The 60,948-nt window shown below is 38.4% G+C and overlaps 1 protein-coding gene and 1 long non-coding RNA gene across 2 annotated transcripts; one reads left to right on the forward strand and one right to left on the reverse strand.

Moving 5' to 3' along the window:
- Positions 1-28,083: 28,083 nt before the first annotated feature.
- LOC128929933 (uncharacterized) lies at positions 28,084-29,391 on the reverse strand. Its single transcript, XR_008477256.2, has 2 exons — positions 29,293-29,391; positions 28,084-28,394 (listed from the first exon to the last, which is right to left on the reverse strand). It is a non-coding gene; the product is annotated as an uncharacterized LOC128929933 (long non-coding RNA).
- Positions 29,392-29,483: 92 nt separating this feature from the next.
- Positions 29,484-60,708, forward strand: UBXN2B (UBX domain protein 2B). The gene is made up of 8 exons (XM_035276501.3): positions 29,484-29,592; positions 34,926-35,029; positions 41,987-42,137; positions 44,272-44,355; positions 45,458-45,567; positions 49,681-49,818; positions 55,679-55,840; positions 57,124-60,708. The coding sequence occupies exons 1-8, from the start codon at positions 29,509-29,511 to the stop codon at positions 57,284-57,286; spliced, it is 996 nt and encodes a 331-aa protein (XP_035132392.1). The 5' UTR covers positions 29,484-29,508; the 3' UTR covers positions 57,287-60,708.
- Positions 60,709-60,948: the final 240 nt, after the last annotated feature.

Below are 60,948 nucleotides of genomic sequence, written 5' to 3' on the forward strand. Positions count from 1 at the left end.
TGATAGCTAGGATTTATTCACTCCTTATTTAAAAGAAAGAAAATTGAAATTTGCAGACTTTCTGAGCTCATCCCCTATCCTTCATTCAGACAGTACTTCCTAAATCAACTCAGATTATTGCTGATCCTATTTAAAATTTTTATGGCAAAATTATATGTCTTGTCAAGGAAACAATGTATAACAATTTTTTCTCTAAGTGATTCACATTTCTAACCCAATTATTTTATTTTTTAAGATAAAGCAAAATTTCATAAAAATTTTTCTAAGTAGAAAAATATAACTCTAGTTAGGGCTTCTAACCTGCATATTAAGAAGCAGGATTTTATTACCATTGGTGGCATTCACCAGGGTCAATTCCTGTAGAAGTGTTCTAGCATTGATTGTCTTAAATGATATAAGCATCTGTAAAATTCTATTTGGGGAATAAAGTATCTTTATCGTAGTAATTCATTTCTAATTTTTGTGTTAATTATCATCTTTAATATTGGTCTCTAGTTGCTATCTAATTTTAACAAAAGTTATATAAAATGTTTGGAAATTTTATAGAGTAAGCCAATGATTGTTACCATAAAAAAATATTTTGTGTACTTCTTTCTGGTTTTTCCAGAAGATTTTTATGATTAACTTGTCAAGTTGCATAAAATGTTCCATCAGGGCTCTTAGTGAATATCTACATTTAATCTATGTTTGACTTAAACAGTATTTTCATTTTTACTATAGTGAGTCTATAATTGTGTCTTCCTTTATATTTCTTACTAAAATTGTATCATATTCTGTTAGTAGACATTTTTATGTTTCAAGATAAATCACTATCCATTTATGCAAGTCTTTTGTTATTTTATCTATTTACTTTCTAACTACATGTCATTAATGTATATAATTATTTTTTTAAAGAATTGTTTGAAATCCCGACTGGTGTGAGAGTATCTCATTGTGGTTTTGATGTACATTTCTCTGATGATTAGTGATCTTGAGCAGTTTTTTTCCTGGTTTTTGGCCAGTTGTATGTCTTCTTTTGAGAAGTGTCTGTTTATGCCCTTTCCCCACTTTTTAATGGAGTTATTTGATTTTTCTTCTTGAGTTGTTTGAATTTCATGTACATTCTGGATATCAGCCCTCTGTTGGACGCATAGTTTGAAATATTTTTCTCATTCAGTAGGCTGTCTGTTTATTCTTTTGTTTCTTTTGCTGTGCAGAAACTTGTTTAATTAAATCCCAGTTGTCTATTTTTGTTTTTGTGGCATTTGCTTTTGAGGTCTTAGTCATAAATTCTTGGAACTTCTGGTGAATTTCTAATTTCAGTTGATGCCCTTGATTTTTTGCATAATTATCCAATTAGTAAAAGGTGATTTTCTAGCAAGATAGCTGAAGACCTTATTTGAGGCTCTCCTTCAACTATCTTCTTATAAAATATATTTAAAGTTTAAGTAAGATAAACAAACTTTAATCTTTATTTACTTACAGTCTTCTAATTAAGTCAATTAAAACCAAACTATTTGTATAATTAACTCAATTAAGAAAACTGTTCTTGTCATCTAAGGTTATCAATTAAATTTGGATTTCATTTCCATACACACTAAAAGAATAAATTAATAATAAATTGATATCTTAGGTGAGTAGATTAAATGTGACATAAAAAATTTTATAATATTAAAATTTCACTACAATGAAAAAGAATCTTTCTAAAATGAATCTTGAAGAAAGAGTCTTGGTTACTAGAGCAGTTAATTATTTGAGATGTTATAATACCGCCACCTACTGGATGATTCGAACAGGAAAGATTTTCATTTTGGAAATCATTAATAGCAATATCAGTTTAATTTAAACATTCTTTCATTTGTACAATGTTTTAAGGTATTGACTTCATAACCCCTTACTCTACACCCATGAGAAAATAGACACAGAAGGGCTAAATAGGGTTTAATGATTTGCTCAAAAATCATACCACTAATTGCACATAAGATTATCATAGATGACTAATCATATATAATACTATAAACCAGGTTTCCTGATTCTCATTCACATGATCTTTGTGCTCTAACTTGCCCTTACAACATGCTATATTGACTGTCAAAATCCATTTTAATAATGGTTACAACATTTTTGAAGTAAAGCAAAGTTGGTCTTCCCATAAAAATTATTATGTTGATAGCTTTCCCATTATTCCTTTACTGCCTCATTTTATCTTAGAATGATTAAGAAATAAATTTCTATTAAGTTCTTATGTTTTCTCCTAAAGATTATCGTTGATTGAATTATTTAATGCAAACAAGTCTATGTTTCTCATATAACTCTTTATTTTCTCACCCATAATTAAAGAAAGAAAACAAGCAGCATTTTTCGACTTTCTGATAGACAACTTAAAACTGTTGGCAATGGTGTGGAAAAAGAGCCTCCCTCATCAACTGTAAGTGAGAGAGTAAATCAGTGCTAAAGTTTGCTAGTACTTTGATAGTCTCTATCAAAAATTTAAACCACACAGCCTTTGGCATGGCAATTCCACTGTTGGAATCTAGTCTATGGAGAGTTTTGCACAAATATTTATTGCAGCATTATTGGTAATAGCAAAGACACATCTGGAAACAACCTGCATGTTATTAACAGAAGGCTGACAAATTATAAGATATTAATATAGACATACATATAAAATATTATTTGGCCATTTTTTTAAATGATATAGTACTGTGCATACTTAAAAGACAAAGTTATTTAAGGAAAGGAGCTAGCTTCTGCTTTACATGTGTACTATCATTTACATGTGTAAAAATATGGAATGTTATAAATATTTATAATATTGTAAATACAAAATATATTCATATATGGCATTATGGGATTTAATTTTATAAATAAATATAATAAAGGTGGATAGAGATGGTCCTGGGCTTCAGATGGGGTTACATCTGATAAACCCATGGTAAGCTAAAAATCATGAAGTAAAACTGCATTTAAGACACGATAGCTGAGGCTGTCCTACCCTAAATGTGTTCATAACACTTACATTTGCAGAAAGTTGGGCAAAATCGCCCGGCAACTCTGCACACTGCAGCGCACCAGTCCTTCACCCTTTAGGTTGGCTGACTGGGGACCGTGGCTTGTGACTGCTGCTCAGCACACACCACATATCACTGGCCCAGGAAAACACCAAAGTTTAAAATCAAAGCACGGTTTCTACTGAATGCCAATGGCTTTTGTAGCATTGTAAAGGCGAAACCTTGTTAAGCCAAACCATGGTAAGTTAGGGACTGTCTATGTGTTATATGTATATACACAAACAAATATGTACATTTGTTTATCCACAGAAAGGTCCCTGGCATTACACCTTTTTCAGGTTATGATTCACATAGCAAAATAATTGTCCCAAACTCTGGGGTAAACTAGAGGGGATGTAAAAGCATCTATATGAAGCTTGGTATTTTAAAAACTCATGATGTTTTCTTTATATTACAAAATTACAATTAAAACCACACGGTTAGGGAAGATACTAACTACTAATTTAAACTTTTGAAAAGTTTTTAAATATTGATGCATTTCTAAGTTTGCTATCTCCAATATAATTTATTAGTAGGCAATTTTATTCTACAAATGGCTACATACAATTTCTGGTCAGAACTCTTCCAAAATGATTTCATTGAAGCCAAAAGAGTTGATCAAATAGAGGTAGAGAGAAGAATGGTGGTCACTGGAGTCTGGGAAGAACAGCAGGGAGAAAGGGATAATGAAAGGATAACCATCCTTTGGGTTACAAAATACACTTCAATAGAAGGAATGGGTACAAAAATACACTTCAATAGAAGGAATAAGACCTAGTGTTCAGGCCGGGCACAGTGGCTCAAGCCTATAATCCCAGCACTTTGGGAGGCTGAGGTGGGTGGATCACGAAGTCAAGAGATCGAGACTATCCTGGTCAACATGGTGAAACCCCGTCTCTACTAAAATTACAAAAATTAGCTAGGCATAGTGGCGCATGCCTGTAGTCCCAGCTACTCGGGAGGCTGAGGCAGGAGAATTGCTTAAACCCAAGAGGTGGAGCTCACAGTGAGCCGAGATCGCGCCATTGCACTCCAGCCTGGGTAACAAGAGTGAAACTCCGTCTCAAAAAAAAAAGATCTAGTGTTCAGAAGCACGATAGGATAATTACAACTAGCAATAATGTATTGTATATTTCAATGTAATTAGAAGAGTTGAATTGGAATGTTTGTAACACAAAGAGATGATAAATGTTTAAAGAAATGGATGTCCCAATTACCGTGATTTGATCATCACACATTGTATGCTTGTGTTGAAACATCACAGGTACCCCATAAATATGTACATCTATCAAGTATCCATTAAAATTAAAAATAAATTAAAATGTTCTTAAAAAGGATTTAATCTAATTCTTCATGGCCTCCATTGATGCAAAACTTTATTTGCACTTTTATATAATTTAAATTCTTAATTACCTTACAACTGTGTAAAAATTGCAACATAGCTGAAAGTCTATTTTTTAATTGAATGTCTTTTCCTTTTCTTTCATTGATATATGTAATGTTAAATGATGTGAATAGATTTCCAACATAATCAAACATTCCCATACCAAAGGTTTCACAAATCTAACAAATCTCTAATTTTCTAAAAGGAATGTGCCTTTTTACAAGGGTCATCCTCAAAAGTAGTCTGCATGCCCCCTAAAAGGGCACATCATCTCCGAACAGACAAGATATTGATGATATAGTGTACTGGGTTAAATAGTGTCCCCATTCTTAAATTCAGGTCTACCTGAAGCCTCAGAATGTGACATTATTTGTAATACGGATCTTCACAGATGTAATTAAGGTAAAGTTTGAGATGAGATCATCTTGGATTAGGGTGGCTCCTGAATCCCATGAGTGCCCTTATAGAGTCAGAAAAGGATAAACCACAGGGACACAAAGAAGGCGACGTGAACAAAGGCAGGGACTGCAGTGACATGTCTAGAGGGGAAGGGGTGCCAAGGATGGCCGGTGGCACCTGAAGCTCAGAGAGAGCTGTGGAATGACTCACGCTCAGGGATGTCAGAGACATCAACCTGTCCATGCCTCAGCTTCAGACTCTGGCCTCCAGAACCATGTCAATAAGTCTCTGTTGCTTTAAGCCACCCAGTTTGCAGTAATTTGTCATGGCAGCCCTGAAATATTAATACACATGGAGACAAAAATTGGAAGTATACACCAACAGCCTTGTCCTCTACTTTCCCTGAGGCTTCCCAGCTATTTGAATCTGGTGCTTTGGGCCTCTGGAAGCTCCAAGGCCCAATGATTCAACTAGAGGAATTTTAGGAAGCACAGCTGATCAGCAGAGGCTAAAGGTTGGGAAAACAGAGATGGTAAGAGCTAGGATTCTTCGAATGACACAGTAGCCACCCTATTCTATCTATATATAAAATCAGTCTCTCCCGAAGAAAAACAAGCCAAGGCACATTCGCTCAAGGATCCGAATAGTCTTGGGAAATAAGTAGATATGTATCCCCAAGGCCTTTCTGTACTTCCGGGGCTGGAGTTTAGCGTCTCTCAATCAACCAAATATCCATGATGTGCACTTATATATGCTTGGGACTGGGCTAGGCATACTGATTCTGAAGGAATATAAAGTCTACAATATAAAAATACTTACACAGTATCACCTCTCTAACAGCACTTATATTTCTAAAAACATGCACAAATCAAGCTTTATACATATAAACATGCTATAGAATGTTTTTAATTTATAAGACCCGTAGAAAATATCCTTTTGAAAAGTAAAAGATCCTTCTGAAATTATACATAGTTGTTTTCTTATTCTTTTGCTTGTATGGACTTCAGTACTTAAGTATTCTTAAAGTGAAGAACCCTTAGAATTTTTTTTTTTGTTTGTTTTTTTGGCATGAATTACCTACTACCTCTTGATCTCGCTGGGTGATGTCTCACAGTAACCAGTGATGTGCTTTGAAAATCCAGGACTTGTGACTGGGCGGACAATGGGAAATAGCCGTGACTGCCACTTCGTAATATATCCACTTACCACTGGTCATAGTTACTTACTGCCTAAGCCTGTTACCCCATAGGGTGGTACTGTGTTTATATCATTATGCTTTGTATGAAGGCCCTCACTGATGGCTCTGCTGATGGCTATAGAACAGTGGGAGCCTGAAACCTAATTAATATCAAATTAATTCACATTACCTGGGGAAAAAAATGGAAGACAAAAACTTAAAAGAGGGAGTCAGAAAAAGCTTCTTCCTTTTTTTCTCTACTATCAAAAGTAAAGAAATATGGACAGTAATAAAGTTGAGGCTGTTTAACCCTGGCCTAGTCTTTTCTTGGCTAAAGCCAGAGTCAAATGGCAGCAGGCCCAAGCCATTCTCATCCATTTTCAAAGGCCAGATACATCATCATAATTAAGAATCAAATTAAGGCAAGTATCTCGTTATTCACTCAAAGATGGCCTTTTTTTTTTAAAGACTAATGCTTCACTTCGACAATGAAGAGTAGCCTGTTGGGTTCTATGAAATGTTTATTCAGCTGTAAGGCTCACTTCCCTAGGCAGAAGAGCCCTGGTGTAATAGTAGGGGCTTGGGGTACACTTTCATTGATTGCATTCTTGAACAAGAATGTGACTCTTTTGTGACACACAGTCGTCACTTACTCTTCACTGTCCTGCCTCTGCCTGGTCCTTAATTCTGAGGTCAGTGAGTGGCTGAGTTTGTCTTGGGGCTGAGGAAGAGGAGTGAAGGGTGGAAATTGAGGGGGCCTTGAAAAAATGGAGAAGCAAAAGTCAGATGTTCGTTACACCTCCAGCGTTTCTACAAAAAGATGAAGGTGTAAAGAATCATCTGACTAAAATTTTCCATCAAATCACTTAATAAAATCAAATTCCAGTTATGCTAGATGCTTTAAAGACTGCCTTTTAAACATTTTTTCCTAGGATGTTAGGATATGAATGAAAACAGCAGCTGGAATTCCACATCACAGCAGTTTCTCTCTCTCTCTCTCTCTCTCTCTCTCTCTCTCTCTCTCTCTCTCTCTCCCTCTCCTCTCTCTCTCTCTCCCCCCTCCCTCTCCTCTCTCTCTCTCTCCCCCCCCTCTCTCTCTCCCCCCCTCCTCTCTCTCTCTGTCTCTCTCTCTCCTCTCTGTCTCTCTCTCTCCTCTCTCTCTCTCTCTCTGTCTCTCTCTCTCCTCTCTCTCTCTCTCTCTGTCTCTCTCTCTTTCTCCCCTTCCCTCCCTCGCTGCCAAATCGTTTACATTTCTACATAATAACAGTCACAGTAATACAGTCAATTCTCTATTAATGTATAGTTTAGATAATACTGTATTTCTGAGGATTTCATCTTCGAATGCCCAATAAAGATTAGGAGGAACCTGGGGCTGGGACTGTTCTCACGTCAAATTACACTGGAAGTCTGCAGGCTGGTGCTCCCTCTGGTGGAAATTTGCCGCTTTGCAAATTTCCTTCTTTTTTTCTTTCTTTTTTTTTTTTTTTTTAATGCGGGAGCATTTCAAAGGCCAAGAAACATCTCCCAAAGCCAAGAACAATCAGGAATGTAATCTCAAAACATCCCTGCCTGGTCAAAAATGCATGTGTTCAATGACACTGAGCTGATTGTAGTGACCAGAATTCTCAGATAATTTGTGAAGGAAAAAAATGACTTGATAAAGCATCAGGAAATGGCTCGTTTGTAATAGCTGTTTAAAAAAATGATTCTTCTACATGGACACGGACAGGGGAAGAACACACACTGGGGCCTGTCACAGTGAGGAGGGTGAAAGGAGGGAGAGGATCGGGAGGTAACTAATGGATACTAGGCTTAATACCTGGGTGATGAGATAATCTGTACAACGGACAGCCCTGACACACGTTTACCGCTGTAGCAAACCTGCGCATCCTGCACATGTGCCTCGAGCTTAAAATAAAAGTTGAAAGTAAATGAATAAATAACTAAATAAAATGTTTGTTCTGGTTGATAAAGGATGGGGAATTTAGATTTGAGAACTAGGGAGGAAGAAATTTCAGCCTTGCCCCGGGACGGTGTAGCACAGAACAGTAGGTACCACAGAGAAAACACATGTTGAAGAGAGAATATTCTAGTGAAACGCTTTGGGCAGTCTATCATGTTGAGCCCTTCCCGGCACCCTATGAATCTTCAGCAGATATATGTAGTTCCCACCATGGAACATGGCAAAGGGGCTTAATTCTATGTCTCATGTGATTTGAGGGGTTGCAATGTACTGACCTGTGTTCTCCCAATATGCGTACATTTTATTTATATGAATGAAACGTAAGAATCCCTAATCCCCAAGGTGATGGTATAGGGAAGTGGTGCCTTTGGGAGGTAATTATGTTGTGAAGGTAGGGTCCTCATGATGGGATTAGTGCCTTTATAAGAACAGGCACCACGTGTGTGTGTGTGTGTGTGTGTGTGTGTGTGTGTGTGTATGTGTGTGTGTGTGTGTGTCTATCTCTCTATCTCTCTCTTCCTCTCCTCCATGCAACCGCACAGCAAAAAGGCAGCCATTAGCCAGCCAGAAAGAGGACCCTCACCAGACCCAACCATGCTGGCTGACACCCTCATCTGGGACATAGAGCCTCCAGAACTCTGAGTAAATCTTTCAGCTGTTAAAACCACCCAGGGTGTGGTACTTTGCTGTGGCAGCTGACTTAGCCAGGGTCTGAAGGAGATCCAAAGGCTGAAAGAAGAGCTGAATGCCGGAGACCTATGTTACCATACGAAGCACCATGGTCCTTCATCGGGGGGATTTCTGAATCCAGAAAGCTCAAATATCTCTGGGTCTGCACTATGGCACTCTCTGAGAAACGCCATGCTGCAGGTCAGGGTTAAGCAACCTTTTTCACAAGAAGGTAACCACAGGAAATGACGTGTGTCCAGCTCGCGACAGAAGTCATGTTCCTGACGTCTGGACACCCTGTCCTTGCACTGCGTCCTAAGCGCTGAGAGGCGTTAACCCATCAGCACAACCCGCGCAGATTCCAGGCACACCCACAGGAGGTCCTGCGGCAGGTGGGCTGTGCGATCCTAGAGGAGATTACGGCAGAGATCGGTTAGGAGGAGCAGCAATAAACCTCTGGGCAGCGGCCAGGTCTCAGGTCTGCGCCTGGCCTTGCTCATCTTCTGAAATCCGTGTCTCTGAGCTCTCCTGTTCTGCACTGTCCTGTCATAACTGGAATCCAGTACCGCATTGCCCTCGCCTGACTGGCTTCCACAGAGCTGTTAAATTCGCTCAACGACTCTATCTTAGTGATGAAGAGAAATGCTGTCATTCGGGCGTCTGTTACTCTCTCTTTGTTTTTATCCCTGCTCTATCTGGTCATTTTTCTATGTCTAAACACTTCGCTAACACAGACAAAGACAGTAACACATTGCACAGCTGAGAACAGGGCAGTAAGCAAAAAGGGAAGGAAAATGCCTCTGAGCAACCGAAATAGACACTGCAAACTCAGTATGGAAGAGTGATGTGATGTTTGCGTAATTCTGAAGCTGGGAGCTGAGAACAATTCCAACTTCTTTTACTGCTGTGACAGAGGGGAGATATGGGTGGTTTTAGGGGTGAGAGAACTGTTTTCTGGGACTCTTACAAGGATGACTACCCCCAATTTTGTAAGTCCGGACTTTTCCCTTACTGCCTTCCACTTACAACTTTCCAACTTTATAGCGGTACTCATAGAACCGTTCTGTTTCTCATTTTCAGTACAGTATTCAATAAATTCCATGAGATGTCCAACAATTTATTATAAAATAGGCTTTGTGTTAATAATTTTGCCCAACTGCTGACTAATGTAAGTGTTCTGAGTACGTTTCAGGTAGCCTGGTCTCAGCTGTGACGTTCAGTGGGCTAAGAATATGAAACGCATATTTTACTTAAAATATTTTCAACTGATGATGGGTTTATAGGAATGTAGCCCCATTGTAAATCCCGGAGCATCTGTATTTTTTTCTTAGGTGCATTTTCTAATTGCCGGTGGCGTATCCTTGTTACAACTTCAGAGTAAGATGAAGTCCCAGGACCGGTGCTTCGGGACCACTGCAGGAAATCTTTTAACACTCCCCTGCTCTAAAAGTGTGAATTACACTGAAATCGTTGTCGGAGCTACTAACTGACATTTCCCATTCTACTCCTCCAGAGCACGTGGAGGGGTTGCACTTTCCTGATTCCATGATAGTTAGGTACAGCCACGGAACCTGCTTTGGTCAAAGAAATAAGAATGCAAGTAATGTGTCCCTTCCAGTCAAATGCATCAGGGCCTGAGCACAATTTGTCAAATTTCACCCCTCTGTGTGATGTCAGGGATTATTCCTGGAGGGTGTAAGTGGTATCAGTCTCCATCTCTGAGTGAGGACAACATGGGACAGAGTCTCCCATCAATATATCAGTATCCCTGTTGCTTATAAGACACTGAGAGTTATGGATTATTTGTAACCATAGTATGCTTTCCTTACTGATACACACACACAGTAATTGTACACAGAGAAGGACTCCTGTATCACTCCTCAAAGGATGTCTTATCTTCACATGTTCATGCAAACCTAGATTATCTAATATGCAATACTCAGTCAATGTAAAGTCCCTTACTTCTGCAGGTAGATTTACTACATGTCTTTGAAAGAAGCAACTGAGAGCCAAAATGAAATACATATATAAAACAAACAGAAGGGAAAGAAATTGTATGGTCCTCTGTCCTCTCATGCCTCTTCCCACTTCTCCCCCTCAAAAAAAAAAAAAGAAATTATATCAACCAGAGCCAGGAGCAGTGACTCTGGCCTGTAATCCAAGCACTTTCAGAGGCTAAGGAGGGTGGATTGCCCAAGGTCAGGAGCTCAAGACCAGCCCGGCCAATATAGTGAAACCCCGTCTCTACTAAAAATACAAAACATTAGCTGGGCATGGTGGTGGGTGCCTGTAATCCCAGCTACTAGAGAGGCTGAGGCAGGAGAATCACTTAAACCAGGAGGCAAGTTGCAGTGAGCCAAGATTGCACCATTGCACTCCAGCCTGGGCAACAAGAGCAAAACTCTGAGAAAGAAAGAAAGAAGGAGAGAGAGGGGGGGAGAAGAGAAAGAGAGGAAAGAAAGAAAGAAAGAAAGAAAGAAAGAAAGAAAGAAAGAAAGAGAGAGAAAGAGAAGAAAGAAAGAGAAAGAAAGAAAGAAAGAGAAAGAGAAAGAAAGAAAGAAAGAAAGAAAGAAAGAAAGAAAGAAAGAAAGAGAAAGAGAGAAAGAAAGAGGGAAGAAATTATATCAAATATCAATCGGGTTATTTATCAGAAGACCTGTATACCTTAGTGGACTCTGACATTATCCATGATTTTGGCACACTGGTCTTGAACCATCCAAGCCCCTAGATTTCCCACAATCAAACTTCTAATAGAGGTGGTTTTACTTTTGTATTCCTTTATGTCAATGACAAAATTTCATATTCCAGAATATATAAATGTCTAGTCATATTTTTGGAGATACTTTTTAAAAGATAATTCTACACATTGGGAGTAGATAGGGAAGCAAATCAAATGACAGAAAAATAGCAGTCTTTGCAATAAACCTAAACTATATGCAACAAACATAAGCCTAGAGCTTAGATGTGCACTCTTCCGACATTTTTGAGCATGTAGGAGGTGAGGTGTAAGTAAGAGGAGATGACGGCATTTGCTTTGGCATAAAAGTCATTGTGGAGTTTTGAGAAAATATTTTTGTATTTCTGCAGAGTTATGGCTTTCTGAATAAATTTTGCTGAAAATGTTGGATCCTGAGTGCATTAATCTGTTCTCATGCTACCATAAAGAAGTGCCCAAGACAGAATAATTTATAAAGAAAAGAGCTTTAATTGACTCACAGTTCTACAGGGCTGGGGAACTTAAAATGCTGCTGAAAGGGAAAGCAAACACATCCTTCTTCACACAGCGGCAGGAAGGAGAAGAATGAGTGCTGAGCGAAGAGGGAAGCCCCTTATAAAACCGTCAGATCTCAAGAGAACTCACTCACTGTCATGAGAACAGCATGAGCAGCATGTAGGTAGCCATGTTGTGATCGAATTACCTTCCACTGGATTATTTTCATGACACATGGGGATTATGGGAACTACAATTCAAGATTAAATTTGAATGGGAACACAGCCAAACCATATCGCTGAGACTTCCCAAGACATACAGTAAGTGTTGAGAAGTTAATTTATAACTCTATAGTGAGAGAACTCAGAGATTCTCATGCAATGTGTTTACATTTCAAGGGAAAGTGAGGTCCAAGACCTTGGAGACATCACTAGGACATGACAGAGACACCAGGGCTCCTATGGCCCTTGAGAGATGTCTTTCTATTCCAAAAGTTTAAAGTGAGAGCCCAGGACTCTTCCATCCCATCTCCAGGGAACAAACGTTTCACTCCTCTCAAGATGGAAACAGGAGGTCCTGTACATAAGCAAAGAAAATCCATTTTCCCCATCCCTCATCTGTGGAGCATCTCGGGCCATCTGACACCTCGGAAGCAAGCACTGGTGTGTGCTGGGGAGGGGCTGACACAATTATCATAAGTCATAATAACTATTCTGCCTTTGATCCAGAGCACTCCGGGAGTGGGTTCAGGACAAATTTATGAATAAATATAAAAAAAACCCAACACTCTTTCCAGCAAAGCTAAGGCAAAATGTACCCAAATGCCATGCAGAGTCTCTTGAGTGCTTAAGATCCTGATATGAGTGGCTGTAAATCCCCTAAACTCCTTTGAAAAGTTACATGTCCTTTTCTAGAGTTTGTGACCTTCCTGAGTGGGACACGGAGACAGAAACATGGGTTATGTTCGAAGAATGTCTCTTGGCAACGGGTGTTGCAGCCTTGACTGAAATTGTGTTTTCTACTCTACATGCTACAGATGTTGCTTTGTCTCCACTCTAACTCTGGCTCACGTGTGAAACTCAGTCCCTACATTTGTATGTGATGTAAGTTGGCTGTATTTAACCAAGATAGAAATGTCTTTGATGGCTGAAATGAAATACAATTGTACTTCTCTTTCACATAGGATTTGAAGCAGGACCATTCTTAGAGGGAAACTTACAGCCTTAAATGCATATAGGGGAAATGAAGAATGGCTGAAAAGTCAGTAAGTTAAGCATCTTTCTAAAGAAGTTAGAAAATAGTAAATTAAACTAAAAGTAGAAGAAAGAAAAAAGCAAAAATTAACTAAACAAAAAATAAACATATAATGGGGAGGATAAACAAAGTCAAAAGTTGATTCATTGAAAAGAAATAATATGTATAAAATCCTGGCAAAGCTAATAAAGGGAAAAAGAAAGAAGACAGAATTAACGAAAATCAAGAATGAAAAAGGAATATCATTATCGTTCTTACAGATAACATAAAGTCATACAAGGATATTGTACCCATCTTATGAAAATAACAGTCTCTGATATCCTGAAGTTGAATCCAGTACTGTTGCAAGGTAATCTCCTTATTCTCCAGTAATTTAAAGATTTTCTATGTGCTTCTTAGAATTCTTTTTTTTTAAATGTAAAACTTATAAAAATATGTTTCAACAAATTCAGTTTGGTTTAAAAGCATTTACTATGAGGTCACAAATCATTTTTGCTTATTCAAGTTTAAGCAATAAAACAAAACTATAGGAACTGTTGCTGGAGGTTGTGTTCACAAAAGTTACTCATTCACCCATAAACAAGCAAGACCATCTCCATTTCCCTGTCACTGACCTATAGGTGACTGGCCAGCATGCTCTCTCAAGTATCTCTGCTCCCAACCTAGAAAGAGTTTAATAATAAAGTTTAAATTATAAATAGAAGAGAATAATATGATGATTGCTAGGCATTTATGGGGATAAAATAATTTCAGTGGATTAAATTCTGATACAAGGAAATAAATTATGTGGGAATGTATAGGTTTCATTACTAACCACGCAAAGCCTTTGAGTCAGGGGTGGATAATAGTGCAGACAGGCTTAACTGTAAAAACAAGAGGTACAATTTGAGATTTAAAGAGAATATTCACAGATCCAAAGATAGAAAATACCTTCCTGTATAATAATTTAGGAGTAAACCTGGCCCAATTCAGCCGAAGCCCCGAATCCACGTGTCCCCCTCCATCTTCACTGTCACTGACCTTGTTCACGGACTCATACCTTTTACCCAGAAGTTGCCGCAGAATGTTCCACTGGCATCCGCTGACTTCCAGTCTCCTACTCCCCTAGTCCATCTGACATACCAAATGCAATTGCTAAAACAAGCAAATAATATTTTCCTTGCATGAAAAATATTTTTCACAAGTTCTTCTTAATCTGTAAACTTTTTGTTTTATCAGCTTTACCTCGTTCCCTTCCCTGTGCTTTAGCTGTTCCAAGCCACTGACTGATTTGCAAATATGCCATGTCACTTTGCATCTCATTACTGTTTCCTTTTTATGGAACTCTCATGTCCTCTTTATACTTGGTGAACATGTCTTCATCTTTCATGATCATGTCAGGTTGAAATAGGTGTAATGGACGTGACTTGTTTCTAGGACTTTGATAGATGAGTCATAGATCCAGGAAACCTCCATGTCATGCATGCAGCTCACTCCAGATGGCATTCCCTGAAAGGTGTCTGCCTTGGATCTTGTTCGTGGAGCGGGAGTTACTAACAAGGGCCGGGAGGACCAGTTCGTTTCACAACAAGGTCCTGTCACCTGGATGCTGAGGCTATTGTTAGCTCCATGCCTTTCTCCCTTTCACTTTTATGTAAATGTTATAAATAAACTGCAATACTCATTTTGCAGAAAAAAAAAAAGAAGAGCTTTATATTCCATAATAAGAAGTTGGTTTTTATCCTCCTCTAGGTGGAGGGTTATAGTCAGAGCAGCAACATGATAGTCTTTGTGCTTTTAAAAAATAGTTCTGAGAGCAATACAGAGGTCAGAATGAAAGCAGAGGCCCCAGTTGGGAGGCAGGAAGGACAACGGGGGCAGCAAGTCTGTGAAGATCGTGGAGGCAAGGGTGAAGAGGAGAAGATGAATCAAAGAGACATTTCGGAGGAGAAATCAAAGATTGGGTAAAAAATAAACTGTGAGGTTAAAGGCAAAAGAGGAATTTTAGATGACCCTGATTTCTAGCTGAACATAGATGCTGATCTAATAAATGATAGAATGAAAAAGAAGTGGGTCTGTTGGACAAAAACAGAGGATTAGTTAGAGACCAGAGTTTTTTGAGGCATCCAAATCAAAGTATCAGTTGAAAAGACAGTTGAAAATGTAGATGTGGAGTAACAGAGGGACCCCGGTATTAGAAAAAGAGATTTAGGAATCTTAGATACAGTCGACTCTTATTATTTGTAGATTCCGTATTTGCATATTCAGCTACTCACAAAATGCATCTGTAACCCCCAAACCAACACTTGCAGCACTTTTGTGATCAATCCCAGACATGCACAAAGGAGCAAAATATTTCTGTTGCCCTGTGAGCACGTTCCCGGCTGAGCTCAAACAAGGCGACATTCTGCCTTTTTATTTCAGCCTTTATACTTTAAATAAGTGTCCTTGCACAGTCTATTTAGTGCCACGCTTTTCCCGTGTTTGTGCTTTTCTTGGTGATCTTGCTGTTTGAGATGGTCCCCAAGGGTAGTGCTGAAGTACTGTCTAGTGTTCCTAAGTACAAGAGACGGTGATGTGCCTTATGGAGGCACTCACACTGAACTGCGCCTTCATGCGGTAGTTACAGTGCTGCTGCTGGTGGCTATGAGTTCAATGTGAGTGGATCAACAATCACATTGAACATGGGGTCTTCAGCAGAAACAGACACGAAACAAGGTTACGCGTTGATCGGCTGACAAAAATATGAGTAGTTCACAGGAACCTACCCTGTATTTCCCCTAGCCGCAATGATTCAGTATTGAATAAGTCAGCGTTCTCGACGACTTTAAAGGACGTAACAACTGTAAATAATGAGAACTGACTGTATGTAGATAGGAGGGATGAAAGTAGAAGATGTTGAATAGTGACAGCCTATTCACAGTGAGAATATAAGAGTGGCAAAGGCAGAGCCCTAGAGAACATCATTATTTATAGGGTGGACAGAAGATAAGATGTTAGGAGAAGCTCCAATGGAATGGTCGGGTAGGTAACAAGAGCAATGGTAAGAAGTATCATGAGGAAATTTCAGGAAAGGTACAATCACAGCAGTCAGAGGCTGCAGAAAGCTCCCAAGATTCACAGAGGCGGTATTTTTTAAGTAAAAAAAAACAACAAAAAAAAAAGCATATGCTTTTGAGTGTAATGGACCTGAATTTACAATTTAGTTCTGCTACTTAACAGCTAAGTGATATAAGGAAATTCATCTTATTTCTCTGGTCCCCAACTACTTCTGTAAGATGGAGACAATGCCTATCCCAGAAAGTTGTTGTAGATTACATGAAATAATGTGCAATCCATGAAAATTACCAACTGTAAATATTCTATTTATATTTTCAGAATGAGATAAAAAAATATTTTAAAGGGGCCAGGCGCGGTGACTTACGCCTATAATCCTAGCACTTTGGGAGGCCAAGGCTGGTGGATCACCTGAGGTCAGGAGTTCGAGACCAGCCTGGCCAACCTGGTAAAACCCCATCTCTACTAAAAATATGAAAATTAGCCTGGCATGGCGGTGTGTGCCTATAGTCCCAGCTACTCAGGAGGATGAGGCAGGAGAATTCGCTTGAACCCAGGAGGTAGAGGTTGCAATGAGCTGAGATCATGCCACTGCACTCCAGCCTAGGCAACAGAGTGAGACTCTGTCTCAAAAAAAAAAACTGTTTTAAAGGATGAAACAAGCCCATTGCATGTTACAGTGACCTCTGATCTTGATCTCAGTGATCTCTAGCATATGTAAAATTACACAAACGTGAGTTTCCCTTAGGCTGTGAAGTTGGAGCTGGATATGGTTTAGAAGTGCAAGATAGATAGGCTTGCATTTTATACTGTCTGTCCTGTCTATATCTAATGAAGATATCTGATGATAGATCTTCTTATTTTTTTTACTTTCCATGAAAGGTACATGGGCTTTGGAGACAGTCAAAAGTGGTTTGAGTTATGGATCTGATATGGTTTAGATCTGTGCCTGCACCCAAATCTCATGTTGAAATGTATTCCCCAGTGCTGCAGGGGGCCCTGGTGGGAGGTGATTGGATAGCGGGGGCTGTTTCTAATGCTTTGGCACCATTCCCCTAGTGCTGTTCTTGTGATAGAGTTCTCGCAGATCTGTTTGTTTAAAAGTGTGTGGCACCTCCCCCAACTTCCTCCTGCTCCAGGCATGTAAGATGTACCTGCTTCTCATCCCCTTTGCCTTCTGCCATAATTGTAACTTTCCTGAGGCCTCCAGAAGCCAAGCAGAAGCTGCTCTACTTCCACTATAGCCTGCAGAACCATGAGTCACTTAAATCCCTTTTCTTTATAAATTACCCAGTCTTGGGTATTTCTTTTTTTTAATTGCATTTTAGGTTTTGGGGTACATGTGAAGAACATGCAGGATTGTTGCATAGGTACACACGTGGCAGTGTGATTTGCTGCCTTCCTCCCCTTCACCTATATTTGGCATTTCTCCCCATGCTATCTCTCCCCAACTCCCCAACCCCCACTATCCTTCCCCTACTCCCCCCAACAGACCCCAGTGTGTAGTGCTCCCCTCCCTGTGTCCATGTGTTCTCATTGTTCAACACCCACCAATGAGTGAGAACATGCAGTGTTTCATTTTCTGTTCTAGTGTCAGTTTGCCGAGAATGATGGTCTCCAGGTTCATCCATGTCCCTACAAAGGACACGAACTCATCGTTTTTGATGGCTGCATAATATTCCGTGGTATATAAGTGCCACATTTTCCCTAGCCAGTTGATGGGCATTTGGGTTGGTTACTGGTCTTTGCTATTGTAAACAGTGCTGCAATGAACATTCGTGTGCATGTGTCTTATAGTAGAACAATGTATAATTCTCTGGATATATACCCAGTAATGGGATTGCTGGGTCAAATGGAATTTCTATTTCTAGGTCCTTGAGGAATCGCCACACTGTCTTCCACGATGGTTGAACTAATTCACACTCCCACCAGCAGTGGAAAAGTGTTCCTATTTCTCCACATCCTCTCCAGCACCTGTGGTCTCCAGATTTTTTAATGACTGCCATTCTAACTGGCGTGAGATGGTATCTCGATGTAGTTTTGATTTGCATTTCTCTAGTGACCAGTGATTATAAGCATTTTTTCATATGGTTGTTGGCCTCATGTATGTCTTCTTTTGTAAAGTGTCTGTTCATATCCTTTGCCCACTTTTGAATGAGCTTGTTTGTTTTTTTCTTGTAAATCTGTTTTAGTTCTTTGTAAATAGTGGATATCACTCCTTTGTCAGATGAGTAGACTGCAAAAATCTTTTCCCATTCTGTTTTGCCAATCCACTCTAATGACTGTTTCTTTTGCCATGCAGAAGCTGTGGAGTTTGATTAGGCCCCATTGATCTATTATGGCTTTTGTTGCCAATGCTTTTGGTGTTTTGGTCATGAAGTCCTTGCCTACTCCTATGTCCTGAATGGTTTTGCCTAGATTTTCTTCTAGGGTTTTTATGGTGCCAGGTCTTATGTTTAAGTCTTTAATCCATCTGGAGTTAATTTTAGTGTAAGGTGTCAGGAAGGGGTCCAGTTTCTGCTTTCTGCACATAGCTAGCCAGTTTTCCCAACACCATTTATTAAACAGGGAATCCTTTCCCCATTGCTTGTTTTTGTCAGGTTTATCAAAGATTGTATGGTTGTAGATATGTTGTGTTGCCTCCGAGGCCTCTGTTCTGTTCCATTGGTCTATATCTCTGTTTTGGTACCAGTACCATGCTGTTTTGATTATTGTAGCCTTGTAGTATAGTTTGAAGTCCGATAGTGTGATGCCTCCTGCTGTGTTCTTTTTGCTTAGAATTGACTTGGCTATGCAGGCTCTCTTTTGGTTCTATGTGAAGTTTAAGGTGGTTTTTTCCAGTTCTGTGAAGAAGGTCATTGGTAGCTTGATGGGGATAGCGTTGAATCTGTAAATTACTTTGGGCAGTATGGCCATTTTCATAATATTGATTCTTCCTAACCATGAACATGGAATGTTTCTCCATCTGTTTGTGTCCTCTCTTATTTCATTGAGCACTAGTTTGTACTTCTCCTTGAAGAGGTCCTTCCTTTACATTCCTTCTTAGTCATATTCCTAGGTATTTTATTCTCTATGTAGCAATTGTGAATGGTAATTCATTCTTGGTTTGGCTCTCTTTAAGTCTGTTATTGGTGTACAGGAAAGCTTGTGATTTTTGCACATTGATTTTGTATCCTGAAACTTTGCTGAAGTTGCTTATCAGTTTCAGGAGATTTTCGGCTGAGACAATGGGATCTTCTAGATATACAATCATGTCATCTGTAAATAGAGACAATTTGACTTCCTCCTTTCCTATCTGAATACCCTTTATTTCTTTTTCTTGCCTGATTGCTCTGGCTAGAACTTCCAGAACTGTATTGAATAGGAGTGGTAAGAGACAGGATCCTTGTCTAGTGCCAGATTTCAAAGGAAATGGTCCCAGTTTTTGCCCATTCAGTATGATATTGGCTGTTGGTTTGTCGTAAATAGTTTTTATTATTTTGAGATACGTTCCACCAATACCTAGTTTATTGAGGGTTTTTAGCATAAAGGGCTGCTGAATTTTGTCAAAGGCCTTCTCTGCATCAATTGAGATAATCATGTGGTTTTTGTTTTTGGTTCTGTTTATGTGGTGAATTACGTTTATAGACTTGCATATGTTGAACCAGGCTTGCATCCCTGGGATGACTCCAACTTGATCATGGTGGATAAGCTTTTCGACGTGCTGTTGCAATCGGCTTGCTAATATTTTATTGAAGATTTTTGCATCTATGTTCATCATGAATATTGGCCTGAAGTTTTCTTTTCTTGTTGAGTCTCTGCCGGGTTTTGGTATCAGGATGATGTTGGTCTCATAAAATGATTTGGGAAGGATTTCCTTTTTTGGATTATTTGGAATAGTTTCAGAAGGAATGGTACCAGTTCCTCTTTGTGTGTCTGGTAGAATTCAGCTGTAAACCCATGTGGACCTGGCCTTTTTTTGTGTGGTAGGCTCTTCATTGCTGCCTCTACTTCACATCTTGTTATTGGTCTGTTCAGGGTGTTGGCTTCTTCCTGGTTTAGGCTTGGGAGGAGGAAAGTGTCCAGAAATGTATCCATTTCTTCCAGGTTTACTAGTTTATGTGCATAGAGTTGTTTGTAATAATCTCTGATGATGGTTTGAATTTCTGTGGAATCTGTGGTGATATCCCCTTTATCATTTTTTATTGCATCTATTTGGTTATTCTCTCTTATCTTTTTTATTAATCTGGCTAGTGGTCTGTCTATTTTGTTGATCTTTTTGAAAACCCAGCTCCTGGATTTATTGATTTTTTTGAAGGGTTTTTCATGTCTCTATCTCCTTCAGTTCTGATCTGATCTTAGTTATTTCTTGTCTTCTGCTAGGTTTTGAGTTTTTTTTTTATCTTGCTTCTCTAGCTCTTTCAATTTTGACGATAGTGTCAACTTTGGATCTCTCCACTCTTCTCATGTGGGCACTTATTGCTATATATTTTCCTCTAGAGACTGCTTTAAATATGTCCTAGAGATTCTGGTATGTTTTGTCTTCATTCTTGTTGGTTTCGAAAAACTTCTTTATTTCTGCCTTCATTTCATTGTTTATCCAGTCAACATTCAAGAGCCAGTTGTTCAGTTTCCATGAAGCTGAGCAGTTCTGAGTTAGTTTCTGAATTCTGAGTTCTAACTTGATTGTGCTGTGGTCTGAGAGACTGTTTGTTATGATTTCTGTTCTTTTGCATTTGCTGAGGAGTGATTTACTTCCAATTATGTGGTCAATTTTAGAGTAGGTGTGATGTGGTGCTGAGAGAAGAATGTATATTTTATAGATTTGGGGTGGAGAGTTCTGTAAATGTTTATTAGGTTTGCTTGTTCCAGGTCTGAGTTCAAGTCCTGGATATCCTTGTTAATTTTCTGTCTGGTTGATCTAATACTGAAATGGGGTGTTAAAGTCTCCCACTATTATTGTGTGGGAGTCTAAGTCTCTTTGTAAGTCATTAAGAACTTGCCTTATATATCTAGGTCCTCCTGTATTGGGTGCATATATATTTAGGATCATTAGCTCTTCTTGTAGCATCCATCCATTTACCATTATGTAATGTCCTTCTTTGTCTCTTTTGATCTTTGTTGTTTTAAAATCTATTTTATCAGAGATGAGAATTGCAACTCCTGGTTTTTTTGCTTTCCATTTGCTTGGTAAATCTTCCTCCATCCCTTTATTTTGAGCCTTTGTGTATCTTTGCATGTGAGATGGGTTTCCTGAATACAGCACACTGATGGGTTTTGGCTTTTTATCAAAAAAATTTGCCAGTCTGTGTCTTTTGACTGGTGCATTTAGCCCATTTACATTTAGGGTTAATATTGTTATGTGTGAATTTGATACTGCCGTTTTGATGCTAGCTGGCTGTTTTGCCTGTTAATTGATGCTGATTCTTTGTTTTGTTGATGCTCTTTACCATTTGGTATGTTTTTCGAGTGGCTGGTACTGGTTGTTCCTTTCTTTGTGTAGTGCTTCTTTCAGGAGCTCTTGTAAAGCAGGCCTGGTGGTGACAAAATCTCTGAGTACTTGCTTGTTCGCAAAGGATTTTATTTTTTCTTCACTTATGAAGCTTAGTTTGGCTGGTTATGAAATTCTGGGTTGAAAGTTCTTTTCTTTAAGGATGTTGAATATCAGCCCCCACTCTCTTCTGGCTTGTAGGGTTTCTGCTGAGAGAACTGCTGTGAATCTGATGGGCTTCCCTTGTGGGTAACCTGACCTTTCTCTCTGGCTGCCCTTAGCATTTTCTCCTTCATTTCAACCCTGGTGAATCTGACGATTATGTGCCTTGGGGTTGCTCTCCTTGAGGAATATCTTTGTGATGTTCTCTGTGGACTTGAATCTTGGTCTGTCTTGCTAGGTTGGGGAAGTTTTCTTGGATAATATCCTGAAGAGTATTTTCCAGCTTGGATTCAATGCCTTTGTCACATTCAGGTACACCTATCAAACGTAGATTAGGTCTTTTCACACAGTCCCACATTTCTTGGAAACTTTGTTCATTCCTTTTTATGCTTTTTTCTCTAATCTTGCCTTCTCGTTTTATTTCATTGAGTTGATCTTTGAATTCTGATATTCTTTCTTCTGCTTGGTCAATTCGGCTGTTGAAACTTGTGCATGCTTCGCGAAGTTCTCGTGTTATGTGTTTCCGCTTCATCAATTCACTCACAATCCTCTCTAAGTTGTCCATTCTCATTAGCATTTTGTCAAATCTTTTTTCAAGGTTCTTAGTTTCTTTGCATTGGGTTAGAACATGTTCTTTTAACTCTCAGAAGTTTCTCATTACCCAGCTTCTGAAGTCTGATTCTGTCATTTCATCACACTCATTCTCCATCCAGCTTTATTCTCTTGCTGGTGAGTAGCTGTGGTCCCTTAGAGGAGGAGAGGTATTCTGGTTTTGGGTGTTTTCCTCCTTTTTGTGCTGGTTTCTTCCCATCTTTATGGATTTATCCACCTGTCATCTTTGTAGTTGCTGATTTACAGATTGGGTCTCTGAGTGGACATCCAGTTGATGATGAAGTTATTTCTGTTTCTTATTTTTCCTTCTAACAGTCTGGCCCCTCTGCTGTAGGACTGCTGAGGTCCACTCCAGACTCTGCTTGCCTGGGGATCACCTGCAGTAGCTGCAGAACAGTAAGGGTTGCTACCAGTTTCTTCTGCTGCTATCTTTGTCCCAGAATGATGCCCACCAAATGTCAGTCTGATCAGTCCTTTGTGAGATGACTTTTTGGATATACAGGTGTCAGGGAGCTGCTTAAGGAGACAGTCTGTCCTTTATAGGAGCTCAAGTGCTGAGCTGTGAGCTCTGTTATTCAGAGCAGTGGGGCAGGTACGTTTAAGTCTGCTGCAGCAGAACTCATAAACCCCCCTTTGTTTTTACCCCAGGTGCTCTGTCCTGGGGAGTTAGGGCTTTATTTATGAGTTTCCGTTGTGCTGCTGCCTTTTTTTCTCAGGGCTTCCCTGCCCAGCAAGGAGGCAGCCTAGTCACTGTCTGCCTACAGAGGTTTTGTTGAGCTGCTGTGGGCTCTGCCCTACTGCCATGTGAACTTCCCTGCAGTCCTGTTTATATGGGTGTGGGTAGAAATGCCTCAGCAATGGTGGCCCACCTCTGTAATTGCAGACTTTCTCTGTAGTGGCGGGTTGCCTCAGCAACAGCAGGCTGCCTCAGCAATGGAGGACTACCTCCTTATGGGTGGAGTGCCTCTGTAATGGCAGATGCCCCCTCCCCCACAGAGCTGGACCATCCCAGGTTCAGCTGTGCTTGCCATGAAACTCAACCCGGGGCATTTCTAATTGCTGGGGTTTTTTTGTTTTTTTGGTTTTGGGGGGGTTGAGACCCACCGAGCCTGATCACCTGGCTCCCTGCCTCAGAGCCTTTTTGTTCTTAAGTTGAATGGTTGACTCTCTCCCAGTTGTTCCAGTCGCCTGTTGAAAAGGCGCTGGGATCTGTGTGGTTTCCCGTGCTGCGACCCAGTGCACCGGCTGAAACAATGGTGCTGCCCAGGAATCCCCTGGCCTGGCTCCTTGTTTCTGTCCCCCATTTAATCAGATGAGTGGGCAACTCTGGGTTCCCAGAGCTCCAATAGCCAGCTTCAAAGGGCAACCAGACCAGTGTATTTTGTATGGAGAACCGCCACGCTGGGGCACCAGCAAAATAGCTGCGCTGGCCAAAATAGCTGTGCTGGCAACCCGTGGGGCTCCTCTGCCTGGGAATCTCCTGGTCTGCGGGCAATAAATATCCATCTGGAAATGTGGTATCCACTCACCCTCTGCGCTTTCACTGGGAGCTGCAATCCTGAGTTGCTCCTAAACCACCATCTTGGATCTGCTCCGCAAGTCCCTTCAGGTTTCTCTTTATAGCAGTGTGAAAATGGACCAATACAGGACCCTACCTCCTTCATTCATTCATTTACTCATGCAAATAGTTATTAAAAGTACATACTATGATTTCAGGTTCTATGTTAAGGAACTAGAGATGAAATCCTGGCCCATATCCTCCATGAGCTTAGTCTAATGAAAGGAGAAAATAAGTAAAATAAAATGTTTAACATTAAGTTTACAGTTTAAGCATGCCAAGAAATAATATATATGTTAGGTCAAAATGGATGTGAGAAAGATGCTCCTGGAGAATGTTTCATAGATGGTGAATGTCATGATTCTTCAACCTCCTCACCCACTTTGAGAATATAAAATAGAGAATGAAGGGAGAATGAGGTATATGATCATAGTTCTTTGAAGAAGAATGGGGAAATATATCACTTTCATCACAAGCCAAAAGAAAGGAGACTTCAAGGGGACCACTTGCATGTTGATATTTTGGTTCACATTAACAAGATACACATAAGATGCAAGTGAAACACAAACAGCCATAGTAACTCAATGATGTGAGCAACTTCTTCCAGAATCAGCTAGTAATATTCAAAATATTCCTCTAGTAATATTCAAATACTAGAAGAATACTAGAGGAATTTTTTTCTTTTGCTATTCACAGTATAACAGTGGCAGGCACAGCACACTTTTAAGTCTTATCTGCCTTGTAAACATTTTCTCCAGCAGATCCTTAAATTTACAGTGGACAATCAACAAAACAAGAAATCAAACTTTTACTTATGGAATTTATCAATTTCTGAGGTAGGAATGCTTACACCATGGTAGATTTCAAGCTACTAACATGTTGTCACTAAATGTGGCATTGGGAAAAGGTGTTCATTAGCATCTCCACCATATAGAGCCAATAGATGTCAATTTCCTCAGGAGCATAGATAATAGCAAAATGTATTAAAATAACTAGGAAATGATGCATTTTGAATATTTATTCCAGGGGTTTTTAGTAAAATTTAGTGGTACATTTATACCATTTAATTTTTAATAATCTTTGTTTAACAACTGCCTTGCAAAATTCCTGAAAATTTAACAGTAGGCTCTCATAAGCCAGTGCACGGTAAATTCTGCACACCACTGACCTTCAGTTTACTAAACATGCAGCCTTTGCAGTCCTATCTGTCCCTCTGAAACTATTCAAATATGGATTTTCCTAAGTATGAAATTGATGGTAACTTTTAGGACAGTATTTCCTTTTCCTTTAATCCAGTGCATACTTTTTAGTCCTAATCTTTCTTGATTATGTGTAGTAAATGACATCGTTGTTCTTCCTGTCGAAACTGCCTCATCACCAGTTTTTCAGTCTCTTGTGTTCCTCTCACCTCTCTATTTCTCAGGGCTACCTTAAAAGCTTTCCTTTTTCCAAAGAGTTCTTGAATGTTGGTGTTTCTGTGTGTCCTTAATCCTCGTTTTTTTTTGAAACAGAGTCTTGCTCTGTTTCAAGTGCAGTGGCATGATCTTGGCTCACTGCAACCTCCACCTTCTGGGTTCAGGTGAGTCCTCTGCCTCAGCCTCCCAAGTAGCTGAGACTACAGGCACGTGCCACCATGCCTGGGTAATTTTTTTATATTTTAGTAGAGACAGGATTTCACCATATTGGCCAGGCTGGTCTCAATATCTTGACCTCGTGATCCACCCGCCTTGGCCTCCCAAAGTGTTGGGATTACTGGCATAAGCCACCACACCCAGCCAATCCTCATTCTTAATCCTCGTGGCTTCTCACATTTCACACTGCTCCTGGGAAGTCTCATCTACTCTGTATCACTTACATGCAGTCAACACCCAAATCTACTCTGTATCACTTACATGCAGTCAACACTCAAATCTGTATCTCTGTATCACTTACATGCAGTCAACACCCAAATCTGCATCTCCAAACCAAAATTGTTGCCTAATCTTCTAATCTTTAGACCCACATTTGCAATTGCTTCATGATGCATTTTCACCAGTATTCAACATACATTTTTGAATTCAAAATGTTCATAACAAACTTGTTTATTTCCTTTGAAATTTGCTTCCCCCTTTCAACTCAATAATTTACAGGTAGCACCATTTACCAAAGCACCTAGCCAGATCCCCAGATGCCATTCTTTATTCCTCTTTCTTTAATGGGTTCCACATTGAAAACTCCAACTTCTAGTGGTTCTGATCTTAATATTTCTACCAAGTATTGCTTCTTTCTGTTCTCACTTCCACTGATAAAACTTGAGTCCTAATTACTTCTCCTTGTTATAATAATCTATTTCCTAACTTTGACTCATCATACACATTGATGCGTCTGTGATCTTCGTAAATCACAAATCCTTTAATGGGGCCCAGTTGCCTTAGAGCAGTGGCTCTCAAACATAGCTGCACAACAGAATCAGCTGAGCAAGGATTTTGTTCAATCAAGTTTATAAATGAATAATTTACATGTAATAAAATGCATGCACTTTAAGTGTAGCATTCAGCATGTTTTTAACAAATGTATTAATATAGACCTGTGTAACCACCACCACAATCAAGCAATAAAACATTCTGTCACCTCAAAAACTTCCTACATGTCCTACAATTCCCTAAGCTTATTCTTACCCCAAAAGACAGCCCCTAACTACCATCAGCTTTTAGTCATTAAAGGGGTTGCCTGTTCTAAAAATTCATATAAATCGAATCAGACAATACTTACTATTTTGCGCCTGGCTTTTTTTTACCCAAGATAATATGTTTGAGATTCATTCAAGATGTGTGAATCCATAATTTCTTCCTTTTTACCACTGAGTAATATTTCATTGTATGAATTATCAAAACTGTATCCATTCATTGGCTGATCGACATTTAGATTGTTTCCAGTTTGGAGGCTACTATGGATAAAGCTTCTATGAACATTTGGGTAGAAATATTTTATAAATATATACTTTCATCCCTCGTAGGTCACTATTTAGGAGAATTGCTGGTTCGTATGATAATGGAATATTTAACATTTGAAGAAACTGACAACCTATTTTCCAAAGTGGCTGTCCCATTCTAGGACCCACTAGCAGTGTATGAGAGTTCCATGCAGAAAGCTAGGGCAACAGCCACTCAAGAGGCTGAGGTGGAAGGATTGCTTGAACCAGACAGGTTGGGGCTGCAGTGAGCCACAATTGCACCACTGTACTCCAGCCTGGGCAACAGAAAAAAACGCTGTTTCAAAAAAAAAAGATCCTGGGCAAATATAGTCACCTTGTTCGTTTTCCTTCTCCCAGATATCACAGACCTGTACTGCCTGTTGCTTAATGCCTTAAAACCATTGTTATGTATACATATACAACAATGGTGCTACCTGTAAATTATTGAGGTGTGTGTGTGTGTGTATTAGTTTTTAGTTGTTACGAGTGCGAGGACAAGTCCAATACCAGGTATACTGTCATGGCCAGTAGCAAAATCCACTTGGTGAACATCTTAAGACATATGATAACCTGAGTCCCACCCTATACCAATTAATAAACCTGAGTTCCTGGAGAGTGGAGAAAAGAAGCGATCCTAATGTACAAGAATGTCAGAGAATCACTGGCTCAGAGGATTCAATCCCCAACCTGAGGCAAGATTGTTCGGAATGTGTCTCAAGCCTCCAGTCTAGATCCGTCTGCTCCCCACCATTCCATAACCGACTTTTGTCATTTCTAAGCTGCAACCATATAGTAGTTTGCTGACATGAATGTAGTATTTCAAATCTTGGTGTCTTTGCCTTTTCCAAGATTCTTTCTGGTCCAATACTTCTACTAGACGTACTTTCCTTCAACACTTAGCTAAAATGTCTTTGGCTCTATGAGGCATTTCTTGTTAAAGAGCCAGAGATTTCTAGGACAGAATCCTGTGTTAAAAAGAGTATCAGAAAAACAAGTGCAGGTTAGTATCTAGCACTGCCATTTACTACAGAATGAAGTTAGACTTTATCATCTGGTTGCCCCCGGTATAACAAGGTAATCATAACTACCCAGCAGAGAAATAAATGAAATTACACAGGGAATGCACAGTTGGGGGGAGAAAAATTTCTCCTTTACTCTTTCAAAGTCTTCAGCTGGGTCCAAAGAATTAAACAGACACAAAACAGATTAACAGGGAAAAAAACATATAAATTTTATTTAATAAAACTTTACATGTATTTAGTAAAACATTACATACAAAATTTGTATTAGGCCAGGCACGGTGGCTCACGCCTGTAATCCCAGCACTTTGGAAGGCTGAGAAGGACAGGTCAAGAGATCAAGACAAAAATTAGCTGGGCGTGGTGGCACACGCCTGTAGTCCCAGATACTCAGGAGGCTGGGGCAGGAGAATTGCTTGATCCCGGGAGGCGGAGGTTGTAGTGAGCCGAGATCGCGCCACTACACTCCAGCCTGGCGCTTGGCGATGGAGCGAGACTCTGTCTCAAAAAAAAAATTTGTATTAAATAAACACAAATTTTATTTAATAAAACTTTACACGTAAGTGGGTGTCCTCACAAGAAAATAAAGACCGAAATAAGTGTCCAGGCCTATACTAAGTTGAACAAAGAGAGGCAATTTTGGAAGAGTATCTAGGAAGATACGAGTTACTTTAACAATGTACAGATTTCTCTCAGTCTCAACTCCCCTTCTTTGGTGATGAGTATCTTTCCTCTTGGTATAGGGACGACATCTATCACATGGTAGTTTATTTTCCTGCTTTCAGGAAGAAAAGAAGGTCAGAGTGCTCTTCTTGCACCTGCTGTTTATCAAATGCCTTTTTATTTTTTGAGACTGAGTCTGAGACACACAGGCTGACGTGCAATGGCGCCACCACCGCTCACTGCAACCTCCGATTCCTGGGTTCATGCAATGCTCCTGTCTCAGCCTCCCGAGTAAGTGGGACTACAGGCGCCCGCCACCACGCCCGGCTAATTTTTGTAATTTTAGTAGAGACGGGGTTTTCGCCACATTGTTCAGGTTGGTCTCTAACTCCTGACCTTAAGTAATCAGCCCGCCTCGGCCTCACAAACTGCTGTGATTATAGGCGACCACGCCTGGCAGAGTTCTGCTTTCAGCAAATTATTCCAGGCACTTTTTACGGTGTTTTTCACCTTCAATACGAATTCACATTGTGGAGGTGATGTACCACCAGTCCTTCATAGGAAAGATGAGAGAATCTGACCAAGACCAGAAGTGAGGGTTGCAATTTTTCATCAGATGAAAAATCCACAGGATGTTTTCATTGTTGGGCTAAATGAATCTACATGTCTAGACTGCCCGCTAGGGCGGCCTACAGCGCCTTGAGGCGTGTAGTAGGAGCAACACGAAACTTACAGAAGTTTCCCAGCGGAGAAATTACCCGAGCCAACTTCCTTTAAGGGAGAAAGGGAAAGTTGACAGGTGGTCCAGCACCGGAAATGGGGGCGCCGGTTCGGAAAGCGGGGGCGCGCACGCGCTTTGCGAGACTCCGCCCTTCCAGCGGTTGCCAGGCTACCGGCCCCGGAAGTCGCGGCAGCTGCGTCCGCAGTGGGCGCTGCTAGACGGCGGAAGATGGCGGAGGGCGGCGGCTCTGAGCCCGGCGAGCAGGAGCGGAGGTCTTCCGGGCCGCGGCCTCCGAGCGCGCGAGATTTGCAGGTGAGGCGAGCAGCCGGGGGAGGGAGCGCGTCGGTGGGCGCGGGCCAGTGACGGCGCGGGCTGGTGCGAGTCGGAGGCCGCCTCTCTCCTCGGCGGAGCCTTTCCCGGACCCTGTCTTGGGTTAGAATCTTGACTTCGGCGCCCGGTCTCCCCAGGTCGGCGCTTAGCACGGTGATGGTAGTGTACACTAGTGCCCGACCCTCCAGCGCTGGTGCCTCGTCTCCCTTCCACCCCACGTACGATGTAAAAACAGCTACTCATTTAGAATGACATTTTGTGGGGTCAGTTGGTTGCTTCACGGGTTGATGCTTCCTTCTTGGAACTTACTCCAGAAGAAAGGTTACCTGTGGCCGCAGGGGAGTAGGCAGTCACCTCGACAGTAATGATGCGTGATTTGTTCTTTTTCTGTCTTGGATGCTATTTTTGACTTGATTACTTACATATAAAAATGGTTCCATTTTATCGTAGCTTTTTCTTTTAAAGAGGTGAAGGAAAGCAATGCACACTATGTTCATACAGCCTAGTTGTCCAAGTCATGGTCTTTAAAACATTGCACACAAGAAACAGGGAAATAAAACTTCGTGATGTTGTATAGGACACTGATATTAGTTAGCTAAATACTAGTGCACCAAATCCCGTTTTATCAGATACTGACGCCATTTTTCTCATTTTAGGCTTTTTTTGTGTCTCATTATAAGATTATTGATGAAAATTTAACAAGTAAATATCAGTAAAGAGATACTAAGGAGAATCTTGGTAGAACAGTTCTACTGTATTACTTTAAACCACACTTCATTCTAATGTGAACAAACCACCATCCATAGTGACATACTACGCTTTGGGGAATGTGGAAATAAGTAGGACATCAAATCCTTAGTCCGTGCTAAACTCTATTGATGCGTATGTAAGTGTAAAAGACATTTCTACCTTTTGGAAGCCTACAGATTTCTTTGGAGAAATGGGATGTGAATACATTTAGCATAACATTTTAAGATGAAGGATGATGGGGTGCCAAAATAAGCAGTGCATAAAGTGAAAAATTTGGAAACTGGAAAGATCAGTGTAAGATTAGGAGGTGAACTCTGTGTAGAATAGTCCCAGCACCCATAGTTGACTCAGTAGTAATAAACAGAATCAAGGCATAGGAAGCTATTGTGTACCTCATCTTTCCTATTTAAACCTACATCACTGAGACAGCATGGAGTTAGTAGTCATACCAGTTTTGATTTGCCTTAGTCCTGCTACTTAGTAGTTTTATGAACTTAGGAGAAATGCCTTAACTTCTCTGAGCCCCACTGTCTTCATTTGTAAACTGTGGAGGGTCAGGGTGCTGGTGGTAGTGTAAGGATTAAATGGTGTAAAGGGCCTATGCAAAATTCCTACATTATTCTGGCTCAGTTGTTACTGAGCAAATATTTGGTTTCTTTTTCCTCAATGAGAAAGATGCTATTACTTTCACTGGTTAGTCCCTTTTAGTGTCATTAAAGTTAATATAGTATGTAACTTAATGACCTTTCCTAACTTAAATCCATTTCTTCTTTGTATGTGAAAAGTGAGAACAGTTTGGCTAATGGCCACCTGATTCTTGGCAAATTGTTTGCAGACTTAATCCAGTGGATCAAAGTATAATTAATGTTTGGAGATACTCTGGTAGATGTTGCTGATTGTGAGAATGCTTTCATTTCCATCCTAAGTTAGAAGATGGGAATTTTTTTTCATCTGTCTACTTCTGGTAGGTAGGGCAGTAGGAAGAAAACTGATTTCTTTATGAATGTGATTTGGTATATCAAGTACAGTATCTAAGTATTGATAATCTTTCCTTTAGAACTTAATATGAATGTGAAGAACTTGCAAAGAAACTTGAAAACAGCCAAAGGGATGACATATCAAGAAATAAAGTATGTATCAAAAGTTTAAAAGAGTTAACTAATGTTTTTCCCGAATGGTATCTTAGAGAATGATTACTTATAGATTATATTGTTATCATTTAATCTAGACATGCTTAAGAGTTAACCCAGTTCGTGCAGCTTTCAGTAGATATTTCTTACTTCCCTAACAGCTTGATCTAAGAGTCTTTCTGAGCAAGTAAAGGGGTAATGTATTACTGATTGGAACAAGTATAAGTACCCCTAAGTAAGTATATCTTAGCTGCCATGCAATGTAGGGTTTGTCAGCATCTAAATCAGGAGGGAATGCTCCAGGTGCCACCAGAGGAAAGCTGCATAGTTGTTTCCCAAAAGGCCTCCCAGCCATGGGAGCCCCCAATTTACAAACTGCAGACTTAGAAATCTTTTTTGCATGTCACACAATAGATTTTCATAGCTCCCTTCATCCCCCACAAATAAGGAAATGGTCAGAGGGAAAGTTAGGGGTGGGATTGTTAGTGACAAAACTAAGCCCTAAACCTCATCAGTATTCAATATTATTTCTGAATTGCTTTCTCTTCTGGTGTCCCTCAGCCCAACCACACACATGTTCATTAAGGTATTTAGTCGTATACTCTGTCCCAGTTTTCCTCCACGTGTTCCGTGTTTCTGTATAGGTTGGAGTGGGGGAGTGGGAACAGGGTTAACTTCTGTGCTTACCAGGGTTAGGATTGGATTTGTTAGGATGGACTCAATAGTGGGTACTATAAATGAGAAGAATTAAAATGTCTGATACTGTGTTGCCACAAGTACCCTAATCCTATCAAATATCTTTATTCTGGATCGTTGATTCTCTAGTGTGCATCTGTGACCTGGAAGTCTTGTCAAAAATTGCTGGAACACACCCCAAAGTGTGTTTCATTGGTTGTAGAGTGGGGTTTACATATATGCATTTCTTACAAGTTCCCGGGTGTCTGTATAATACACATTTATTACAGCTTCTAGAATTGGTTACTCTAAGGCTAGAATTCCAGTACTCTTAATCTTTTGCTATATACTTGATTTTCTCACCCAATTACTTTGCTTTCAGGTTGCAAGTTCTTCACATTTCAAATTCCAGAGGAAAGATTATCAATACTTTACTTAGATACTTTATCCTCTGCGTATTATTGAAACATTTTCTTAATTCTGTTTTGAAATTTTGTTGTGTTAGTTTTGACCAGTACTTCAATTAATATTTATCAGTTTAAAGTATCATTTCCTCTTGATATGGTACTATCTGCTATGTTAAATAATAAAAATTAAATTTCTTTGTAATATTTAATAATGAACTTATGCCATATGATGCCACATGGCATCAACTCCCTCTAAATACTGCTCATTTTCTTCTAAGTTGTTAGTGATGTACCATTAATAACTAGGATCTTTCAGCCAGGTAGACTCTTAATCATTTTCCTCACATTCCTCTTTTGTTAATATATGTTCTACATTTCATGGAGTCAGAGACATTTTTGCTTTTCTTATTTATGTTACCAAAGAAAAGTGTTATTTGATTGGAAGCATTTATTCAAATCTTGTTAAAGCAAAAAGCAAGGCAAAAATGTATAGCAAATATAACCCCAATTTAAAATCCATCTGTCTATATCTATTTCTGATTCATTTTATATTCTTTATATAATTCAGCATTGAATTTTCTTGCCTCTTAGGTACAATGTCAGAAACAATTTGAGAAACTTAAAGTTTAGTTGGGGAAATAAAACTGCAAAAGTACACAAGTAATGACGACATAATGCTTAATATGAATGTCATTGGAGGTATCACATGCTATGGGTATTTAGAAAAAAAGGTATTAAGAAAATTCGAAAAGGTTTTGTGAAGGAGAGCTGAAATGGGCCTTTGAAATACAGGTGACATTTTCATTGAGGAGAATAGGAATATCATAGAAGTAATTCATAAAGCTGACATCAGCTCAGAAGGAAATACATAAAATAATACTGCTTTAAAGAAATTTGGGGGAGGTGTAATTTCTGAAAACTTGAGACCCTTGTCATCCATCAGAGTGTGTATGTGCATGTCTGTTTGTCTCTCCTCTGTCATTTGTTTTATTTTCTTTTTGGAGGGGATGGAGTAGTAAAGGACCATAAGGAGATTTAACAGTCTAGGAAAAAAAAAAAAATCTTGGGGAAAATGAAATACTGATACGATCATTGCTAAACATTTCAAAATAATATCTTCTAGTAATAGAGCACATGCTTTGTGCTTTCCGTACATTCTTTAATCCTTCAAATGACTCTCTAAGGTAATTTTTTAATAGGCATTTGAAGATGTGGTAACTAAGGCTCAGAAAAGTATTTGCCCAAGATCATACAGTAAGTGCCTAAATTAGGATTTGAATTCAGTCCTTTTAGATGACCACTTTTAAAATTTAGATTTCTAGCAAAGTTGCCATGGTACAAATAGGAAAGTTATTGAATGTGGGAGGGTGGGAGTAAAAAAAATTAGAGAGAATAGAATAGTCTTTCGTTTTGTTTTCTTTGTGTGTATTTTAAAAGTTGACTAATAGAATTTTCAAAGAATTAACTTTGCCCCAATGCCCTGTTCTTATAGGTCGTTTTCATACCATTTGTGTGTCTAAAAGGAGCATTTTAATCTGTTTTGTTTTGGTTTTATTCGTTGTTGTTGTTTTGGAAAAAAACCCCAGAGATTATGGTCATGCCAGTTACAATTGAATAGCTGCAGGAGCATTAAGGAAAGCTGCTGAGTTGTTGTCCAAAGATGTCAAAAGTCAGAAAAAATAACCTATACGATACTGAAATATGGGATTCCTTTTTTAAATTCCATTTTAAGAACAAATATAGTTTTATTTCATTTTGAAGTAAACTATCCAGCAAATATCTGTAGTGTATAATTTGGTAATATTACTTTCTAAATGGATAAACCACGTATAGTTTATGGTCTTGTATTCTTCAGAAACTCATTTTCCTGAGCACCATGAAATTTATATGTCTGGTAGACTTTTAAATAGAATACTTCTGAAATTGTTTTATGTGCTTGGAGTTTGAAAACTTGAATATCTGAATGAAACCATTTTATGAGGTCTGATGAAAGAAGCTGACAGTGTGAAACATCTTCAGGAATTCTTAAAAAATTGCACAAGAGTTTTAGGTTTAAATTTGAAAATGGTTCGTTACCTAAAACAGATTTTTGATACTGTTGTATAGTTAATTGAAAATAATCAAATAATTATTACAACTTAGAATTATTCTCATAGATGTGGCATTTTGGTATTTCTATAAAATGAGATGCAATGAGTTTATTTCATAAAGGAATCATCTTTTGAAGCATCAGCTTCTTTCATGAAAAGTCTTTACCACTCAATTTTAAGTTAATGTTCTATATGTAACTTCTAGTTGTATGGAAGAAGTTATTGCTAGTATTATCCTTTATAACAAGCCTATTACTATGTAGCTGGCCTTGGCAGAACTGTATGAAGATGAAGTGAAATGCAAATCTTCCAAGCCTGATAGACCTAAAGCTGCAGTCTTCAAGAGCCCACGAACACCACCTCAACGGTAAGTTTTATTTTGTTTTGTTGTAAAAAGAAATTATAACTTTTTCTAAAAATGTACTATAAATTATTTTAAATGGCCTTGTTCAAGGTTTCTCCAACAATTTTTTTAAATTATTCTTTTCTTCCAAGATCGAGGCAGATTCGGTTAAAACAAAAATAGAAATGATTAATAGCATTTAGGTGCTACTTTAAAAACTTTTACAGTCAGAAAGCTAAAAGAAACTTACGGAAAAATTACTTTAAAGTACCTAATATTTTGGTAGATATGTAAAATTATATCCTGAATGCTGTTTTTCTTGGGCACAATGGTTTTTTAATATTTTTTGAATCACAGGATACATTAAGGCTCTAATGAAAGCTGCAGAATTCTCCTCTCAAAACAACTTTCATGTGCAAGTTTGTCATTCATTTTTAAGGGTTTGTTTGCTTCTCAAAGCTTTTCCATGGAGCCTCTATGGGTTTTTTGTCTTACATTTAGGAATCTATGATTTCTGAAGTCTGTCTCTTCCTCCTTTAGGTGATGATTCCTCTAATGTGTGACCTCCTAAATATCATTTGCAGTTATTAAAATCCCCGAACTATAAAAACAACCAACTATGAAGATTTAAGAGATGAGAACCAGGTGTATTTTATTGCTGTGAGTTTTCTTGTTGCCAGGAGTATTTTCATTAACATCTTTTTAGTACTGTAAATATCCCTGGGGAAGAAACGTCAGTTTTCCCATTATATCTTAGTCTCAGAAAGTCTACTTTATAAATTTTCAATCCATCAAAAGTCAAGACTAGTAAATACTGCGTTTATTCCACCTGTATTCACCAAGTTGTTAAAATGTTACATTGCACTTGTACACACATGGATTCTCTCTCTCTTTTTTACCCAACTATTTGAAAGGAAATTGTAGCCAGTATGATACTTTGCCTCTGGATTCTTCAGCATGCATCTCCCAAGAAGAAGCACACACTTTTAATAACATAGCGCATCTTACAAAATTAATAGTAATTCAGGCTGGGAGCAGTGGCTTACGCCTGTAATTCCAGCACTTTGGGAGGCCAAGGCAGGTGGATCACTTGAGGTCAGGAGTTCAAGACCAGCCTGGCCAATATGGCAAAACCTTGTCTGTACTAAAAATATAGAAATTAGCCAGGGTGGCACAGGCCTGTAATTCCAGCTACTCTGAAGGCTGAGGCACAAGAATTGTCTGAACTTGGGAGGCGGAGGTTGCAGAGAGCCGAGATGGCACCAACTGCACTCCAGCCTGAATGACGGAGGAGGACACTGTCTCAAAAAAAAAATTAATAATAATTCTATGATGTCATTTAATATATAGTCTGTAGTCAGATATCTCTTAGAGCCTTATCTTTGGATTTAGGATTCAACCAAGGACATTGCATTTACTTATTCCTGTTTTGAATTTTTGAATACAGAGCATTCTCCCTACCTTTTTGTTGTTTTTAGCTCAGCTACTTAATTTAAGCTTTACTACATTGAATTTTTTAGAGCGTCTAGGCCAGATGTCTTATAAAATGTCTAACATTCAGCCGGGTGCGGTGGCTCACGCCTGTAATCCTAGCACTTTGGGAGGCCGAGGCGCGTGGATCACGAGGTCAAGAGATCAAGACCATCCTGGCCAACATGGTGAAACCCCATCTCTACAAAAAAAAAACAAAATTAAAAAAAAAAGAGGAAATAAAACCATTGTTTAAAAAAAATGTCTAACATTCTAGATGATTGTTTCCTTGTGATAAGACTTTTATTAGTTTTTTTGTCAAAAATGTAAAATAAGTGATATTGTCTGCTATTTATTACGTGATAACAGGAGTCATAATTTCAGTATTTTCCATCATTGGTGATACGTTCACTTGGTTAAGGTGCTGACCACCACAGCGCTCCACTGTAAGATAGATACTGTTTGTCCTTTGTAATCAGCAGGTTGGTATCTTGACACTGTTTCAACATCCTATTCTTTCATTTAATTCTTATCTTTATACAAATAAAATACTGTATTTTTAGCTGCTTCTTAAATTTATATATTCTCCCAAGCTTTGAAAGTACTTCATAGGTATCTGTGTACTTAAATTTTACTCACTATTTGGTCAGCATTTCTCCAGTTTGAACATACGTTGAATGACTTAATATTTGAGCTCTTATCATAAGATTACTGTATTAATATTTTCCTTGCTATTCAATTATAATTACTAAGATACTTCAGTGAAAGGTTTTCTTTTATGTTGTCTGAAACAATGTTTCCATTAATAGGTATAATTCAGTAAGTCAGTTTTTAAGGATTTTGTGCCTAACATTTGATCTTTAGAATTATTTACATTTCAAGAGCTGAGCTTCCTTAAAATATATTGATTGGAATATAAACTGTGTTTAATCTGTTTATAATACAATGTATAGCAAACTGTTGGCAATCTTTTTTCCTATGTATGATATTTTCTAATGTTAAGCGTACACTTCTTTTGATTTCATATTCAGTATCAACATTCTCCCAGTATCACTGTGTTTCTGCTAATCTGTTTGGTACAGAAAACACTGCTTATTTTCATGGTCCACCTCCTTGGGCAGTATTAGAAATCAAAACAGTTATTGTTTCATTGTCATTTTAAGCCAAGACATTTTCATTATCTGAAACTCTGGACATAAAATGGTCTGTGTTTTTAATTTACAAGAGGAGTTACGTTATCTACAGAAAGACCCTCAGGATATAATCTGATACCTGTTTTGACATATATTCATCTGTGAAGAGTTACATATCGTAAACAGAACTTAGATATGTCCTCTGCAAGTCATTATATAGTAGTATTGCTTCTGAGAATTAAATGAGATAAAGCAGATAAGATGCCGAGCACAGAGTTGGTCCTTAGCTGGGCCTTAAAAGGATTTGGGATATTAGGAGTTAGATAAACAAAGGACACAATTCAAGGAACAAAGAATCACAGAGGAGAAAATAATCAAAATGACCAGAGGCCTCAGAAAAGGAACCAGCAGAACTTTAGTAGCTTAGTAGCAAATAAGATTGGCTAGATGGGGTGCAGCCAGGAAGGCTTTCATAGGCATGTGACCTGTACTGTTGCTCAAGGCCCCATGCCTAGAAGGGCCCTGTGCTTGGACTAATGCTTTGCTGTTACTGTTTTGAAATTCTTAATAGATTTTGAACAAGGGGACTCGCATTTTCACTTTGCACTGGGTCCCACAAATTATGTAGCCAGTTCTGGATACAACCTTGAAGCCCATGAAGATGAGTTGTGCCTGTGTAGAAGGCAGTGGAAAGCCAGTTAGTTTTTTTGTTAAAAATGTAATGATAAAACTATAATATAGTGTTAAAAGCTTTGACTCTGGAGTTAGACACATCTCAGTTGTAATTTTTTTTTCTCTATCCTCTAATAAGGTTTTGGCAGTTGGTGAGTTATTTAGACTACTTCAATCTTAGTTTTCTTACCTGTAAAATAGGAGTAATAACATTGTTATGATTAAACACATGGTCATCTTTTTGATAAATGTTAGCTATTACTATTCTATTCATTTAGGAAAACAGGACAAGCAATAGTATATAAAATTAATGATGATGAGGAGAATAGGATAAAGAGGGAAAGAAATCAAGACAGAAACAATTGAGGTAAACTGAGGAATGAGGTAATAAAATTTTGAATTCAAGGCGAAGGATGGTGGCTCATGACTGTAATCCCAGCAGTTAGGGAGGCCGAGGTGATGCAGATTGCTTGAGCTCATAAGTTTAAGACCAGCCTGGGCAACAGGGCTTAAACCACATCTCTACAAAAAATTACAAAAAGTAGCCATGCATGGTGGTGCATGCCTGTAGTCCCAGCTACTTGGGAGGCTGAGGTGGCCAGATAGCTTGAGCCCGGGGCGGGACATTGTAGTGACCTGAAATCATGCTGCTGCACTCCAGCCTAGGCAATAGAGCCATTTGTTGTCTCGAAAAATATATAAATAAAATAAATTTTGGATTTAGGTAGTGGCAATGGAATGGAGAGAAAAGGGTGAAATTAATAAAGGATACTTTCAAGGTGTTTATTATAGAAATGTAGTGACATGGGATATAGGAAGTAAGCCAGTGGGAAAGAGAGAAGACTTAAATGTTTTTAATCTGGGATACAGGAAAAAGTGATTGTTAATAGGAGGGCTCATGTGTACAAATAGCTTCAGTTTTGGAGATGAACTTGATTCAAGTAAAACTATCTAGCGGGTGGTTTTAAATTCAACACTGGATGGTAAGTGAGTGGTAAAAGCATATATTTGAGGGTCCTCTGTATAGAAGAGGTTATCTTTGGCAATGGATAAATATTTTGATGATCAAATAAGCTTAAATAGAGGGGAGTGAAAGTTAAGGATATAGGCAGATTTATGTAAGAGAAGGAGAAAGAAAACTCATTAAAATAGAGAAGGAGATGTTGAATCCCACTGGGCAAAGAAACAAGCAATTTTGGTATGATGAAAGTCCAGGAGAGTTCAATTATTAAACAAGGAAAGGGAGAAGGATAGGCTCAAAAGGATCAAATGTTTCAGAGCGTGGGTAACAGCTGAGGGAAGGCTGTTGTGTTTGGCAATGAGAAGGTAACTCAGAACCTTTGAATAACAAAGATTCAGTAGCAAAATGGGAGCAAAAATCTTACTGCGGGGAGTAAATGCATGGGAAATATGGGCAGCAGTCACAGATAATATGTTTAAGGTTTGGGTAATCATCATTAGGAGCTAAAAAGATTGAAACCACCCAACTCTTCTGAAATTGGGAACTATCAATGGGCAACAACCCCATCACCATTTTCATTGAACTCATACTGGAGGTTTCAGTCAGCACAATGAGATAAGATAAACATATACAAATTGGAAAAAAATATAAATAAACCTTATTATGTGCAGTGACATAATTGCATACAAAGAAAACTATAAAAGACTCTGGTTCCTTTTCTGATTTCTCTGGTCATTTTGAATTTTTTTCCTCCTGTGTGCCTCTTCATTCGTAGAATTTTGTTCCTTGTCCTCTGTGCTTATCTAAGTCCTAACGTCTTAAATCCTTTTAAGGCCCAGCTAAGTACCAATTCTGTACTAAGCATCTTTTATTCCTTTCCATTTATATTTAATAAGTTAGTGTGAATGAGTATAGAGAATTACTTCAGGAGTCAATAAATATTGTTGTCCAAACATTCATGAATTAAATTTGAGGTCTTACACTGCTGAATGCAAAGACCGATTATAAAGCTACAGTAGTTAAGAGAGTAAGAAGTGACAGTAGACTGTTTACCAAAATAGAGAACTCAGAATCATAGGCACACATAAAAGCAACTTGATTTATGACACTGCAGAGCAGTGAGGGAGAGCATTTCATTCTGTGGTACTGGAACAAACGGACATTTACACGGAGAAAAAATAGTTCTTGACCTCTGCCTTATACTACCTACAAACATCAGTTCCATATGGGTTGTAGATCTAAATAGAGAAATTAAAACAATAAAATTTCTGGAAGAAAATAGAATACTTTCATGACCTTAGAGTAGGCAAAGATTTCAACTAATAAAAACCATAAACAAGATAGGAAATCATTTGCTATGACTGATTTTTGCCATAAGGTCTTTCTCACTAAGACTGACATAAAAAGGAATGATCATTTACTTTGCCAGACTAGAGATGTGGGACAGGGAGGGAAGGACTGTTACAGCAGCAGATAGTTCCTGTTCCTGTAGCAGGAAGCTTTGCTTTGCTTTTCTGTGTTTGTTGTAGCTACCTAAAATCATCTTCTAACGTTAAGGCTTGTCTTAAGGACAGCTAGGGCAGTGTTCAACCTTGCTTGCTACCCTGGGCCCTTGAGTGTAAGCTTGGGAGGAAGGCTTCTGTAGGATCCTGCTCTAGATAAACTTGGGCCCAGTGTACTTCTCCAGAGCACTGGCAGGATGAAGCCCCACCTCCACCTTCAGCCTAGTAGGATTCTTCTGGTGTCTCCTTGTTCTCCATCTGGATGGATCTTTCCTTTCCTCTGAAGTGAGAACTGGTCTGCTTTTTCCTCTAGCTCACTCAGTTTTGCATATTCTAATTTAGGAGAAAGCCACCTTGAAGGTGACTTCCATTCCTAGTTTCCAGGGCAGTTATAATTTCCCCCCATTGTTTCATTCTATGTGTCAGTCCAGTGTGAATTTGGAACTGAATTGGAGAGTTATAAGTATTTTAACAAATGAGGTTTGATTGTCATCTTACCCTGGAAATCTCCATGTTGATTCTTCATTGCTTATATAGTTTCTGATATCCTTGATTGAAAAAAATCTTGAAAGATAAAAGTAGGTTATTAATCTTATGTAAAGGTAATTTTTATGTTTCCTAGGACCATTTATGAAGTTGGAATCAAAGCAGAAATTGGTCACCAAAAATTATCGCCTAAATTATGTACTTTTAACAAACACAGAGGATTATAAGGGAGTAGATCTCTTTCAAATCCAAAAATCTCTGAAGAATAAATCCTCTATAGATAACCCTTTAGTTTGGAATTAGCTGTTTATGCTGTCTAAATCTAGAGATCTAGTCAGTAACTAGATCTCTACTGAGTGTAGCCTTGTTAGGGAGAAGGGACTATCTTCTCACTATCTTCTGATTGTGATACTGCTTTCCCTACACATCAGAAGTGCTGAATTAGTGAATGAGACGTACGTGATAAGCAGTTACAGAAGACTGAGGGATCAGCAAGCAAGCCAGTTATCGTGCTGGAGGCTGAACTTTGCCCTTACAATCAATCTCTGCAAACTCAGAAAGTATATGATCTATTTCCTGTTTATTCTTTTCCTGAATCCCACTTTAAAAATTAAATATTTTCAGAGAAGTCAAAAGAATGCCTCTTTTTAAATAAAATATTTTTATATAATCTTTTATTTTCATAAGACTCTGTAGCTTTTTACTTAGTTTATGTCTGTTGTTCTAAGTTTTTATTCATGAACTAAAATGTTTAAAGGTTTTACTCAAGTGAACATGAATACAGTGGATTACATATTGTTCGACCTTCAACTGGGAAAATTGTGAATGAACTTTTCAAAGAGGCAAGGGAACATGGGGCTGTCCCTCTGAATGAAGCCACAAGAGCTTCAGGTGATGATAAATCTAAGGTCAGTGCTCAATTTTAAACTAATTACACTTAATGTATTTTACCTCCTCTTTCATTTTTATATTATTTGCAAACATTGTTTTTCTAATTGTAATGTCTATTTTAAATAGTTGTTTCATTTCTATAAAATTATCTTTCTATTAATGATTGAAATTTGAGATAATTTTTTACATTCTGAACAACTTTTTAAGTTACCTTTTAATTTAAGCTTTTGCAAAAAGAATACAGGGAGGTTTCATGTACCTTTCACCTAGTTTTCCCCAATGGTTACATTTTCCACGATTACAGTAGAATATCAAAGCCAGGAATTTGACATTTCTCTCTGTCTATGTCTTTTTATCACATGTATGATCACCCAACTGAAGCTCTCCTTCATAGCCTACCCATTTGCACTCACACCCACCCCCTCTCTCTTACCATCCCTAACCTCTAGCCAATACCGGTCAATTGGTTTTTCATCTCTGTAATTTTACCATATTAAGAATGTCACACAGGCTTGTGGTAGTGGCTCATGCCTCTAATCCTAGCACTTTGGGAGGCCGAGGCAAACAGATCGCAGTTCAAGACCAGCTTGGCCAACATGGTGAAACTCTGATGTTAAACAAATAGAGTCATAAAATATGTGACCTTTGGAATAGCTTTTTTCACTCTGCATAATGCCCTTGAGATCTACCAGAGTTTTTGCTTGTATCACAACTTCGTTCCTTTTTAATTCCTGAGTAGCATTTTATGGTTTAGATATACCACAGTTTAACCATTCATGTATTGAATATTTTAGTTTCCAGCTTTTGACTATTACAAATAAAGCTGCTATGAGCAATTGGGTACAGGCTTTCTTACTTATGTAAGTTTTTATTTCTCTAGGATAAATGCTCAGAAGTGCAATTGCTGGGTCATACATTAAGTGTATGTTTAGTTTCATAAACAGCCAAACTATTTTCCAGAGTGGTTTTGCCATTTTATGAGAGAACCAGTTTCTTTGCATCCTTTTCAGCATATAGTATTGTTACTATTTTTAATTTTAGCCATTTGGGTAGGTGTGTAGTGATAATACAACGTGGTTTTATTTCTCTAATGACTAATAATGTTAATTTGCATTTTCCTAATGGCTAGTGAGGAACATCTTTTCATGTGCTGCTTTGCCGTTATCTGTATTAATTCTTTTCAATGAAATATCTCTTCATTACTTTTGCCCATTTTCTAATTGAATTATTTTGTTACTGTTGAGTTTTGAGAATTATTTGTATGTTTTAATAGGTATGAGTCCTTTGTCAGATACATGATTTGCAGATATTTTCTCCTGAATGTCATTTGTGTTTTACCCTCTTTACAGGGTTTTTGTAAAGCAAAAGATGAAACTTTGATAAAGTTCAATTTTTTTTTCTTTTATGGATCATGTGTTTGCTGTATTATCTAAGAACTTTTCACTTAACTGTACGTCCTAAATATTTTCTTCCTTGTTATCTAGAAAAATGTTATAGCTTCACATTTAAAGCTATGATCGATTTGAATTTTTTATATGAGGTGTTAGGTTGACACCAGAGTTTATTGTTTTGCTTATGGATGTCCAGTTGCTCCAGCATCACTTCTTGAAAGGTGCTCCTTTCTCCATTGAATTGCTTTTGTACCTTTCTAAATTTCTATAAAACTTCTATACACCTTTTTAATTATTATCAACTGACAGAATATTGGTATACTGAAGGCCAACACTTAAGTGTCTTTTGGAGTATAATTTCATATATTCTTATATGCAGCATTTCTCAACCTGAAATTTCTCCATCAGAATTATTTGGGGAGCTTATCTAAACTGCCTCGAGGCTTCACGTATTATGGTTCGATAGATTTGGGGTATGCCTAGAAATGTGTCTTTTTAAAAAATCTCTGATAATTTCGACATCCATTGTTGAGAATCACTGCTGTAATGAAACTTAAATTTTGTTTTTTATTTTCATTATTCATCAATGGTTTGAAATTATCTTTTAGTCAAGTCTTATGGTAATTTTGATTCTTGAAGGTTCTCCAATATGAGCCACTTTGGCTAATTAGAATTTATCTCGTTTTAAAATACATATCACATAATAACTTTTTGCTGAATAATCCTTAGTGAATTTTAACTCATTTTCTATGTATTTTAGTCATTTACAGGTGGAGGATACAGATTGGGTAATTCCTTTTGTAAGCGGTCTGAATATATCTATGGAGAAAATCAGCTGCAAGATGTAGGTACAATAATCAAAATGAAAAAATGTAAATATTTGCTTCTAGTTTCTAAAACTTTTTAAATTAAAAATTGATTATATAATCTTTTTGTCACTTTTTAAAACATGGGTTAAAAGGACCAATGATGTGTGGGTTTTCAGTCTTAATTTTTATGTTTTGTATCGCACTTATGCCTTGCACTTAGAGATATATAACTATTTGTTAAAAGAATGGATGATTCATTGTCAAAATGTATTTGCAGCCAGGCATAGTGACATGAACCTGGAGTCCCAACTACTTCAGTGGCTGAGGTAGGAGGATCACTTGAGCCCAGAAAGTCAAGGCCAGCCTGAAAAACATAGCCAGACTCTATTTCTTTAAAAAAAAAAAAGTGTTTAAAAAAATGAACTCATGCCAGGGTCAGTGGCTTAGGCCTATAATCCCAGCACTTTGGGAGTCTGAGGTGGACAGATTGCTTGAGCCCAGGAGTTCAAGACCAACCTGAGCAACATAATGAGAGCCTAGCTGTTTAAAAAAATCAATTTTAAAAAATTAAACAAATATATAGTTATTATTAAAATGATAGATTTTCATAATTGAGGTGAGGTATATATGTAGAACACCTAAAGTCATTCTTTGTTTCTGTTGCCTTTTGAAATTTTGGAGTTTTAATTTTATTTTAAAAATTTATAGTTTCTTGGAAGGTTACTGAAAATTCTGTCTTTCCCCTTGGCTCTGTAGTAAAGAAGAATATGGATGCAGATGAAGGAAAATGATGGGAGTCGTGGGTTGCACCTCTTCTCATTACTTTCATTTTCTAGTGAACCAACCATGAATAATTGTACTTCAAGGCCAGGGTTCAGCTATGGGACCTTTGGTATTTGCAACCATTGTAAATTTGTTAAGCTGAATACAAACTACCTAAGCAAACACATGTGATTTCATAAATGTCTTTCACTATGAATAACGAATAGTAGAAATGACTACCTATTTTAAAATGTAAATGTTTTGAGATATCACATTTAGAACTTAAAATTGGGGGAGATGTATTTTTATATATATGTGTATGTGTATATATGCAATATATATATATATATTTTTTTCTTTTTCTATGCTCAAAAGGTTCAAGTTTTGCTTAAGCTGTGGAGCAATGGTTTTAGTTTAGATGATGGAGAATTGAGACCTTACAATGACCCAACAAATGCTCAATTTCTGGAGTCTGTTAAGAGAGGGTAAGATATGTTTTTTGTATTCTACTTGTTACTTAGAGTAGGACTTCTTTTTTTAAGACTACTAATTATTAGTGCACTATGGGTTTTCAAGAAGTAGTTCCTGGAAATAAGTGGTTGCTGGGGTGTAGATATTCTTAAGTAGATGCAGGATATACTGTTACCTGTAAGTCAGTGGTTCTTTGTGGGGCAGGGGCATTGGACATTGGCCCATTTTTAATTCTGATGAAACTGTGGACCCAGTTCCAAGAAGAAACATCGTAATGTGACAATCAATGAATTAATTAGTATGTCGCTGCCCGCCCACTAAGCCACTGTCCTGCTTACTGTTGACAGGGTGACTCTCATTGCATGTATGCCTGAAATTCAGCAACTTATGTTAGAAATCTTTTAATGTGGCATTACTGCTGGCAAAAGATTTCAAAAGGTTAGTTTGAAGTTATAATTTGTGAAAATAAACTCAGATACTCAGTGCTCTGCAGAGAACATTGTAACTCACCCCTTCTTTTTGCTGAAGAATGAGGAACCAAATGATTTTGCTATGATAAAAAAGCTTTTCTGTGTTATAGTTAAACTAGCTGAAAGTGGGTTTATTTCTCAGTAGAAATACAATTAAAGACAAAGTCGAACATAAACTGGGGAATGAAGTCCTAGGAAAGGATCAAGTCATGCTGTTATAACCAGAGTCATATATACAGGGTTATACTCCGTAGAGGAATAGGAGGTGGATCTTTTCCAAATGTTGAAATATGTCCAGGGTGAGTGGCTGACATGGAGTGGAGGTTAAATTCATTGGAATAGAAGTAGTAGAGGAACTCTGAAGCAAAGGTATTTTAGAAGACTAATTAACATGAAGTTTGAATTTAAATTGAATTCAGATACTGTCAGGATACCAAACAAAGGCAACAAATGCTATAAGAAGTATGCAGGGCATCTGATATCCCCCACCTTGACACTGAATGACAGCAGTGCTCACAACTCCCCATGATGTTTAGATGGTTTAGATGTTTTTGTCCTCCCCAAATGTCATGTTGAAATGTGACTTCCACTATGGGGGTGGGGACGTGGGAGGTGTTTGGATCATGGGGTGGACCCCTCCCAAATGACTTGGTGCCATCCCCATGGTAATGAATGAGTTCCTGTTCTGGCAGTTCAAGCGAGAGCTGACTGTTTAAAGAGGCTGGAACCTCCACTTCTGTCTTGCTTCCACTCTTGTTGGTCTGTGATATACCGGGTCCCCCTTTGCCTTCTACCATGATTGTAAGTTCCCTGAGGCTTCACTAAAAGCAGAATCTGGTGCCATGCTGCTTGTACCTCCTGCAGAATCAGGAGCCGAAATAAATCTTTTTGTTTAATAAATTACCCAGCCTCACGTATTCCTTTATAGCAGTACAAACAGACTAATACAGAAAATTGATACCAAAGACTAGGGCATTGCTCCAAAGAAGGCTGAAGTTGTGGAAGTGTCTTTGGAACTGGGTAGTAGGCAGTGATTGGAAGAGTTTGGATTTCCCTGAAGAAGACAGACAAAGAAAAGTTTGAAACTTCTTAGAGACTTCTCAAGTGGTTGTGACCAAAGTACTGATAGAAGTATGGCCAGGGAAGGCCAGGCTGAGGAACTCAGACAGAAATGAGGAAGGTATTGGGAACTGGAGTAAAGGCCACCCTTGTTATGCCCTAGCAAAGGACTTGGCTGCATTGTTTCTATACCCTAAGGCTTTGTGGAAGGTTAAACTTAAGAGAGTGATGATCTAGGGTATCTAGAAGAAATTTCTTTTTCTTTTCTTTTTTTTTTTTTGAGATGGAGTCGGGCTCTTTTGCCCAGGCTGGAGTGCAGTGGCGCTATCTCAGCTCATTGCAGCCTCCACCTCCCAGGTTCAAGCAATTCTCCTGCCTCAGCCTCCTGAGTAGCTGGGATTACAGGTGCCCGCCACCATGCCCAGCTATTTTTTTATATTTTTAGTAGAAACAGGGTTTTACCATCTTAGCCAGGCTGATCTTGAACTCCTGACCTCGTGATCCACCCACCTCATCTTCCCAGGTGCTGGGATTACAGGAGTGAGCTACCACACCCGGCCCTGGTGGAAACAATTTCTAAACAGCAGAACATTCAAGAGGTGTTAAGGCAGCTTCTAACAGCCTGTGGTCAGGCATAGGAGCAAATAAATGACTTAAAGTTGGAACTCGATTTTAAAAGAGAAGTGGAGCCAGTTGGAAGTTTGGAAAGTTCTCATCCTGGCCATGTAGTAGAGAAGGAAAAAGTGTTTTCAGAGCAGAATACAAGCAGGCTGTGGAGCAACCACTTGATAGATTTGTATGAATAGAAGAGAACCTAGCCTAGTGCTACTAACCAAGATGTTAGGAAAAAGGCCTCGAAGGCATTTCAGAGGACTTTATGGCAGCCCCTGCCATCACAGGCCCAGAGTCCTAGGAGGAAATTGTGGTTTTAGAAGTCAAACTCAGGGCCCAGCTGCCCTGTGCAGCCTCTGGACGCCATTCCCAGTATCCCAGCTGCTGCAGCTCCAGCCACACCTCAAAGAGCCCCAGATATAGCATGGGCCTCTGCTTGTTCTCAAGGGCACAAGCCATTGTGAGCCTTGGTGGCTTCCACATGGTGTTAAGCCTACAGGCACACAGAATGCATAAGTGAGGAAGGCATGGAAGATTTCTGAGGATGTATCAGAAATTCTGGGTGCGTAGGCAGAAGCCTGCCACAGGAGCAGAGGCCCCTCAGAGACCCTACTAGGGCCATGCCAAAGGGAAATGTGAGCTTGGAGCACCCAGACAGAGTCCCCACTGGTACAGTGCCTAGTGGAGCTACTGGAAGGGAGGTGCCACCCCCCAGACTCAAGAATGATAGAGTCACCACCAGCAACTCATATCCTAAGCCTGGAAGAGCCACAGGTATCCAATTCCAATCCGTGAGAGCAGTCACAGGGCCAGAGCTGCCCAAAGCCTTGTTTGGCACCAATATCTCCTGTATGTGGGACATGGAGTCAAGAATTATTTTGGAGCTGTAAGGTTTAATGTCTGCCCTGCTGAGTTTCAGACTTGTGTGGGGCCTGTTGCCTCTTCCTTTTGGCGGATCTCTCTTTTGGAATGGGAATGTTTAACCCAATGACTGTACCACCATTCTATCTTAGAAGTAAATAGTGTCTTTTTTATCTTACAGGATTATAGGTAGAAAGAATATGGCTTGAATCTCAGATGAGATTTTGGATTTTTGAGTTAATGCTAGAACGAGTTAAGACTTTGGGGGACTATTGAGAAGGGATGATTGTATTTCGCAGTGTGACAAGGACATGAGATTTGGGGGGGGCACTGGTGGAAATGATACAGTGTATATTTTTTTTCCCTCCAAATCTCATGTGGAAGTGTGACCTCCGCTCTTGGGGTGGGGCTGGAGGGAGGTATTTGGATCATGGAGGTAGATCCCTTATGAATAGCTTTGTGCCATACCCATCGTAATGAGTGTGTTCTCAGCCTGGTAGCTCACTCAAGAGCCTGGAACTCCCTCCTCTCTCTTGCATCTGCTCTTGCTATGTGATATACTGGGTCCCCTTTTACCTTCCACTGTGACTGTAAGTTTCCTGAGATCTCACCAGAAGCCAGATTCTGGTACTATGTTGCTTGTACAGCCTGCAGAACCATGAGTCAAAATAAAACTCTTTGCTTTATAAATTACCCAGCCTCAGGTATTTCTTTATAGCAGTGCAAATGGGCTAATACATCCAACAAGCAAAAACACCCATATCAATTTTCGGAACTTTCTCCAAGGAGTTTATTAATAAATATCCACATTATCTTTTATCCTCACAGGAATTTTTTAGTGCTAATTTACAGATAAATTACTGTCTTAAAATTTAACTTTCTAAATGCCAGAAGCACTCCAGTTGTGACAACCAAAGCATCCGTGTGTTGAGAGCCACCAAGGAGTAATGTAAAGTAATTTTAAGAGAGATCCACAAGGACTAATCAATCATCATGGAAATTTTTGTGTTCTAATTTAAGCAGAAAATTCTGTTTTCCAATGTAGCTCATGAAATAATTACAGTAATCTCAACAACGTAATTTTTGAAAAACTCAATGATAACCTTTTTTCCCCCTTTTTAACAGAGAGATTCCCCTGGAGCTTCAGCGCCTTGTTCATGGTGGCCAAGTGAATTTGGATATGGAGGATCATCAAGATCAAGAATACATAAAACCTAGATTGAGGTTCAAGGCTTTTAGTGGAGAAGGGCAAAAACTTGGAAGGTAAAAATCCTAAAATGAAAAAAATACTTTGTTGAACATGAATTTTTCTTTGAGAATAAGAAAAGCAAAATGACCTGTGAAGTAAAAACCAAAATATGAACTATGCACATTAGATATACAAATCTGTTAATAGTATTATGTTGTTATATCACTGTGATATTCATTGATATTAATAATACTGTAGTTAATATTGATACTGAGATTGCAGTTACCATGTTCCTGGCCCTCTAAGCCCTACATATGCATTATCTCATTTACAACAGCCCTGTGATGTAAACAGTCATTACTTCATTTTGCAGGTGCAGTAATTTGCCCAGGATGATTGAGCTAAGAAATGGCTAGCATGTGGGATTCAAACCCAGGCACTCTGACTCCAGAGTCTGTGCTTTTCACCACTATATTATATGCCTCTTTCAGATTACCTGGTTTCAAAGGAGAGAATTGTAAAGATTGTTGAGGAGCTAGAATAACGGGTATCTTACATCGTAACTGAAGCATGCATATCTGCCATCAGTAATTACCAAGCTCTAGCGGCAGGAGCGGTGTGCTTCGCTTTGTGATTTTCAGTAGTTTTTAAACAACCAAACTCTTGTCAAGTTGTGGAAGCCCAATATGTAAAACCTGAGCTCCTCTGATTGTCAGTGAAGGAAGGCATTGTCTCTCAGACATTTCCAAAGAACCTTAGGACATTGAAGAGCACAGTTTAAAAACCAATGTGCATGGCAGAATGTTTAGTGGGTTCCTTTATAATAGTCATGGCTTAACGTAATCTTAGAAATTGTGAAATATGTTGGTAAAAGTTACCCTCCACTTTTCCACATACTGTTGCAGGTGATACAGAATTGCCGCATTGGGGATGTTGCCAGTGTGCCCTTTGGTGCATCCTTTGCTTCTCTTCATGTGATTCCTTCGCTTCCAGGCCCTTTTCAGTTGCTGGTGCACACTGGTTGCCTCTTCTCCTCCCATTTTTCAAGATAGGAAAGAACTCATTCTTGCTTCTTTATATTTTGCTCTCTCTAGTCTTCCTTTTTGTATTCTCCTGATAGTGACTGGTTCTGGGGACCTAAAGGAAATACGGGAATTTATGTTGACCTGTTTTTCTCAGGACACAGATGCTTCAATTTTCAGTAACAGGCCTACTTGGAATTTTCTTCCTCATCTTTCTTTCCTGCCCTATGTCAGGCTTCTCTTTTTTTCTTTTTTTTTTTTTTTTGAGATAGGGTCTTGCTCTGTTGCCCAGACTGGAGTACAGTGGTGCAGTCATAGCTCACTGCTGCCTTGACCTCCTGGGCTCAAGCAAGCTTCCTACCCCATTCTCCTGACTAGCTGGGACTACAGGCACTGCTGAGCCCAGCTAATTTTTTTTCTTTTTAGTTTTTGTAGAGATATGGGTCTCACTGTGTTGTCCAGGCTGGTCTTGAATTTTTGGTCTCAAGCTGTTCTTCTGTCTTGGCCTGCCAAAGTGCCTGGGTTACAGGCATGAGCCACTATGCCTGGCCAGGCTTCTCTTGAATTGTAAAATACTATGTTTTTACTCCTCTTGTTGTGATCAACATACATATGTATATATTTTTTTTAATTTTCTCACACTTCTCATTTTTACTTAATATTTATTGAGATTATGATTTTTAATTAGAATGCAGATAAAATGCCTAGTCATCTCTTTGCTATATACGTTTTCCTTCTCTATTATTTAAATGTATGACCAAGAATTTATGTTAGACTGCACATCCTTGTTAGTAGACATACAATAAATATAGGATTGGAATTAAAGAAGGTAGCATAAAGGGAAGGCATCTGAGAAGAGCCAGCAGTGATTAAATGCATGAAAATAAGGATATTATCTCACAAAGATCATCTTCCTTTTAAGGCAAATAGCTAGAGAAAATAATAGAAAAGAAAGGAGACACTGATGGAAGAAAGTGAGAGATCAGTGGTAATAATGCCATGTTAATTTACTAGCCGTGTTGATCTGGATTCTGTTTTTAGAAAACAGAATCTACTTGCTAGTAGTAATAGGTTTCTTATGGGATCTTGTGTAGCTTATAGAACATCTAGAAGAGACAAGCAAACCAAAGTTTCCTTAGCCAGGAGAAACAAACACAATAGAACAGTGTTCTAGAGACACACCTATGCCCCCCAGTCAGGTGTTCCATCCCCATGAAACTAGGGACTAGATACTAGGACATTCCGTCATAAAAGAAAGAAATGCCTCCACTGCCTGGTAACCAGAAGAGCTACAGAGTTTTCACTTTGCAGTGCTACTTCCACCAAACAAGTATATGTTTGTTTCCTTGGTGGAAGGGTAGAGTTATGAAATCCTAGCTGCAAGAGAGTCTGAGAGATGTAGTCTTTAGAATTTTCAGCTTCTAATAGAGACTTTACACTAGAAGGAGATGAGTTTGATGTGAGCCTATATGTACACAAACCCAAATGTTGAATAAGCAAATACCTTATATACTAAAGTAAAGAATTACATATAGAACATTGTATATTGAAGATTTACATTAAGAGATATATGAAGAGTATAATAGTTAACCTTCATTAGAAAGTAACTTTCTAAAATAGCTTGCTTCTCAAGGGTTCCAGATAACTATTTACTGAACAGGACATAAAAAGGAGCAAGTAAAACAGAAATGAAAATAATCCATTGTCTTCCATAGATGGCCATCTAAGTACATACAGAATGTTACATAGATGGAAACTAAATCTTTTTATGTAATATACAATTGTGGTACAAACCAAAATGCAGTAAAAATGTGACATAGTACCCCACAAAATAGAAGAGAGCAAACCATACATGTAAAACTGCAAATTAACAGTGGTATAAAAAATAGTTTAGTGAGCTAGAGTAGTGCCTAACAAAATCACGAAGTCATTTTTAATAGGGAGGACTAGCGAGTAGGCATTCTTGGTAGGCTTTTGAGCTGACGTGTAGTGGTAAAAAAATTGTTATTTAATCTGCATGAAAACAGTCACTGCCTGTTTGTCCTACTGTTCTGTTCAAAAGATTGTGCTTGCCACTCTCACTCACCTGATATCTGACTTCATCTGGGGTCCTAGACCCAGAGGGCTCTCTTCTCTAACTTCAAAGCCTTTTCTTATCCCAGCTGTTCAACAACTCTGGCCTGACTGGAGCCTGACTGGGTTGTCTGCCCCGTGGACCTCAGTGAATCTGGGGACAGTCTCAGCTGTGCTGAGCAGGCAGTGCTGTGCCTCCCCAGTCTTACAAGCCTAGCTGCTTTTCTAAATCCCCTCCTTGACCCCTGCCCCTCACTGTCAGCAAATTTCTTTGCTTCCAGCTTCACTGAGAAAATAGTATCTAACAGGAATTCACATTCTTATTATGTTCCCCTCCAGCCTTCAGGATTATTATTGGTCATTTTCATCTTCCTCTCCCTCCATAAGTTTGAAGAAGAGGGTATTTGTGCTCCTGTCTGAAGGAATTACAACCTATGTCCTTTCCTGCCTTTTGCCTAGAAACCTTTACCAATTAATTTCTCTCTCTTTTCTTTCTTAAAGTTTCTTTTTAATGTAAAGCTTTTACTATGGTTTGATCAATTGAATGATACAGAGAAAGTTTTAAATAACAAACAGATGTGATTTTGAAAGCTAAATATTAGAATTAACATAACTTGGCCAGGCACAGTGGCTTACTCCTATAATCCCAGTAATTTGTGAGTTTGGGGCAGGCAGATGACTTGAGATCAGGAGTTCAAGACCAGCCTGGCTAATATGGCAAAACCCCATCTCTACTAAAAATACAAAAAAAAAAAAAAAAAAATCAGCCTCATACGGTGATAGGTACCTGTAATCTCAGCTACATGGGAGAGTGAGGCAGGAGAATCACTTGAACTCAGGAGGCAGAGGTTGCAGTGAGCTGAGATCACACCACTGCACTCCTGCCTGGGTAACAGAGAGCAAAACTGCATCTCAGAAAAATAAATAAAGTAAAACAAATAACATAACTTTTTAAGCTGGTTTTTTAATACCACACTACCAGCTTGTCCAGCTGTCTGTCTGGGTGGTTCTGAGCATGTCTTTTAGTCTCTCTGTGACTCAGTTTCTTTTGGATAAAATGATGTGGTTGGCCTAAGTTATACTGAAAGTCCATCCATTCCAGTTCTCAAAGGTTATTATTCCATATACAGTAGCTTCATTGTGACAGATACAGATTTTCTTACGTAGCTTCCCCGCCCTATATTTTCTGTTTTGAGAAGAAGCACACCTGGTCAGAATCTGCCATAAACAGAAAGCAGTAGATTGCAAAAACAACAGAACAACAGGGAGGCAACTTGATGTCTGAAAAGAGCCCAAGATAAACCTCAGCTCTCCTACCAATAGGAGTATTAGGGCTTTTTTTCCAGAGTTGTTGTTAGGATAATTACAATGCTAATAGCCAACTATTAGTAGTGCCAACTATGTAAAAGCACCATTTGGAGTGCTTATGTGTCCTAATTAATCTTTACAATAATGCTGCTGTTGTCCCTTAGGCATAGTAAGGGTAAGTGACTTGCCTGGTGTCACATAGTAAATGCAGAGTTGGGACTGAAACCAGGTAATCTGGCTCCAGGAACTGAGCTGTTAACACTGCTTCCCAGGCTGATGTAAATGAAATAATGAATGTGGCAGAGGTGGTAATGGTGGTAGTGATGATGATAATGTGTATACCTGATTGTCAGTGAGGCAGAGGTAAAGACGTCCTTTGCCTTCAGTGTCTCGTGTCCTTTCTCTTGGCTTTTTGTTCCCCTCCCTTGTGTAAGGAACACTGGACTGTTGGCACAGTAAACCAGATTGGCAGTGCAATTACTTAGGTCCTCAATTCCAAATTAAGAAGAAATTCCTTAATATCTGGTCATTTATTGTAAGTCATAACTTTAACCTTGTGTATATCTTTATATATTTTCTATCACTTCTAAAATTAGTGTCAGGAAATAGCTAAAGAAAAAGTGTCAGCTATTAGTACCAGATAATCTTACCACTTTGCTGTGTACTCTGAGAAACTTTTTGATTGGTAGTAAGAGTCATGATGATTTAGTTTTATATTGGACAAAAGCCCAAATGCCATAGAACTTTTATACTAATAAATATGTAGATACATGTGTGTCTTTTTTTCCAAATAATGTATAGAAACCCATCTAAATCTTATTGTTCAAGAAAATAAACTTCAAGGCTATCAAAAATCCCGTGAGATGACTGAGGATAATTGGGCTAAATTTCTGTTAATCTGTTAACCAAAAGGCACTGTATTTTTGACATTCACTTTTGGCATGTACTGTCTGATCATCCAGCTAGTGTTAGAAGGGGCTAAGACAGCAGTGCTAGGCTATCTAGTAACCAAGTTCAAGTGGTAAAATGTTCTATTAAATTAGCTTCATTATGAATTTATTGTTATGTTTTAACATTTTACTCTTCACTAATACTTAGAAATTATTTCTCTTTTGCAAAGTAGTGCTTGAATCAGATGTTTTTAAGTAATATTAGCCAAGTTTAAATTAAGTGAATTTAGTGCTGATAATAGGTACACAATAGCTGGCACCTGTTCAAACACTGTGTTCTAGGCCCAATATTAAGGACTTACTGGCATAATATACCTTCGTAACATAGTATTATTTCCTCATTTTATAAATGATAGAACAGGGATTCAAAATAATTGATGGACTTACTCAGCTTTACACAATAGACATTGCTGGGATGTGAAACCATGTCTGTCTGTGCTCTCAGTCATTCTTTGACACCAACTCAGAGTTGCTCCTATTTCTAACTAAAACTGATTTGCTAAACAGTCTGATAAAATTGCAGACAGTTAAACAAGGAAAATTCAGATTTGTGTTCTAATTCTTTAATTCTTCTTTCTTAGCCTTACTCCTGAAATAATCAGTACACCTTCTTCTCCAGAAGAGGAGGATAAATCAATACTTAATGCAGTTGTTCTTATTGATGATTCAGTCCCAACAACAAAAATTCAAATCAGGTTAGCAGATGGGAGTCGTTTGATACAAAGATTCAATAGTACACACAGGTAAGCTTCTTTACCAGTGGAGTCCTGTTTGCTATTATACGCTGGGTTGCTTACCTAAGTGAAACTATGTAACATGAGTAATGAAGAATATGATATTCTTTAGGTTTACTTTTAAGTAAGTTTTTGACAGAAGAAACATTTTTAAAAGAATAATAGCTGTGTATAAGAAATGAAATATATGGTATTTAAACAGTTTGTGTAAACGTTCAGAATACTAATGTGATCTCAGATATCACACAAAAATAAATTAAGAACTGTAGCTTTGTGTTGTTGCCAAAACAATAATGAAGTAGAATCAGATTTAACATTGTAAAACCTTTTTGGGACTTCATTCATTTAAAAATTTGTGATAATTTTGATGGGGATTAATTTTCTATATAGCAAATACTTCATAATATAATGTATAGTGTAAATAAAGTTGAATTGTGCTCTTGTCCAGAACTTTAGATAGTGTTAAATGTTCTTTTTATATTGATTGATTTGTACATCAACATATGATTTGTCTATTGAGGCAAGACCCTAACAGATATATTTATGATGTTGGTTGAATTACTGTATTTATGTGAGAGTAATTATCTAAAATTATGACAACACATTTCCTAGTTTTAGACTCACTTTGCCACAGGCAATCATAGTTACCTTTTTCTGGATCATATGCTGCTAACATATTTTATACTCTGAAAAAAGTAGGACCTGCACCTTTTTTTTTGGAGACAGAGTCTCACTCTGTCTCCCAGGCTGGAGTGCAGTGGCAGCACATCTCAGCCCACTGCAAACTCTGCCTTCCAGGTTCAAGCGGTTCTCATGCCTCAACCTCCTGAGTAGCTGGGATTACAGGCAGGTACCACCAAGCCCAGATAACTTTTTCTGTTTTTAATAGAGATGGTGTTTCACCATGTTAGCGAGGCTAATCTTAAATTCCTGGCCTCAAGTGATCCACCCACCTCAGCCTCCCAGAGTGCTGGAATTACAGGTGTGAGCCACCACGCCCAGCCAGCCCTGTACTTTTAAAATAACATTAGTACACTTACTTTATGCATAACTTACCTTATGATTCTTCCATTTTACAGGAAAAGCAAATGTTAAGTACACTCTAAAGTTACTTTACATTTAAACTTAAGCATAAGATAAATGTTTCAATTGAAATACTACATATTAAAGAAAGTTAACACCTTTTATAAAGACTAACATTTTGTGATTTTTGTTATGATTTAATTTTAACTTAAGCTTACATGAAAATACGATTTTTTACACTATAAATTATTTTTGTCTTGTTTATTCAGGATCCTGGATGTCCGGAACTTTATTGTGCAGTCTCGTCCTGAATTTGCCACTCTTGACTTTATTCTTGTGACTTCATTTCCGAATAAAGAGCTAACAGATGAAAGCAAGACACTGCAAGAAGCAGATATCCTCAACACTGTGTTAGTCCAGCAACTGAAATAATATTGCTCCTGTCCACGCAGCAGCATGTGGGAATAGGTGATATGCCATATTAATAAGGACAGTGCTTCCAGCATTAAAAACAACCAAATTATTTTTATTATTTCTACAGATAAATTTTGGTTTTATTGTTATTCTGTCTTCCAACCTGCATAGAGACAAATTTAGATTAGGAAGAGACTTCGAGATAAGGATGTTTGAGTTTTTAGTTCAAGGACTGGCTTATGTTGATAGTTTTTGGATTTCTAGGCAGATCAGTTTGTTCCATGCTTAGTGTTAATGTAACAACATTTGTTTGCAGAAAAAAATGAACAAAACCCCTTTTTGATAAGATGCATTCGGTAAAATTTGCACTAAAGTTTCTTGATGCAGCATTGACCAACAGCCATTAAGAAATCTTTTGATCAAATAAGTTGAAAATTTGTAATATATACTGAAAAGTGTCTCTTTTGATTTTGAAATTGTTTGATCATACAGTAATTATTTCTTCTATTAAGATTTTACACATCCTTTTTACTTACTGATTTAGGTATGTTCCTAGTATCAGAAAATACAATTTTGCCTTGTATTTTATAGAATTTTGACTATCGTGAACTTAAACAAAACACATAAAGGTCAGCAGTTCTTAAAAAGATATGGTAAACAGCAACAACATTTAATCCAGTAATTACAGTTCCTCCCAGAGCCTGCCTTGATCACATTCATTCATTTATTCATTCAACACATTTTTCTATGAAACTCCCTATGTACACTAAACACTGTTCTATGTGCTCAACCTAGAATGTCTTCTCCAGAACAAGACTAGTGTAGAAATACAGGAGTACAAATTCTGTCAGACAGACTGGATCTAAAGAATTACCAGCATAAATGTTTGCATTTCTCTGAAGCCAGAAGCTTGTCCGTCTTCCAAGACACCATTTCATCTTTAGTTACCACTTCTGGTTAGTTTTCCATTGCTGCCATAACAAGTTACAAAATAAGGCTTAAAATACCGCAAATTTGATTATCTTAGAAATCCTATAGGTTAGGAGTCCAAATGGGTTTTGCGGTGCTAAGATCAGTTTGTTGGCAGAGCTGCATTCCTTTCAGGAGGCTGTACAGGAGAATCATTTCCTTGTCATTCCACCTTCTAGAGGACATCTGCATTCCTTGGCTTGTGACCTTTCTTCAATCTTAAAAACCAGCACTGTTCCATCTCTATGACCCTTCTGTTATCACATCTCTCTGACACCAGCCTGCGGAGGTTCTCTGCAGAACTCATGACTAAATGAGGCCCACTGGATAAATCTAGGCTTATCTCCTCATCTTGAAATCCATAGTAACCTTAACTACATCTCCAAAATCTCTTAAGCATTTAAGGTTACATGCAGATTTTGAGATTAGGACATAACATTTTACATAGAACATTATTCTTGCCTACTGCATTCCCCACCCCATGTTAAAGATTCAGGGTGGCCCTTTATTAAAGATTCAGAGCCATCACAAAATAAATTTACCTCACTCATAGGTGCTCAAAAGTCACAACCCATTATTACAGCATCAACTCTAAATCCAAAATCTTATATGAGTCTCACCAACTGAAAAGTCTCAAATCTCACATTAAAGCCATCTAAATTAAATTTGGGAGAGGATCTGGGTGTGATATCTCAGTTCTCTGGGCTTGTGACTGTCTCAGAGTCATTTTTACTTTTTCACAAAAGTTAGCCCACGTTTCCAACTGAGTATCAGCTTATTAGCTCGTTTCTTTTATATTCTCTAAAGCTTTCTGTTAAAAATGGTGGCGTTTCTGCTGCTATAACATTGTCAAGAAACTTATGGGTCTCTTACATATGTCATGGGGATTCACTCATCTAGATAGGAGGTTGCTCACATCTTTGCTGGAAAATCCCATCTCTATTTGTGGCTTTTTCTGAAATAGCTGAGTGGATGTATGTTACACACCCTTAATCTCTTCAGAGAGCCCTTCGTGTGACCTGATACTCAGACCTTTTGATGTTTCTGAAGTATTAGCAAAATGTTATACAGCCATACCTTCATCGCTTTCTCTAGAGAAGCCTGTCCTCATAGTGAATTAGTTTTAGCAGCTTTTGCCAATTGAATGGGCCACGAATTTCCCAAATCAAGTCCTGGTTTCTTTATATTTAACAGTTCTTCCCTCAATTTATCTACCTCCTTCTATATTTTACTATAATCAGCAGGAAGACAGCAGGCTGTACCTTCCACAGTTTGCTTGGAAATATCCTCAGCTAAATATTGAAGTCATCACTTAAAAATTCTGTTTTACAAGTAACTGCAGGACTCAATTCAGCTTAGTTTTTTGCCACTATGTAACAAGGACCTCATTCCTCCACTTTTCCAATAACATATTCCTCATTTTCTTCTAAGTCCTCAGTGGCAGTGTCTTTAATGTTACTTCAGTTAGTAGTCTATTCATGATGAGTTAGATATTCTATGGCAGTCTAAGTGTTCGCTCTCACACTCTGACCGTCCTTCGAGCCTGCCCTGGCATTAACATTCCGTATTTCTACTACAGTCCGCTTAAGGCAGTTTAGTTTCTTTCTGTCATGCTCCTCAGAATCCTTCCAGCCTCTACCTACTGCCCAGTTCCAGAGCTACTTTTTCATTTTTAGGTATTTGTTACAGCACCACTCCAAGTACCTAGAAAAGTCTTTTATGCCTACTTCACTGCCAGAGGACTTGAATATGCTGCTAGGAGATCTTGAATTCACCATTCTCCAGGGTCACTGCTTACTTCAAAGAGGTGAATGTGCCTGTGCCAGCGTTTTCATAGTGAGAGTGCTGCCAGAACTACCACAGGATGAAAGTGATCCCACCACCACAGGGAAGAGGAGTTCTTCTCAAAACAAGCCCTGCTCCTTTTCACTTACTGAAAACTACGTTTATAACAGCCAGCCCCAATTCAAAAAGAGGACCAGGTGTAAAACCACCTTTTCAGGAGTCGAAATCATCTTCTGAAGAAAACGGTTTTTTAAAAGAAATGAACATTTTAAATTAAAGGGCATTGTCCTGTTTGGATTAACAAAACAGGAAAAATAACCAAACCTTGTAAAATTATTTGAAATTTTCTTGTTTTTATCAGTTGGGTGCCTATGGATGCACATACAGAAATAACTGCCATTTTTGTATATAATAGTCTTCCAAAATACAGAGATTTACATTGGGAGAGAATTAAAACATCCAGGAGGGATGAACAGTATTTCATGTGTGCTATGTAATGTTTTGCTCATTGAGAGATTTCCATGAATTATTTTTACTACTGCAGTCATTCTTTTTAAATTATAATCATGTCAAAAAATATGTCACAATGAACAGACAACCATGTGTAAGGTCAGTCATTTTGCATGATCTATGTAATCTAAAAGTTTGAAGTGTCTGCTTATCAGTAAAGACTGTTTTCACTGAAACTCATTGGAAAGGTTTTTCAAATTTTCTTTGATTTATCGTTTTGAGTGGCCAAATAGATTATTTTAGCATGAATAACATTTCCTATGGTTTAATTTCCCTTGGTGCACCTTTTTCAGGGACAGAAGGAACTGGTTGTAGCAGTATTACTGGAATTTCCTGTGACTGTTTCTGTTTTTATTCTACCCAAACAAAAAGATTCAGGTTCTTCTTTTTTTGCCACAGTGGATTTCTGAAAACGT

The sequence above is a fragment of the Callithrix jacchus genome, chromosome 16, assembly GCF_049354715.1.
Source record: "Callithrix jacchus isolate 240 chromosome 16, calJac240_pri, whole genome shotgun sequence".
NCBI classification, from domain to species: Eukaryota; Metazoa; Chordata; class Mammalia; order Primates; family Cebidae; genus Callithrix; species Callithrix jacchus.

Coding starts and splice junctions, on each gene's coding strand:
- UBXN2B (XM_035276501.3), top strand. CDS start 29,509: ATGGCGGAGGGCGGCGGCTCTGAGCCCGGCGAGCAGGAGCGGAGGTCT. Junction 29,593..34,925: donor CGAGCGCGCGAGATTTGCAG/GTGAGGCGAGCA, acceptor ATTACTATGTAG/CTGGCCTTGGCAGAACTGTA. Junction 42,138..44,271: donor CAGGTGATGATAAATCTAAG/GTCAGTGCTCAA, acceptor TATGTATTTTAG/TCATTTACAGGTGGAGGATA.